This window comes from Pseudophryne corroboree, chromosome 4, assembly GCF_028390025.1.
Source record: "Pseudophryne corroboree isolate aPseCor3 chromosome 4, aPseCor3.hap2, whole genome shotgun sequence".
Classification (NCBI taxonomy): Eukaryota; Metazoa; Chordata; class Amphibia; order Anura; family Myobatrachidae; genus Pseudophryne; species Pseudophryne corroboree.
The window spans coordinates 882,641,493-882,713,581 of NC_086447.1; positions in this window are offsets into that span (position 1 = coordinate 882,641,493).

Below are 72,089 nucleotides of genomic sequence, written 5' to 3' on the forward strand. Positions count from 1 at the left end.
ATAGTAATGCCCTTAACATCAGGGGCATCCCGAATAAAACTAGCCAAAGGCTCAATGGCCAGGGCAAAAAGAGCTGGGGATAACGGGCAGTCCTGCCTAGTAGCACGATGTAGAGCAAAGGGGGACGTAACATAGCCATTAACAGATATACGAGCCATGGGGGAGGAGTAAAGCAATTGTAAACAACGTGTAAATTTAGGGCCAAAAGCACATTTTCTCTAAGGACTTCCCATAAGTAATCCTATTCCATGGAGTCGAAAGCCTTGGCAGCATCCAAGGAAACCACCACAGCCCCCGACTCCGAGTCCAAGTGATCCTCCCTCTGCAAATGGCACAACAGCCGTAACAGGTTTTGGAGAGTAGATTTGCCTAGCATAAACCCTGTCTGGTCATCATGGACAGTGGATGTAATTACATTATTAAGGTGAATAGCCAGTAATTTAGACATTTTTACATCAGTGGATAATATTGAGATTGGACGCTAAGAGCCCGGGACCGAAGGGTCCTTGCCCAGCTAAAGGATCACTACAATGACTGCCTCTAAGGAGTAGTGTAAAACAGTGTGCCTTGAGGATCACAAATCTTTTGAATAGATCCTCCAGCCCTCTCCTCCCGTGCAATAACTGCCTCCTGAATCTGACTGAATAAAGGGCATGCTGAGAAAAAAGTAATCTACGCTTGGACTTATCAAGTAAATGATCAGACCAGGCCTTCCTCCCCAAATCCAACTTACAACGATCACTGAGGGTCTTGGCAGAAAGATAGGTAGATTCACATTGAGAACAAGCAAGTTCAAGCCTCAGTTCCTCCTCTCTGCTAGATATTTTAACAGTAGCAATGCGCTCTATGAAGGAACCCCGTAACAAAGTCTTTAATGTATCATGCTTAAGTGATGGATCTAAACAGGTGGCATTATGAAATTCAAAGTCATTCCATTCATGGACCAAGGCATCAGGATCACTCAACAAGGTCAACCAAAAGGGATTTAACTTCCACAATTTGGCTCCCTGTTTAGGTACAGTATCCAGAGCCACTAATAATGGTGAGTGGTCCGAAATCCCCCTATGCAAATATTGGACATCAATGATTGAGATCAGGGGAAACTAAGGCCAAATCTATTCTCGAAAATGTATGAAAGCTGGCTGAGTGGCAGCAAATATTGGACATCAATGATTGAGATCAGGGGAAACTAAGGCCAAATCTATTCTCGAAAATGTATGAAAGCTGGCTGAGTGGCAAGAGTATTGCATCTGCAGTGGGTGTCTCAGTCTCCAAATATCTATAAGCCCAAGTTCATTACTTAACTTTGCAAACGGCGTAGGGGAAGGAGAGGAAGAAGGTATGGGGGTTGGAAGCTCAATACACCTGTCTAAAACCCTGTCTAAAACATTATTAAAATCCCCTATGCAGAGAATTGGTACAGAGGGGGGAGTAGTAACAAATGACATAGTATGGCGAAGCACCTCATTATTGTAGGTGGGTGGGGGGGGGGGGGAGAATATAGACAGCAAGTATATGGAGAACTATACGGTTAACATATGCTCTAAGAAAAACATCTATCATATTGATCAATTTAGCTGTGAACCAAATGTAAAATTAACTGATCTCCGGATCAATACTGAAACACCTCTAGAATTAGTAGAACAAGTAGAATGATACGCTAGACCAACCCAAGGTTTCCTGAGAGCTAAGGTTCTAGTACCAATCACATGGGTTTCGAAAAGACATATGATGTAAGCTCTATATTTTTCCGTCTGCGACATAACAAGGGCACGCTTAATGCGGTCATTTAAGCCCCTCAGATTCCAGCCAAGTATGCGGAGTCCCTCAACCCCCGTAGCCATAGAGGAGATAAAGAAGGGACAGAAGGAGAGAAAGAGCAAGTGAAAGAAACGCAGAGGCAGAATAAGCTAGGCATAAAATACAATGGAGACATATATCATAGTGGAACCTGCAATATGGGAACGGTAAAAAGAAAAAGCCTACCACAGTGGACCTACAGCAGACTAGCAAATCACATAAAAACCACAAGATGAGCATATCAGAGAATTTAGGCACAAGGCAAAGAAGAAGAGCAAAAATACACAGTGACACAAACACAAATATGAGAAAAAAAGTAAACACAAAACATCCCAACCACCCCCCACCCTGTATATCCATTACAACCTAGATACACTTGGATTCCTATAACAACCTAACTAAACTAAACTAAGAACACAATAGTAACCCTGGGGTACAGAGGCAACTAATCTCCTATATATTTGCCTTAGTCTGTGACTCTGTGCCCGTAACGCTGGGCGGAGTCACAGAGCTGGGCCGAGTCAACTGCATCTGCTGCAGGGAGCTACCCCATACCCAGCGCCAGCAGCAGTCAGGTGCAAGACCCTGCCTTACAGTATAGGAGGTGAGGATGGCCACTAGCTGCCGGCTGCTGTGCCTGTCCTCCCCCCCCCCCCAATCACCTGTGACAGCGGGCTGTGTGCTGTGCGGGTCCCGAAAAGGGGGCGGAGCTACGGCATCACGAAGGGGAGGAGCTACACGGAATAGAGGGGCGGAGCTACACGGGACCAGACAGCTGAACAGTGGTGGAATCAGCATTGCAGTGACGGCCAGCCAGACTTGGTAAGTGGAGGGTGAGAGAGAAATGTGTGTGCGTGTGTGTATATAGTGAGTGTGTGTGTGTGTGTGTGTGTGTGTGTGTGTGTGTGTATATAGTGGGGTGTGTGTGTATATATGGTGGGGTGTGTGTGTTTGTATATATGTGTGAATTGTGTGTGTGTGTGAGGTATGTCTGTGTGTGCGCACTTTATGGACGCCACTGCTGGGGGGGCCATTACATGCAAGGACGCTACTACTATAGGGGGGGCATTACGTATAAGGACGCTACTACTATAGGGGGGGCATTACGTATAAGGACGCTACTACTATAGGGGGGGCATTACGTATAAGGACGCTACTACTATAGGGGGGGCATTACGTATAAGGACGCTACTACTATAGGGGGGGCATTACGTATAAGGACGCTACTACTATAGGGGGGGCATTACGTATAAGGACGCTACTACTATAGGGGGGCATTACGTATAAGGACGCTACTACTATGGGGGGCATTACGTATAAGGACGCTACTACTATGGGGGGCATTACGTATAAGGACGCTACTACTATCGGGGGGCATTACGTATAAGGAGGCTACTAATACTGGGGGGCATTACATATAAGGACGCTACTACTGGGAGGGCATTACATGTAAGGATGCTACTACTACTGGGGGGGCATTATGTATAAGGACGGTACTACTACTGGGGGCACATTATGTATAAGGATGCTACTACTACAGGGGTGGCATTACGTATAAGGACGCTACTATTACTGTTGGGAGGCATTACATATAACTGCTACTGTGATACTCTGATATATATGTAAATCTAAATATATCTCCCCATTGGCCCCTAATGAGCCCAGCAACACAGAAGGGGTTAGTACCCTCTCTTTTGGTCCCCGGAGGATGTGAGCTGCAGCCCAAAAAAAAAAAAACACGGGGGGCACAAGGACCTGGGGACTCTCGATCGCCGCTGCACAGAGCGGGAAGCATCCGGGACTTTGAATGTAACGGGTTTTTAAAAGCGGGCCGCGAGGAGTCGAGTGCAGTGCTGAGGAGACTTCTGAGCTGGACGGAGCTGCGCTGAGGAGAAGAGACGGAGCTGCTGACAGAGAAGGATCGCGCTGCTGTGAGGAGAAGAGGCGACGACGCTGAGGAGAGACTGGAGCCGTGACAGACAACGAGACCCGCCAGCCGCCGCTAAAGAATACTCATCAGCCGCTGACAACGAGACCCGCCAGCCGCCGCCAAAGAGAGCTCACCAGCCGCTGCCAAAAGGGGCCCCGCCATCCGCCGTGAAGGAGACACAGTGATTGCTGTCGGAGGGAGACGGAGCTACCCCAGCAGTAACCTGCCAGCCAGCGCTACAAGGTAGAAAAGGGAGCCGTCGGGCGCTGTGGGGATAGAGCCACCATTGAGGTGAGAGCCACTGAGTGTTGCCGCTAAAGGAGAGCCGCAGTGAGGGGACTGTAAACCGGCCAGTGATTAGGGAGCCTTAAGCTGCCGGCCGCACATAGCTAGTAAAAGCAACTTCACTTCTGCCTATTGATCTGAGGGAGCAAGAGGGGTAAAGTCAAGTGGGTCACCCTGAGAGTCAGAAAAGGCAGTATTCAAGAACTTTTCACCTCAATACTCCTCACCTTTCCTGTCAGAGATAGTCAGCATCCAGATTGTTTAAACTTCTCCATACAAATATTACAGCTCTAAAGGAGAGACAGAGGGAAAGCGTAATTCTTTTATGTACTCCAGCCCTAAAACAGGGAAAGACAGTGAACCAGGAGCAAGCTTTTCCTTAGATAGCTCAGACTGACAAATAGTATAAAGAGTCCAGCTTATGGCAGGAATCTAAAAGGGGATGTATCTCTTTCGTCATCTTTCCATTTCCATTTGCTTGCTTTGCAAAGATATTGGCATATAACCAGTCATCGTGTGCACTGTAACTAACATCTGCTATTTGCATGCCAAGGAATTCCTGTCAACTATTTCTGCATTCCCGTTTCCTACTACTCCCACTAATCTGCTCGCTTTGAACTGTAACCCGTTTTCTTTATAATGCACCTCTGACTTTGCTTGAGAGACACTCAAAGTTTAGATACAGCCTATGCTAAAGCTGATTAATTAACTAATTAACTAATTGGTCGCCATTTTTAAGTTTAACTGTTATATGGTATAACCTGTACTAAGGTAGTTATCTTTTATATCGCAATAGCCTTACGCAGAGCAAAACTGTGTAGCGTAGACTTTATAGTGCCAATGGAGAAAAATGTTGGTAAATGTCATGCAAATATTAATTTTTCTGACTAATGTTACCTATGTACTGAATTTATTGCTTATACCGGAATTGTGAATGTTGTTATCTCTTTATATCTAAGTTGAAATTAATAGCGGTGACCACTCCTTCTGATCCAGCATAATAAAATTCCTAGTCACCGTCCAAACGTGTGGTGACTTGTGTTTAGGGTTGGGGTTCCTTGTTCCTCTGCTTAGGGTTCCAGCAGCTGATCCGGTTTAAGACAAGATCCCGGGTGAAAACTCCAGGTACGACCACCGACATCTACACCTGAAACCATATTCACACCTGAAAGACTTGTAACAAAATTTGGCGTCCACGAACAGGATCAGGATACAGGATGTCGGAAGCACAGGAACTTCAGACGCCCACATCTACTGCAGTTAGAAGGAAGTTGCCCGCCTCGCCAGGTCAGTCGTCACCAGCTGCGGCAACACCGGCTGCACCGATTACGATGCCCTATTATTTTGGAGCCCCATGGCTTCCCGTATATTCGGGAGATTTGAAGACAATGGGCACTAGTCCGTTTAAAGAATTCCGGGACAAAATAAGATCAATGTTCAAGCTTTATCCCCTGAATGAGGAGCAAAAAATGGAGGTAGTTATCGGACAACTTAAAGGGGAAGCATTACGTGAAGTCAGATCGTGGTCAGATGAAGAACGGAAAACAGCTGAAGGTATCCTGGGAAAGTTGACTGGTATCTACAATGCACAGACCATTGCAGAATTAAAGGGGCGCCTATACGCTCGGAAGCAGCAAACAAATGAGAATCTCCGGGAGTTTGCCCTGGGCCTACAAGAAGCGAGGCGAGCAATACAGGCCAGAGACCCTCGAGAAACTGAACAAACAGAGGAGACTATGATTAATTTACTCATTGAAGGAGCAAGAGGAGAAGCGACAAAAGCACAGTTGCGGATGTGGAGGCGTCAGAACCCTCTCTGCACTTTCTCTGAATTTAAGGAGGATATGATGGACATCTTAGGTCTAAACCATAACGCAGATGGAGAATACGTGGCGATGATGGGACCATCTGAGGGAAGAGTGCCTAGGGAGTCTCAACTAAGCCCTATGGCTGAATCCTTTATTTATAAAGGGACTGTCAGTCAGCAATCACAGGATGGTCAAGACCAAATGGGAGCTCTCACCAGCATTGTTAATGAAATGATGAAGGAGCTGAAAGAGATACGGCTGGAGCAAGCGGAAGCTAAGCACCAAGGTTGGCGTCGGGATCAAGGTAGAAGAGGGCGGTCACGATGGGAGGTGCCACGAGAATCGGGGCGGCGCCCCACAGACCAATTTGATGATCAAGGAAGGCCTATATGTAGAAGATGTAATCAAAGTGGCCACATTGAACGGCGATTGTCACGATCCGGGTATCTGGACGCCATTTCTTACCCATCAGATGCCTCCTAAGGCTGGCTCAGCGCTCCAGGACCGGATCCCATCTGTTATCCTAATGTTCACATTCCTGCATCCTCTCCTGTCTCTCTGAGACGCTGTCACAGTAACGCCTTATTACATCTGGCATGGCGTCTCCCGCGGCCTCCGCCGCCGTCCCTGAGCTTCTGCATGCAGAGTGTCAGAGTGGCGATTACGTCAGCCGCGGCCTCCGCTGTGTCCGCGTGGTTGGATGTGCACTTGTCAGCCTGGCGTCTCCTGTCTCCAGTGGCCGGCGCCGCCATTACTGTTTTCATTACCACATGGATTACAAACCAAACTTCCCTCCAAGTGTCTGCATGGGCGCAGCCATCTTGGATTCTGTCAGCTGATCATTTCCTCCAATCTGTTGTCAGTATTTTTAATCTGCATAATTGCCAAGCCAATCCCTTCCTTGCTGCAGGTATAAATACACTGTGCCTGAGCAAGGAAGTCGTCAGTGCTTTGGTTGTCAAACCTAGTTCCTGTTTGTCTCTCTCCTGTGATTGTCTTCCAGGTTCCAGCTCCTGTCTCAAGACTTCCACCATAGAGACCCGCACCAGCATTCCACCTGCGGTGTAGCCTGACTCTCCAATCCATTGTGGATTCATCTGTTTCCAGCTACAACATTACCTGCTTCCAGCTCAGCTTCCAGCAGAGTACAGCTTCCCTTAAAGGGCCGGTGTCCTTTCTACACTTTACCACTCTCCACCGGTATTATTATTTCTCCGCTCTCAAGTTCTACATTTCAGTTCATATTTCATCGCTCCCAAGTTCATTTATTATTTAACTGGTTCCAGCCAGTATCCACTCCGTGCTAACAACAGTCTGGTTCCAGCCAGTATCCACAGCAGCTGTTTTATCTTCAGCAACCCAGCTTTTCCTGGAACACCAGCTGGCACAATCCTGGGTTATCTCCATTGCTACAGTCGGGCCTGGTAAGGACTTTCAATCTAGAAGATCATAAGAACTATCTCACACTACCAGTGCCCTGTGGCTCCTGCCATCCTGTAGTACCCAGGAACTGTATTTATTCTTTGCTGACTTTTACGTTTTCTTTTATTGCTGCTGTGTTGCGGAGTTGTCATAATAAACATCATTGACTTTTATTCCTGGTTGTCGTGGTCACGCCTTCGGGCAATTCTTCTACATGTCTAGGGGTCTGATACAACCTGCCAGGTTCCATTACACCTCAGCCCCTACAACTGAGGCTGCCTCCCGTCAGCTCAGGCCCTCAGTTGTGACAGTCCCTACAACTGAGGCTGCCTCCCGTCAGCCCAGGCCCTCAGTTGTGACAGTAAGCACTGACCTAATGAATCCAGCCGGAGATCAGGATCAAGCGGCCAGGCCGATGCAAGAACTGGCAGCCCGACTTGAACATCAGGAGGCTGCACAGGGCCACATCATCCGCTGTCTTCAGGATCTCTCTACTCGGCTGGATGGGATTCAGACAACCCTCCGTGGATCAGACGCGTCCGGTGCGTCAACCACAGTGACTCCAGCTATAACCCCACCCACCTTACCCATTTCTGCTCCACGTCTTCATCTTCCAACGCCAGCAAAATTTGACGGATCTCCAAGATTCTGCAGGGGATTTCTCAACCAGTGTGAGATTCAGTTTGAGCTACAACCTGGCAATTTTCCCAGTGACCGTACAAAAATTGCCTACATTATCTCTCTTCTCAGTGGCTCAGCCCTTGATTGGGCATCACCGTTATGGAAGAGGTCCGACACCCTGCTATCCTCCTACACTACATTCGTGTCAACATTCAGGCGCATCTTCGACGAGCCAGGCCGGGTAACTTCAGCTTCATCTGAGATTCTCCGTTTGCGCCAGGGATCACGTACTGTAGGACAATATCTTATACAGTTCCAGATCCTGGCATCCGAACTGGCATGGAACGACGAGGCCCTGTATGCTGCATTCTGGCATGGCTTATCTGAGAGTATTAAAGATGAGTTAGCTACCAGAGACTTACCTTCCAAGTTAGATGAGCTAATCTCACTCTGCACGAAAGTTGATTTACGTTTCAGAGAGAGAGCAACTGAGCGTGTAAGATCATCTGCTCCAAAATCTTCTGCTCCTCCTCCTCGCCAACTGTCACCATCTAAAGATGAGTCCAGCCAAATTGGTCGTTCCCGTTTAACTCCTGCTGAGCGCCGAAGACGTCTCTCCAAGTCTCTCTGTCTTTATTGTGCAGCTCCGTCTCACACCATTAATGCCTGTCCCAAACGTCCAGGACTCCAGACCCTAGCTCGCCAAGGAGAGGGCCGGCTAGGAGTAATGATCTCCTCTCCATCTCCTCAAGATTGTAATCTCCCAGTCTCGGTTCAAGTTGCTCAACGTTATCGGAACGTCATTGCCCTCCTTGATTCCGGAGCAGCTGGGAACTTTATTACCGAAGCCTATGTTAAACGGTGGTCCCTACCCACCGAGAGACTTCCTTCGTCCATTTCTTTAACTGCTGTGGATGGCAGCAAAATTTTTGATGCAGTTATTTCTTTAAGGACTCTACCAGTTCGTCTGAGAGTGGGAGTTCTTCATTCCGAACTTATTTCTTTTTTAGTGATTCCAAGAGCCACACATCCTGTGGTCCTGGGCCTTCCATGGCTCCGTCTTCACAATCCTACAATTGATTGGACGACTACGCAAATCCTGGCATGGGGTTCCTCCTGTGCTGAGACATGTTTGTTTAAAGTATTGCCTGTCTGTTCTTCCTCCCCCAGGTCGTCTGATGTTCCACCTCCTCCATATCAAGATTTCACGGATGTGTTCAGTAAAGCTTCTGCTGATATCCTTCCTCCTCATAGAGAATGGGACTGCCCGATTGATCTCGTTCCAGGGAAGGTTCCACCTCGAGGCCGAACTTATCCGTTGTCTCTGCCTGAGACGCATTCTATGGAGGAATACATTAAAGAGAACCTAGCAAAGGGGTTCATTCGACCTTCTTCTTCCCCAGCCGGCGCAGGCTTCTTTTTTGTAAAAAAGAAAGATGGTGGTCTGCGGCCGTGCATCGACTACAGAGGTTTGAACGACATTACCATCAAGAACCGTTATCCTTTACCCCTCATTACTGAGCTCTTTGACAGAGTTAGCGGAGCTACCATCTTTACAAAGCTGGACTTGCGAGGTGCATACAATCTCATCCGGATCCGTGAGGGTGACGAGTGGAAGACCGCCTTTAACACCCGTGACGGACATTATGAGTACCTCGTCATGCCCTTCGGATTGAGCAATGCTCCAGCTGTCTTCCAGCATTTTGTCAATGAGATCTTCAGAGACATTCTATACCGTCATGTCGTGGTCTATCTAGACGATATCCTCATTTTTGCCAACGATTTAGAGGAACATCGTTTTTGGGTTAAAGAGGTTCTGTCACGTCTCCGTGTCAATCATCTCTATTGCAAATTAGAAAAATGCGTCTTTGAAGTCAAGTCCATTCCGTTTCTAGGGTACATTGTGTCCGGTTCCGGACTAGAGATGGATCCTGAGAAACTACAAGCAATCCAAAATTGGCCGGTACCCTTAACCCTCAAAGGGGTCCAGAGGTTCTTAGGGTTCGCCAACTATTACCGAAAGTTTATACGAGACTTTTCCACCATTGTGGCGCCTATTACTGCTTTCACTAAGAAGGGTGCTAACCCGTCCAAGTGGTCTGAAGAAGCCATGCAAGCATTTCATCTTTTAAAACAAAGGTTCATCTATGCGCCTGTTCTGAAACAGCCTGACATCGACTCTCCTTTCATCTTAGAGGTGGATGCCTCCTCCGTTGGAGTAGGAGCGGTGTTATCTCAGAGGGCTAAAGATGGCCATTTACACCCTTGCAGTTTCTTCTCCCGGAAGTTCTCCCCAGCTGAGCGCAACTATGCCATTGGCGACCAGGAGTTGCTAGCCATCAAGCTCGCTCTAGAAGAGTGGAGGTATCTGTTGGAGGGAGCTTCTCATTCAATCACCATACTTACAGACCACAAGAACCTTTTATATCTGAAAGGCGCACAATGTCTCAACCCTCGTCAGGCCAGATGGGCACTTTTCTTTTCCAGGTTCGACTTTAAACTCCAGTTCTGTCCGGGCTCTCAGAATCGCAAGGCCGATGCCATTTCCCGCTCATGGGAGCAAGAAAATGAGTCAGAGTCTTCAGACAAGCATCCTATTATAAATCCGTTGGCATTCTCCACGGTAGGGATGGACTCTACGCCCCCATCAGGGAAAAGTTTTGTGAAGCCGATGCTAAGGAAGAAGCTCATGCATTGGGCCCATGCTTCCCGTTTTGCCGGACATACAGGTATCCAAAAAACCCTGGAGTTTATCTCTAGGTCCTATTGGTGGCCAACTCTGAAAAAGGACGTCTTGGAGTTTATTGCATCTTGCCCAAAGTGTGCCCAACATAAAGTATCCCGCCAGTCGCCTGCGGGGCAACTGGTTCCACTATCCGTTCCCCGTCGACCATGGACCCACTTGTCGATGGATTTCATTACAGACTTACCCATGTGCAACAAGTTCAATACCATCTGGGTGGTAGTTGACCGGTTCACCAAGATGGCACACTTCATTCCTCTCACCGGTCTTCCGTCAGCTTCCAAGTTGGCTCAAGTATTCATACAAGAGATCTTCCGACTCCACGGTCTTCCTGAAGAAATTATCTCAGATCGAGGAGTTCAATTCACAGCCAAATTCTGGCGAAGTTTATGTCAAGTCCTCCAAGTCAAGCTAAAGTTTTCCACGGCTTACCATCCTCAGACCAATGGTCAAACCGAGAGGGTGAATCAGGACTTGGAGGCCTTCCTCCGCATCTATGTGTCCTCCTCTCAAGATGACTGGGTTCAATTACTTCCATGGGCCGAGTTCTGTCATAACAACCAGTATCATTCTTCATCTGCTTCAACACCATTCTTCACTAACTTTGGATTCCACCCTAAAGTCCCTGAGTTCCAACCGCTTCCAGCAACTTCTGTTCCCGCAGTGGATATCACCTTGCATCAGTTTGCCAATATCTGGAAGAGCGTACGATCAGCTCTGCTCAAGGCATCGTTCAGGTACAAGAAGTTTGCGGATAAGAAGCGTCGAGCAGTTCCTGCTCTCAAGGTGGGTGATCGGGTATGGTTATCCACGAAGAATTTGAGGTTAAGAGTTCCCAGTATGAAGTTTGCACCTCGCTATATCGGTCCTTTCAAGATTGAACAAGTCATCAATCCTGTTGCTTACAGACTCCAGTTGCCTCCCTTCTTAAAAATACCCAGGACATTCCATGTTTCCCTGTTGAAACCGCTGATCTTGAATCGGTTTCATTCCTCACTTCCTCCAACTCCGAAAGTCCAAACTCAACGAGGCATTGAGTATGAAGTGGCCAAGATCCTGGACTCACGTCACCGTTACGGTCAACTACAATATCTTATTGACTGGAAGGGTTATGGTCCTGAGGAACGTTCATGGACCAATGCTTCTGATGTCCATGCTCCTGCCTTGGTCCGGAGATTCCATTCCAAGTTTCCTCAAAAGCCAAAGAAGTGTCCTGGGGCCACTCCTAAAGGGGGGGGTGCTGTCACGATCCGGGTATCTGGACGCCATTTCTTACCCATCAGATGCCTCCTAAGGCTGGCTCAGCGCTCCAGGACCGGATCCAATCTGTTATCCTAATGTTCACATTCCTGCATCCTCTCCTGTCTCTCTGAGACGCTGTCACAGTAACGCCTTATTACATCTGGCATGGCGTCTCCCGCGGCCTCCGCCGCCGTCCCTGAGCTTCTGCATGCAGAGTGTCAGAGTGGCGATTACGTCAGCCGCGGCCTCCGCTGTGTCCGCGTGGTTGGATGTGCACTTGTCAGCCTGGCGTCTCCTGTCTCCAGTGGCCGGCGCCGCCATTACTGTTTTCATTACCACATGGATTACAAACCAAACTTCCCTCCAAGTGTCTGCATGGGCGCAGCCATCTTGGATTCTGTCAGCTGATCATTTCCTCCAATCTGTTGTCAGTATTTTTAATCTGCATAATTGCCAAGCCAATCCCTTCCTTGCTGCAGGTATAAATACACTGTGCCTGAGCAAGGAAGTCGTCAGTGCTTTGGTTGTCAAACCTAGTTCCTGTTTGTCTCTCTCCTGTGATTGTCTTCCAGGTTCCAGCTCCTGTCTCAAGACTTCCACCATAGAGACCCGCACCAGCATTCCACCTGCGGTGTAGCCTGACTCTCCAATCCATTGTGGATTCATCTGTTTCCAGCTACAACATTACCTGCTTCCAGCTCAGCTTCCAGCAGAGTACAGCTTCCCTTAAAGGGCCGGTGTCCTTTCTACACTTTACCACTCTCCACCGGTATTATTATTTCTCCGCTCTCAAGTTCTACATTTCAGTTCATATTTCATCGCTCCCAAGTTCATTTATTATTTAACTGGTTCCAGCCAGTATCCACTCCGTGCTAACAACAGTCTGGTTCCAGCCAGTATCCACAGCAGCTGTTTTATCTTCAGCAACCCAGCTTTTCCTGGAACACCAGCTGGCACAATCCTGGGTTATCTCCATTGCTACAGTTGGGCCTGGTAAGGACTTTCCATCTAGAAGATCATAAGAACTATCTCACACTACCAGTGCCCTGTGGCTCCTGCCATCCTGTAGTACCCAGGAACTGTATTTATTCTTTGCTGACTTTTACGTTTTCTTTTACTGCTGCTGTGTTGCGGAGTTGTCATAATAAACATCATTGACTTTTATTCCTGGTTGTCGTGGTCACGCCTTCGGGCAATTCTTCTACATGTCTAGGGGTCTGATACAACCTGCCAGGTTCCATTACACCTCAGCCCCTACAACTGAGGCTGCCTCCCGTCAGCTCAGGCCCTCAGTTGTGACAGTCCCTACAACTGAGGCTGCCTCCCGTCAGCCCAGGCCCTCAGTTGTGACAGCGATGTCCTAATGTTCCTTTAAACGACTCGACCCCGAGGCAAGGGACCGACTCTCGGGAGGAGATGCGTCAATAGGTCCACCGAAGCCAGGGTGGTGTCCTCAATATGTTGGCGAGTGCCCCCACCTGAAGATCCGAATTAATGGGGTAGAAGTATCCGCTCTTATAGATACTGGATCACAGGTGACCACAATCCATTTGGCCGAATTCCGGAAACATTGGGCAGAATCTGAGATAGTGAACCCACCAAACACTTGGTTACATCTATTGGCCAGTAATGGACAGCCAATCAAGTTCCGCGGCTATTGGGAAGCTAATCTCACTATCGGCAACGCTAATCTGGAACGACAAGGGTGTTTGGTCACTACTACATACAACCAGCATCTTCCTCCGGTCATCCTCGGAATGAACGTTTTACAAAATTGCCCAGATGAAGTAGTAGAAGCCCTTAAACTGGAAATGCAATCTGTTACCCCGAAGGAGCGAAAGACTCTCCAGCAAATGGTCCGGTTGCTCGAAGGGCACAAGAGGTTCACTAATGTAAAGAGAGAAGTTGGAAAGGCAAGGATCGCCGATCGTCAGCATATCATCCTTAGACCCAATTCTGAGCACGTGGTGTGGTGCAAGGCGCGGATAGGTCCTGGGGGAAGAGATTACGAGGCAATCCTGGAACCCTGTGACTTCGATGGACAGCAGCTGTTCGCGGTGGCTCGAACCCTTGCCACCGTAACAAGAGGCAGAGTACCTGTCAGGATATTGAACCCTCATAGTTATCCCATTCGTCTGTTTCGGCATTGTCCCGTGGCTAGTGTGGTGTTGGTCGACTTTCAAGATGTCATCGGTGAGGCTCTACCCAGAGTTTCAGAGGGAGCTGCAGCCAGTCAAACCAGCATGACCACCGGTGAGACTCCCTGGTGGAGCGACATCCAGATCGGCGGTCCAGATACTACAGAGGGTCAACAAGAAGGTGTACTGCAGGTGGTGCGCAAGAATGCCAAAGCGTTCAGTCAATTTCCATCAGACTTCGGAAAAGCTGAAGGGGTCCAGCACCACATACCCACTGGAACCCATCCCCCAGTCAAGGAGAGACACAGGCCTTTACCTCCGGCTATGTATCAACCCGTGAGGACCATGATTAACGACATGAAAGAAGCTGGTGTAATCAGGGAAAGCCATAGTCCATGGGCGGCCCCATTGGTAATTGTGCGGAAGAAAGATGGCAGTCTCAGATTCTGCGTCGATTATAGAAAATTGAATGCTGCCACACATAAAGATGCCTATCCTCTACCTCGAATAGAGGAATCACTGACAGCATTAAAAACGGCTCGATATTTTTCAACTCTTGACCTGACAAGCGGGTACTGGCAAATCCCAATGGCTCCAGAAGACAGGGAGAAAACGGCCTTTACGACTCCTATGGGCCTGTTTGAATTCGACCGGATGCCGTTCGGGTTGTGCAATGCTCCGGCCACCTTCCAGCGGGTCATGGAGCATTGTTTGGGACACAGAAACTTCGAGATGGTCTTGCTCTATCTGGATGATGTTATCATATTTTCAAAATCTTATGACGAGCACCTAGAACATCTGGAAGAGGTCTTCACCCAATTGACTAAATGCGGTCTAAAGTTAAAACCATCTAAGTGCCACCTATTAAAACCAAGTGTGCAATACCTGGGTCACATCGTTAGTTCCAGAGGAGTAAAGCCCGATCCCGAAAAGATACGAGTGGTGCGGAGTTGGCCTGTTCCTCGTACTGTTAAAGATGTTCGCAGTTTCCTTGGTTTCGTGGGATATTACCGCCGTTTCATTCAGCACTTCGCAAAAATAGCTGCTCCGCTTCATGAATTACTTCGAGGCAGGTCAGGACAAGAAAGAAGGAGTACTGCCCTGGTCGCATGGACACAGGAACAACAGAATGCTTTCGAGCAACTAAAGTCAGTTCTAACGGAGGCTCCAATCCTCGCCTACCCTGATTACGAAAAACCATTTCAGGTGCACACTGACGCCAGCCATCGCGGATTAGGAGCTGTACTTTCCCAGCTGCAGGACGGTCAGGAGAGGGTTATAGCCTATGCCAGCAGAGGTTTAAGGAAAACCGAAAGGAACAATGAGAATTACAGCACCTTCAAATTGGAACTCCTTGCCCTCATATGGGCTGTCACCGAAAAATTTAAGAATTACTTGACTGCCACACCTTTCGTGATCGTTACAGACAATAATCCGCTGGCACACTTATCTTCCGCCCGCCTTGGAGCTCTGGAGCAAGGATGGATGGCACGGTTGGCAAATTTCAGATATACGGTGTCCTATCGGAGCGGCAAGGCGAATGGAAATGCTGATGCCTTGTCTCGCTTACCGACCACGGACCTTGCGGAAGAGGAGCGAGACTGGGCTGAAGACATTGAGACGCCCGTGTTCAGGCCTCTGAGTACACAGCAACAAGTCATCCATTCGGATCCTGTCACTGCCACTAGAAACAGTGGAACTGACCAGTCTGTGAGCGCTTTCCCAAAAGGTGACTGGGCACAAGTACAGAAAGCCAGCCCAGTGGTACAGCGTCTGATTGATCTTATTCAACAAAAGAAACAGCAAACCAAGACACAAAGAACCAATGCTGACCCGGAATTGGTCAAATTATTACGCCATCGAGACCGAATTAGCCTCCAAGGAGATCTTGTCATCCGCACCAGCCTTGATCCCGGTACTCATCAGTCTATCTCTCAGATTATAGTGCCCAGACAGCAGGCTGATCTGTTATTATCTGCCTATCATGACCAGTCGGGACATTTTGGCACCCAAAAGACAGAAGCAGTACTTAGACAGAGATTCTTCTGGATTGGCATGAGATCTGATGTCGAAAAGTGGTGCAGGAATTGTGTAACATGCAGTCTAAAAAGGCCAGTTGATTCTACCCAAAAAGATCCACTGCATCCAATTCAAAGTACTCGACCACTCGAGCTTGTGGCTCTGGACCATGTAAAACTCGAGCATAGCTCCACTGGGTTCCAGTATGCTCTGACTATCACGGATCACTATAGCAAGTTCTTGGTGGTGGTACCGGCCCGTGACTTGACAGCGAAAACAACTGCTGAGCTGTTCCTCAAACACTTTGTCCGTCCTTACGGCTATCCGGAGCAAGTTCTAACTGACCAGGGTCCAGCATTCGAATCCCAATTATTTCAGGAACTCTGTTCTTTATATGGGTGTAAGAAGCTGCGAACTACTGCCTACCACCCCCAGGGCAATGGTTTATGCGAACGGTCCAACCGAACCGTGATTGGGATGCTTCGGAGTTTATCGGCAGAGAGAAGAACGCAGTGGCCCACTCTTTTGTCTGAACTGACATACCTCTATAACAACGTTGAACATTGCTCTACAGGATTCACTCCATTTTATTTGATGTTTGGGAGGCAGGGCAAACTTCCAAAAGACCTAGAATTGTCAATAATGTCAGATGAGTCTAATCTCCTGCAGAACGACTGGATACAAGATCATCAGCAACGGATTGAAGCTGCCCGACAACTGGTGGAACAACGGATGGAGATGGTACATCGCCGCCAAGAGAAAAATTATAATTTAAATGCCCATCCAACACCCCTAAAGATTGGAGATAAGGTGTGGAAAAAGAAAAACCAACGGACGAGTAAACTCGATGCCATGTGGGAGGATGTTCCTTATGAGATTGTCAAAATCCCCGCTGATGGACTTTATGCATACCAGATCCAAAGGCCTGATGGACATCTGACTATCGTCCCTCGTGACCAATTGAAGCTTTGCACCATTGAAGTCCCGGCAGCAGAGAGAGACTCACCTTTGGCAGAGGAGCGGGGAACCCCAGGGGGCATTCCATTCCATGATCCCATTGAACTCTTACTATTCATGAATAGCTCGATCCCGAGTTCTGTGAACCCAATTGTCCCAAGACCCAGAGAAGAGAAATTTATCGAAAATAATGACAACACTTGTATTGTCCCTGAACCGGCCAAAGGGGAGCATACCCCAATTCCTAAGAGGCCCGAACGTAGTACCAGAGGTATGTTACCTCTTCGGTACCGTGACTGAAAGGTGTTAACATAACATGGTTCCATATCTAATGTTGTTATATATAAGTATATATACCTGTAAATAACGACCACTGGAAATGTATGTAATGTATGAACTGTTGCTCAGAAATTTGCCCTTGACGACCTTGCGTGAGGACACGCATGTTTTTTTAGCAGGGATATATATGTGATACTCTGATATATATGTAAATCTAAATATATCTCCCCATTGGCCCCTAATGAGCCCAGCAACACAGAAGGGGTTAGTACCCTCTCTTTTGGTCCCCGGAGGATGTGAGCTGCAGCCCAAAAAAAAAAAAACACGGGGGGCACAAGGACCTGGGGACTCTCGATCGCCGCTGCACAGAGCGGGAAGCATCCGGGACTTTGAATGTAATGGGTTTTTAAAAGCGGGCCGCGAGGAGTCGAGTGCAGTGCTGAGGAGACTTCTGAGCTGGACGGAGCTGCGCTGAGGAGAAGAGACGGAGCTGCTGACAGAGAAGGATCGCGCTGCTGTGAGGAGAAGAGGCGACGACGCTGAGGAGAGACTGGAGCCGTGACAGACAACGAGACCCGCCAGCCGCCGCTAAAGAATACTCATCAGCCGCTGACAATGAGACCCGCCAGCCGCCGCCAAAGAGAGCTCACCAGCCGCTGCCAAAAGGGGCCCCGCCATCCGCCGTGAAGGAGACACAGTGATCGCTGTCGGAGGGAGACGGAGCTGCCCCAGCAGTAACCTGCCAGCCAGCGCTACAAGGTAGAAAAGGGAGCCGTCGGGCGCTGTGGGGATAGAGCCACCATTGAGGTGAGAGCCACTGAGTGTTGCCGCTAAAGGAGAGCCGCAGTGAGGGGACTGTAAACCGGCCAGTGATTAGGGAGCCTTAAGCTGCCGGCCGCACATAGCTAGTAAAAGCAACTTCACTTCTGCCTATTGATCTGAGGGAGCAAGAGGGGTAAAGTCAAGTGGGTCACCCTGAGAGTCAGAAAAGGCAGTATTCAAGAACTTTTCACCTCAATACTCCTCACCTTTCCTGTCAGAGATAGTCAGCATCCAGATTGTTTAAACTTCTCCATACAAATATTACAGCTCTAAAGGAGAGACAGAGGGAAAGCGTAATTCTTTTATGTACTCCAGCCCTAAAACAGGGAAAGACAGTGAACCAGGAGCAAGCTTTTCCTTAGATAGCTCAGACTGACAAATAGTATAAAGAGTCCAGCTTATGGCAGGAATCTAAAAGGGGATGTATCTCTTTCGTCATCTTTCCATTTCCATTTGCTTGCTTTGCAAAGATATTGGCATATAACCAGTCATCGTGTGCACTGTAACTAACATCTGCTATTTGCATGCCAAGGAATTCCTGTCAACTATTTCTGCATTCCCGTTTCCTACTACTCCCACTAATCTGCTCGCTTTGAACTGTAACCCGTTTTCTTTATAATGCACCTCTGACTTTGCTTGAGAGACACTCAAAGTTTAGATACAGCCTATGCTAAAGCTGATTAATTAACTAATTAACTAATTGGTCGCCATTTTTAAGTTTAACTGTTATATGGTATAACCTGTACTAAGGTAGTTATCTTTTATATCGCAATAGCCTTACGCAGAGCAAAACTGTGTAGCGTAGACTTTATAGTGCCAATGGAGAAAAATGTTGGTAAATGTCATGCAAATATTAATTTTTCTGACTAATGTTACCTATGTACTGAATTTATTGTTTATACCGGAATTGTGAATGTTGTTATCTCTTTATATCTAAGTTGAAATTAATAGCAGTGACCACTCCTTCTGATCCAGCATAATAAAATTCCTAGTCACCGTCCAAACGTGTGGTGACTTGTGTTTAGGGTTGGGGTTCCTTGTTCCTCTGCTTAGGGTTCCAGCAGCTGATCCGGTTTAAGACAAGATCCCGGGTGAAAACTCCAGGTACGACCACCGACATCTACACCTGAAACCATATTCACACCTGAAAGACTTGTAACACTACTACTACTGGGGGGCATTACGTATAAGGACGCTACTACTATTGGGGGGGGCATTATGTATAAGGACGCTACTACTACTGGGGGGGCATTATGTATAAGGATGCTACTACTACTGGGGGGGCATTATGTATAAGGACGCTACTATTACTGTTGGGGAGCATTACATACAACTGCTACTACTACTGGGGGGGCATTATGTATAAGGACACTACTACTATTGGGGGGCATTACGTATATGGACGCTACTACTACGGGTGGGGCATTACGTATAAGGACGCTACTACTACGGGTGGGGCATTACGTATAAGATGAATAAGATTGTGCTACATTGTGGCGTAATTTTAAATGGGGGTACTATTGTGTGGCCATGCCCCTTAGTTGTGAGACCACACCACTTTTCCCGATGCACAACAAAGGAATATGGGAGGCCGCAAAATTCATAGTTTGCAGGGGGGCGCCGAACACCCTAGCACCGGCCCTGGCCACCAGTAGCAAAAGTACACCACGCCCACTGACACTATCTGCAGGGAGGGGAACAGCGCTGATATGGAGGGTACTTGCAGGCAGCGAGTCGCCGCCCGCAGCTCCTCTCCCACATACACACCATACCTGCCGCCTGACACCCACACCCCAGGGAGAGGGCGCTAGCTCAGGCACCGCTAGATCAGCATCTGCAGCATACACACAAGGGCTGCCATGCTCAGCGGCAAGCGGTGCGGAGCATGTGCAGCGGGACAGCGCCAGGACGGGACACGCACTAATCAACATTGCTGCTGGGCCGGAGCTCCCTCCGTCTGCAGCCTAAGGACGTGCGCCGCACCTCTCCAGGGAAACACCATGCCTGCCCGCCCACAGGGCTCCGGACGCTTAGCTATGCTCCGCGATCACAGCAGCTGACGCTGCCATGCAGGATGGAGGAATGACGCCCGTCAGACGGGGCGGACAGTGTGCGGCGGAACGGGGCCAGGAAGGAATGCTGACCACGACCCATTGCTGCTGGGTCTGAGCTCCCTCCCTCTGCAGTCACCATCTCACAGCAGCAGCCTGGAGGTTAGTGGCCACCACGACCCGCACATCCTTACCTCACACATACCTCACACATACCTCACACATGAGAGCAAAGGTACACACACTGTGACATCACACCTGTAGCCCACCCCTATATCTGCTAAGTACTCCCCGTCACTATGCCCTGTCACCCTCATCCTGCTCTCTAACTGCCTGTCTGTGTACTGGCCTTCACCCCTCTTACACCATCACCAACCCTCACTAACTACCACAGAGACTATGTGCACTGATATCTGCCCCTCCACCACCTGCAGCGCCCCTGGACCCCTCCCCATCCCCCGCAAACCCCCGCACCTGCCCCTCCACCACGTCGTGGCACCCCCACCCACTGCGCCTTCGGACCCCCTACCCCACCCGCAGTGTCTTCCAAACCCCTCCCCCATCTGCAGCAGCCCCTCCCCCATCCGCTGCACCCCCCGACCCATCCCCTGCACCCCCACCCCTCCAGCAACCGCAACACTTTCGGTCCCACTACCCCACCCGCAGCACTCACCCCACCACCAACCACTCCACCTGCGGACCCCCTACACCACCTGCTCCTCCACCACCTACAGCCCCTCCCTCCCTCCCCCACCCGCAGCGCCTCCAGGCCCCCTACCTCACCCGCAACACCTGCACCCTTCTCCACCAGCAGCGCCTCCGGAACCCCTCCCCCATCCGCAACAGCCCCTCCCCCGCCTCCCCCACCCACAGCACCCCCACCCCTCCCACATCCCCTGACCCCCTCCCCATCCGCTGAACCCCCGCACTCACCCCTCCCCCATCCGCTGCACCCACTGACCCATCCCCTACACCCCCACCTCTCCAGCAACCGCAACACCTTCGGACCCACTACCCCACCCTCAGCACCCACCCCTCCACCACCCACTGCACCTCCGGACCTCCTACACCACCCGCTCCTCCACCACCTGCAGCCCCTCCCCATCCACCGCACCACCACCCGCAGCGCCTCCAGGCCCCCTACCTCACCCGCAACACCTACACCCTTCCACCCTGCAGCGCCTCCGGAACCCCTCCCTCATCCGCAACAGCCCCTCACCCGCCTCTCCCCCACCCACAGCACCTCACCTCTCCCACACTCCCGGACCACCTCCACCATCCGCTGCACCCCCGCACCCACCCCCTATCCCACCCGTGCACACACCCCTCCACCACCCACAGCGCCTACGGACCCCACACCTCAACACACACGGACCCTCCCTCCTCCGGACCCCTAACCCCATTCACTGCACCCCCCCTCTCCCACCCGCAACGCCTCCACACCTCCTACCCACCCGCCACACCCTTTCCCACCCGCAGTACCTCTGGAACCCCTCCATCCAGCCCAGCACGTGCCCCTCCCCCACCTGCCCCTCCCCCACACACAACGCCCCCCCGGCCCCCTCCCCCGGTACCCACCCGCGGCGCCTCCAGACCCCCTATGCCACCCGCCCCTCCACCACCTACATCACCTCCGGACCCCCTCCCCCATCCGCCACACCCCGCATCTGGCTCTCCCACGCCCGCTGCACCTTTGGATCCCCTACCCCACCCACGCAGAAGGCCCTTCCCAATCCGCATCGCCTACACCATTCGCAACAGCACCGCACCTGCCACTCCCCCACCCACGTTACCCCCACATCCACCCCTCCCCCACCCACCGCGCCCCCTGGACACCTCCCCCATCCACTGCACACCCGCACCCACCCCTTCCCCATCTGCAGCGCCTTCGGAACCCCTCCTCCATCCGCAACAGCCCTGCAGCTGCCATCCCCCACCTGCGACACCCCTGCTCCTACCCCACCCACAGCGCCTTCATACCCCCTTCCCCATCCGCGGTCCCCACTCCCCAAACCCCTTCCTGTTGCAAGGGACTACGCCCCCTTCACCATCGGAAGGCCTTTCATTGTGCAATATTCAAACACTAACAAAACTAGGAATGCAGGGAATACTCCATATATTGAACCCCAGAAAGGCGTGCAGGGGTTAAAGGGGCGTAGCCCCTTCTGACGGTGTGAAGAGCGCCCGTAGGGTGCGATGAAGCACCTAGTACCTCTATAATAGACTATATCCTAGCATTCAGCTCCTAGGACAAAAAACAACAACAACGCATAATGAACATTAAGAAATATAAAACATCAGTAGTAGCAACCCCTTTAGGACATTATAGCGCCTGAGAAAAAAATTAGCAAAAAAGTCTAAAAGCAGAAAACAAAAGTACTTAAACAACCGTCCTCAATTAGGGACCCGAGGTCTAAGGTCCAGCCAGGTCTCCGCTTCCTGAGGGGTATTGAAGAAATGTGTGGAGCCATCATGCACAACCCACAAACGAGCTGGGAAAACCATAGAATACTGCATTTGGCAGTCTCAGAGCCTCCTCTTAGCTTGTAGAAACTGTGCACGGGACTTCTGGACATCAATAGCAAAATCCAGATAAACTGCAATAATTTGGTAGTCAAATTTCAAAGGGCCCTGAGTGCGAGCCAGCCATTAGATCGCGTCACGGTCTTTGTAGTGCAGAAAGCAAGCAATGAAAGTACGTACAGGTGCACCCATGGGAGGAGCCCTAGCGGGTAGACAATATGCCCTTTCCACAGAAAATTGAGGACTAAAGTCATCATGTTGGAATAATTGAAGGAGCCACTGTTCCAGGAATTTTTTGGGGCAGAACCCTCCACCCTCTCCGGGATGCCAACAAAGCGAACATTATTCCGGTGAAGTCTGCCTTCACTATCGGATAATTTGGCTTTGACCGCTGACATCTGAGTTGTTAAATCAGTGACTGTATCTTTAAGAGGGTTGGTCAGATCTTCCAGATCAGAGATACGATGTTCCGATTTCCCCACCCGTTCACAAATTTTCTGCGTGTTATGCCAAATCAGGGTGATGTCAGCCTGCACCTGACCAGTTTGGTCCGTGACTCTTTGCTCAGATGCCGATATGGTGAGCAGAATCTGTTGTGTCGACTAAGATGCGTCGTCTGGCTGGAGGGGGCCTCTCGAGGGGGACGGAGGTGATGGGGGACTAGCACCCTGTGAGGGTTGCGAGAAGGACTGCGAGCCCCTAGCAAATTTTTCAAGCTTAGAAGCTGCAGTGGCATTACCACCACGCACCATGATGCACTCCAAATATAGGACCGGCGGTCCGGCACAAGTAGTAAATATAAATGAATGTAGCTGCCGACACACAGTCAGTAAAAAAGCAGAGGAGGAAAAGCCCAAGGTTAATGATGTCCAGAAATGGTCAGGAGGGAGTATAGAGCAGCAGGAGCTGTGTGTCCCCACAGCCAGATAGGAAGGAAAAGCAAGCTCTTACCAGTGGGTGCTAAGTCTTCTGGGAAGCAGGGTCCCCTACAGATAGAGCAGTTTGATGTGTAGCTGGAGATCCAGTAACTGAGAGAACCTGGGGCCAGTGAGCAGGGACAGACACAGAAGCTGCAGGGTCCATCACAGGTATACAGCTGCGGCAGCAGCAGTGCCCACAAAAGCGCACCTGGTCCGCCGGCCAAGGGAGCCGGGCAGTAGCGCTCAGCAGGAGTCAGTTGGGAGCTGTAGCGGTGGGGAGAGCAGGGGCCACAGACACAGTGAGCTCGGGCACAGCGCGGGCCAGCGGCAGCACACGGCGCCCAATAAAGCGCTTCACTTCCAGGAAGACGGACCCGGAGAGACAAGGCAGCAGAGTCCACGAGGCAGGCAGGAGCGGATCCAGATGGAGTCCCGGGCAAGCGAGCCGCTCAAAGGAGGCACCACAGACTGGTGAGAGAGTAGGGTCAGAAAACATCAGCGGGGAGATAAGGATAAATAGAGGATGTTGAACGGAGCTCCCTCTCACATGCTCGGCCAAGCCACGCTCCCTATTCCGCAGCGTTTTACAGAGAATATTAGGATATTCACATCAGCCCCTGCCCCAGTGGAACTTACAATCTATTTACTAAGCCTTGGATGGAGATAAAGCGGACGGAGATAAAGTACCAGCCAATCAGCTCCTAACTGCCATGTCACAGGCTGTGTTTGAAAAATGACAATTAGGATCTGGTTGGTTGGGACTGTATCTCCATTCACTTTATCTCTCTCCAAGGCTTAGTAAATAGACCCCTATATTCCCTTTCACAGGCACACACAGACACATTCACGCAGTGGTGCAAGTAGAAAAAATGTCTTATAGGTATGGGTGTGGCCAAATGCCACATGGGGTGTGGCCAATGAAAATGGGGGTGTGATACAGATATGGGGGGGCAGATACACATATGACCCCAATATTGCCAGATACACGTTGCCTCACAGTGCCAGATATACATTGCCCCACAGTGCCAGATATACATTGCCCCACAGTGCCAGATATACATTGCCCCACAGTGCCAGATACACATTGCCTCACTGTGCCAGATACACAAATGCCCCCAGAGCGGAGCCGGATTAAGGAGGGGGGGCAGGGGGTACGTACCCCGGGCCCCACAGCTTTACAGGGCACCCTGGCTGGAGTAGCTCTGTCCCAGCTCTGAAGCTCCCCCGTCCTGCCAGCAACAGCAGCAGCACTGTGCTACAGTCAGCACACCCTGCTGCATGTTGGCAGGTCTGTGGTGTTGCAGGGAGGCTGCTGCTAGCAGCAGCCTCCCTGCTTTTTCTGCCTGTGCGGGTGTGTAGAGGGGAGCGATCACACTGATCGCTCCCCCCCCCCCCCCTCTAGATTTACACCTAGCTGAGGGGCCAAAATCCCATGAAAAAGAAAACCAACAATTCCCGGAATCTGCATAAGGGGGCATGGCCACGTGTCCCGCAATTAGGCCACGCCCTGAACCCACAGCAGGCACAGCAATGAGATATGGCCCCCCTGTCTCAAGTGCCGTGGGCCCCCCAGACTCATAATCCGCCCCTGCCCCAGAGTGCCAGATATACATTGCCTCACAGTGCCAGATACACATTGCCCCACAGTGCCAGATATACATTGCCTCACTGTGCCAGATACACATTGCCCCACAGTGGCAGATACACATTGCCCCACAGTGGCAGATACACATTGCCCCACAGTGCCAGATACACATTGCCCCACAGTGCCAGATACACAAATGCCCGCAGAGTGCCATATATACATTGCCTCATAGTGCCAGATACACATTCCCACACAGTGCCAGATACACAAATGCCCCCAGAGTGACAGATACACAAATGCCCCCAGAGTGCCAGATATACATTGCCTCATAGTGCCAGATACACATGCCCACACAGTGCCAGATACACAAATGCCCCCACAGTGCCAGATACACATTGCCCCACAGTGCCAGATACACAAATGCCCCCAGAGTGCCAGATATACTGTATATTGCCTCACAGTGCCAGATACACAAATGCCCCCACTGTGTCAGATATACATTGCCCCCAATCCAGATACAGAAGTGCCCCCACAGTGCCAGATATGCCCCCAGTGCCAGATACAGAAATGCCCCCAGTGCCAGATACACATGTCCCTCCAGTTCCAAATATGCCCCCAGTGCCAGCCTCCCTGCTTTTCTGCCTGTGCGGGTGTGTAGAGGGGAGCGATCACACTGATCACCCCCCCCCCCCCCCCTCTGGATTTACACCTAGCTGAGGGGCCAAAATCCCTTTGAAAAAGAAAACCAACAATTCCCGGAATCTGCATAAGGGGGCATGGCCACGCGTCCCGCAATTTGGCCACGCCCTGAACCCACAGCAGGCACAGCAATGAGATATGGTCCCCCTGTCTCAAGTGCCCTGGGCCCCCCAGACTCATAATCCGCCCCTGCCCCAGAGTGCCAGATATACATTGCCTCACAGTGCCAGATACACATTGCCCCACAGTGCCAGATACACATTGCCTCACTGTGCCAGATACACATTGCCCCACAGTGCCAGATACACATTGCCCCACAGTGCCAGATACACATTGCCTCACAGTGCCAGATACACATTGCCCCACAGTGCCAGATACACATTGCCCCACAGTGCCAGATACACATTGCCCCACAGTGCCAGATATACATTGCCTCACTGTGCCAGATACACATTGCCCCACAGTGGCAGATACACAGTGCCCCACAGTGCCAGATACAAATTGCCCCACAGTGCCAGATACACATTGCCCCACAGTGCCAGATACACATTGCCCCACAGTGCCAGATACACAAATGCCCGCAGAGTGCCATATATACATTGCCTCATAGTGCCAGATACACATTCCCACACAGTGCCAGATACACAAATGCCCCCAGAGTGACAGATACACAAATGCCCCCAGAGTGCCAGATATACATTGCCTCACAGTGCCAGATACACATTCCCACACAGTGCCAGATACACAAATGCCCCCACAGTGCCAGATACACATTGCCCACAGTGCCAGATACACAAATGCCCCCAGAGCACCAGATATACTGTATATTGCCTCACAGTGCCAGATACACAAATGCCCCCACTGTGTCAGATATACATTGCCCCCAATCCAGATACAGAAATGCCCCCACAGTGCAAGATATGCCCCCAGTGCCAGATACATATATGCCCCCAGTGCCAGATACAGAAATGCCCCCAGTGCCAGATACTCATGTCCCCACAGTGCCAGATATGCCCCCAGTGCCAGATACAGAAATGCCCCCAGTGCCAGATACAGAAATGCCCCCAGTGCCAGATACACAAGTCCCTCCAGTTCCAAATATGCCCCCAGTGCCAGATATGCGTTAATTTTGTTGGGATCCAAGTAACCTACCAGTATATTTTTGGGTTGTGGGAGGAAACCGGAGTGCCAGAAGGAAACCCACACAAGCATGGGGAGAATATACAGACTCCACACATTTAGGACCATGGTTGGAATCGACAGTTATGCTAACCAGTACACCATCCGTGCTGCCAACGATATGCAGAGATGTTTATGAACTTGCATATAATTAATCACCTTGGCGAGCTTTGCAAGCTTAAATGCTTTGATAAAACCATGAAGTAACACCTGCTACTTACATGTTACTGGATATATACCGATTTGCATTAGAAAGGATAAGCTCTGGCAGCTCTGTGTTTTTCATCCAATATATATGTCCATAAATATGTTACTTCTAAAATGTCTGTTCTATTCACAATATTTCTTACTACTGTATTTCAATTCAAACAGTCAAATCTTCTCTAACAAACAATTGGGTAATACCCTGAAGACCCCTTAGTCCTACATAGTCCTGAATTTAGGGGAAGATTTTTTTTAACTTTTTTTTTAAATAAAATAATGTGAAAAAGGGGGTTTTCACACCCTATTCACATTATTTTCGTATCAACTGAATATATTAAAGGGATTTTGGAGCACTTTTCATGAAAAACTGCCCCAAACCCTTTAATTCACTTTTTCTTTTTGTAACAAGATCGAATTTCCCATACTTAGAACGGGAAATGCGATCTGACAAAATTAACAAAAAAAAATAAAAAAAAAATACAGCAGTGAGCCCTGTGATAATAATGCTGTCCTGAAACAGCGTTAATTAGAGGACTCAATGCAGATCCTGTACTCCTGCACAGCTTTCTCTGCCCGTAGGCAATCAATCCATGCCAATCTCTTTCTTCCTGAGTGCCACCGATGGGAATGCGCACATTGTACTGCTACACTGCAATTATAAACAGAGGGCAACGGGGCAATTATAATTGTGTTATTAAGAGTGCCAGATATTTTGTGTGTGTGTGTGTATATATATATATATATATATATATATATATATAGACGTGTGCCGTGCATACATATATTTATATACATGTACACAAATATACATATATGTAAATATATATTTAATGATACAGTATATGTATTTTCTAGCAGAACACATTTTTTTTAAATCTCAGATCAATACAGAAAAGCATCATGCTACAATCACAGTATGCAAGTAATACATCCTAATTACATACACACAATGAAAATGTGAAGCTGTGCAGCTACAACTATTCCCCAGTTGTGGCAATAACTGCGGTATTCTTGGATAGAGAATCTTCATCTTACATTTTTGTGGGTATATTTTGCCCGTATCACAGGACGTGTTGTGCCTCCTCCCTGTAGACTTCTTACCCTCTGCCCAGCCGCGACCACTCTGCTCAGCTAGTGGAAGCAATACAGCGCAGATGACTGATCTTACCACGCAGGACACAACTTTGTGTTATCACGATATCATTCCGTGCTGATAGAAAGGAAATGGTTAAAGCTTCCCTGTTTCCATACCACCGCTATGACCTTTGAATTACACCTCTATGGTTTATGACTCATTTGTAGAGTTTTAATTTCTAGGATTCATTTAATGCTCATTCAATATTAAAATGCAATATCAGCAAAAAGATTTCATAAGGATTTAATTAAAATGCATCTAAAATGGAAACGCATGCACACAAGTGTCGTACACAGCCCTGGAGTGCTCTTTAATTACATCCCGAGCTCAGCGCGCTGGGCCCGTCGCCCAGTCAAATTCCAGAGATGCTGAACTTTGCCCCTGTCATAGGTCACCCTGCGTTACTAAGAGATGATCCACTAAATCTCCGAATGCAGCTGGTTAATCATCTTGGTGGAAGTGAACAGAATATTTATGATTACCTATAGATCAATGGAACCTTCAGTTTGTCAATCCTAGAGATATTAACCAAAACTGTTCATGGCACCAGTAAACCATCAGGAAAACATGATCCAAGTCTTTAAATAATGGTTTACATACCCAGAGGCGGATTGGCCATAGGGTTTACCGGGAAGATTCCCGGTGGGCCGGCGCACCCGTGGGGCCTGTTTTGTTTGAGGACATGTGGTCCTTTTTATAGACATAATGAATAAGATGCAAAACAATTGGCATATATGAAAATTACTTTGCCACTTAGCCTGTGATTGCAGATGATCTAGTGTATGCTCTGTCTGCCTGCTTGGCTGACATACTGTATAAGATTGAGTGAATAGTGATTGGGATACGGTTGGTGTAATAAGCAAGAAAATATATCTTTCTAAAGAATTATATAGTTTCCTAAATTCTGAAGGTGTATCATATAATGTGCTCATAATATTTTATTTTATTTCTTTTTAACTTCCCCCTTGATGCTGGACATGCCTACTATCTGGAAAGTCTTGGGGGGAGGGTGCTGCTGCCATGGCTCTGGGCGGCAATAGGGGGGCGTCGCTTCGTACAGGGGGCGTGGTCATTTACGCCCCCTGTACAGACTGAAATGATGTGCGGTGCGCGATGACATCATCGCGCACCGCACAGCAAAGGTCCTCTCCACGAAGAGAAACTAGACGCGTAGCGTCTAGTTCCCTTCGTGGAGAGGACCTTTGCTGTGCGGTGCGCGATGACGTCATCGCGCACCGCACAGTAAATGACCTCTCCACGAAGGGAAACTAGACGTGTACGCGTCTAGTTTCCCTTCACAGCGGCCAGCGGCAGCGGGGGGCACAGCAGCAGCGGATCTTGCCCTGGTGCGGCGCCCTCCGGATGGCACCCTGCACCCTCCGGAAGGCGGCGCCCCGGGCAAAAGTCCTGCTTGCCCGTGGCAAGATCTGCTACTGCATGGCCCATGGCTAGACCTTACACCTCTGGTGCTGCCCATGTGGGGCCACTAGTACAAATTTTGTAATCCAATCCGCCCCTGCAATACTCTTTATGGTCCCCAAAGGAAAACTCCAGCATCAGTAGAGATTATCTTCTGGTAGATTTGATTGTGTCTGTTGCCCTCAGACATAACAAAATTAGGGGTCTATTTTAGAGATGAGCGGGTTCGGTTTCTCTGAATCCGAACCCGCCCGAACTTCATGGTTTTTTTCACGGGTCCGAGCAGACTCGGATCCTCCCGCCTTGCTCGGTTAACCCGAGCGCGCCCGAACGTCATCATGACGCTGTCGGATTCTCGCGAGACTCGGATTCTATATAAGGAGCCGCGCGTCGCCGCCATTTTCACACGTGCATTGAGATTGATAGGGAGAGGACGTGGCTGGCGTCCTCTCCATTTAGATTATAAGAGAGAGAGATTTACTGGAGCTTAGGACTAGGAGGAGTACTGTAGAAGTGTAGAGAGTGCAGAGAGTTTACTAGTGAGTGACCACCAGACAGTGCAGTTTATTTAATATATCCGTTCTCTGCCTGAAAAAAGCGATACACACAGTGACTCAGTCACATACCATATCTGTGTGCACTGCTCAGGCTCAGCCCAGTGTGCTGCATCATCTATATATATTATATATCTGTCTGACTGCTCAGCTCACACAGCTTATAATTGTGGGGGAGACTGGGGAGCACTGCAGTGCCAGTTATAGGTTATAGCAGGAGCCAGGAGTACATAATATTATATAGTGAGTGACCACCAGACAGTGCAGTTTATTTAATATATCCGTTCTCTGCCTGAAAAAAGCGATACACACAGTGACTCAGTCACATACCATATCTATGTGCACTGCTCAGGCTCAGCCCAGTGTGCTGCATCATCTATATATATTATATATCTGTCTGACTGCTCAGCTCACACAGCTTATAATTGTGGGGGAGACTGGGGAGCACTGCAGTGCCAGTTATAGGTTATAGCAGGAGCCAGGAGTACATAATATTATATTAAAATTAAACAGTGCACACTTTTGCTGCAGGAGTGCCACTGCCAGTGTGACTGACCAGTGACCTGACCACACTGACCACCAGTATAGTTAGTAGTATACTTATATTGTGATTGCCTGAAAAAGTTAAACACTTGTCGTGTGACTTCACTTGTGTGTTTTTTTTTTTTTTATTCTATAAAAATAAAACTCATTCTGCTGACAGACAGTGTCCAGCAGGTCCGTCATTATATAATATATAATATATACCTGTCCGGCTGCAGTAGTGATATATATATATTTTTTATATCATTTATCATCCAGTCGCAGCAGACACAGTACGGTAGTTCACGGCTGTGGCTACCTCTGTGTCTGCACTCGGCAGGCAGTCCATCCATAATTGTATACCACCTAACCGTGGTTTTTTTTTCTTCTTTATACATACATACTACTACGACATCTCTTTATCAACCAGTCTATATTAGCAGCAGACACAGTACAGTACGGTAGTTCACGGCTGTGGCTACCTCTGTGTCTGCACTCGGCAGGCAGTCCGTCCATAATTGTATACCACCTAACCGTGGTTTTTTTTTCTTTCTTCTTTATACATACATAGTTACATAGACATCTCTTTATCAACCAGTCTATATTAGCAGCAGACACAGTACAGTACGGTAGTTCACGGCTGTGGCTACCTCTGTGTCTGCACTCGGCAGGCAGTCCGTCCATAATTGTATACCACCTAACCGTGGTTTTTTTTTCTTTCTTCTTTATACATACATAGTTACATAGACATCTCTTTATCAACCAGTCTATATTAGCAGCAGACACAGTACAGTACGGTAGTTCACGGCTGTGGCTACCTCTGTGTCTGCACTCGGCAGGCAGTCCGTCCATAATTGTATACCACCTAACCGTGGTTTTTTTTTCTTTCTTCTTTATACATACATACTACTACGACATCTCTTTATCAACCAGTCTATATTATTAGCAGCAGACACAGTACAGTACGGTAGTTCACGGCTGTGGCTACCTCTGTGTCTGCACTCGGCAGGCAGTCCGTCCATAATTGTATACCACCTAACCGTGGTTTTTTTTTCTTTCTTCTTTATACATACATAGTTACATAGACATCTCTTTATCAACCAGTCTATATTAGCAGCAGACACAGTACAGTACGGTAGTTCACGGCTGTGGCTACCTCTGTGTCTGCACTCGGCAGGCAGTCCATAATTGTATACTAGTATCCATCTCCATTGTTTACCTGAGGTGCCTTTTAGTTGTGCCTATTAAAATATGGAGAACAAAAATGTTGAGGTTCCAAAATTAGGGAAAGATCAAGATCCACTTCCACCTCGTGCTGAAGCTGCTGCCACTAGTCATGGCCGAGACGATGAAATGCCAGCAACGTCGTCTGCCAAGGCCGATGCCCAATGTCATAGTACAGAGCATGTCAAATCCAAAACACCAAATATCAGAAAAAAAAGGACTCCAAAACCTAAAATAAAATTGTCGGAGGAGAAGCGTAAACTTGCCAATATGCCATTTACGACACGGAGTGGCAAGGAACGGCTGAGGCCCTGGCCTATGTTCATGGCTAGTGGTTCAGCTTCACATGAGGATGGAAGCACTCAGCCTCTCGCTAGAAAAATGAAAAGACTCAAGCTGGCAAAAGCAGCACAGCAAAGAACTGTGCATTCTTCGAAATCCCAAATCCACAAGGAGAGTCCAATTGTGTCGGTTGCGATGCCTGACCTTCCCAACACTGGACGTGAAGAGCATGCGCCTTCCACCATTTGCACGCCCCCTGCAAGTGCTGGAAGGAGCACCCGCAGTCCAGTTCCTGATAGTCAGATTGAAGATGTCAGTGTTGAAGTACACCAGGATGAGGAGGATATGGGTGTTGCTGGCGCTGGGGAGGAAATTGACCAGGAGGATTCTGATGGTGAGGTGGTTTGTTTAAGTCAGGCACCCGGGGAGACACCTGTTGTCCGTGGGAGGAATATGGCCGTTGACATGCCAGGTGAAAATACCAAAAAAATCAGCTCTTCGGTGTGGAGGTATTTCAACAGAAATGCGGACAACAGGTGTCAAGCCGTGTGTTCCCTTTGTCAAGCTGTAATAAGTAGGGGTAAGGACGTTAACCACCTCGGAACATCCTCCCTTATACGTCACCTGCAGCGCATTCATAATAAGTCAGTGACAAGTTCAAAAACTTTGGGTGACAGCGGAAGCAGTCCACTGACCAGTAAATCCCTTCCTCTTGTAACCAAGCTCACGCAAACCACCCTACCAACTCCCTCAGTGTCAATTTCCTCCTTCCCCAGGAATGCCAATAGTCCTGCAGGCCATGTCACTGGCAATTCTGACGATTCCTCTCCTGCCTGGGATTCCTCCGATGCATCCTTGCGTGTAACGCCTACTGCTGCTGGCGCTGCTGTTGTTGCTGCTGGGAGTCGATGGTCATCCCAGAGGGGAAGTCGTAAGCCCACTTGTACTACTTCCAGTAAGCAATTGACTGTTCAACAGTCCTTTGCGAGGAAGATGAAATATCACAGCAGTCATCCTGCTGCAAAGCGGATAACTGAGGCCTTGACAACTATGTTGGTGTTAGACGTGCGTCCGGTATCCGCCGTTAGTTCACAGGGAACTAGACAATTTATTGAGGCAGTGTGCCCCCGTTACCAAATACCATCTAGGTTCCACTTCTCTAGGCAGGCGATACCGAGAAAGTACACGGACGTCAGAAAAAGACTCACCAGTGTCCTAAAAAATGCAGTTGTACCCAATGTCCACTTAACCACGGACATGTGGACAAGTGGAGCAGGGCAGGGTCAGGACTATATGACTGTGACAGCCCACTGGGTAGATGTATGGACTCCCGCCGCAAGAACAGCAGCGGCGGCACCAGTAGCAGCATCTCGCAAACGCCAACTCTTTCCTAGGCAGGCTACGCTTTGTATCACCGCTTTCCAGAATACGCACACAGCTGAAAACCTCTTACGACAACTGAGGAAGATCATCGCGGAATGGCTTACCCCAATTGGACTCTCCTGTGGATTTGTGGCATCGGACAACGCCAGCAATATTGTGTGTGCATTAAATATGGGCAAATTCCAGCACGTCCCATGTTTTGCACATACCTTGAATTTGGTGGTGCAGAATTTTTTAAAAAACGACAGGGGCGTGCAAGAGATGCTGTCGGTGGCCAGAAGAATTGCGGGACACTTTCGGCGTACAGGCACCACGTACAGAAGACTGGAGCACCACCAAAAACTACTGAACCTGCCCTGCCATCATCTGAAGCAAGAAGTGGTAACGAGGTGGAATTCAACCCTCTATATGCTTCAGAGGTTGGAGGAGCAGCAAAAGGCCATTCAAGCCTATACAATTGAGCACGATATAGTAGGTGGAATGCACCTGTCTCAAGCGCAGTGGAGAATGATTTCAACGTTGTGCAAGGTTCTGATGCCCTTTGAACTTGCCACACGTGAAGTCAGTTCAGACACTGCCAGCCTGAGTCAGGTCATTCCCCTCATCAGGCTTTTGCAGAAGAAGCCTGTAGACATTGAAGGAGGAGCTAACACGGAGCGATTCCGCTAGGCATGTGGGACTTGTGGATGGAGCCCTTAATTCGCTTAACAAGGATTCACGGGTGGTCAATCTGTTGAAATCAGAGCACTACATTTTGGCCACCGTGCTCGATCCTAGATTTAAAGCCTACCTTGGATCTCTCTTTCCGGCAGACACAAGTCTGCTGGGGTTGAAAGACCTGCTGGTGACAAAATTGTCAAGTCAAGCGGAACGCGACCTGTCAACATCTCCTCCTTCACATTCTCCCGCAACTGGGGGTGCGAGGAAAAGGCTCAGAATTCCGAGCCCACCCGCTGGCGGTGATGCAGGGCAGTCTGGAGCGACTGCTGATGCTGACATCTGGTCCGGACTGAAGGACCTGACAACGATTACGGACATGTCGTCTACTGTCACTGCATATGATTCTCTCAACATTGATAGAATGGTGGAGGATTATATGAGTGACCGCATCCAAGTAGGCACGTCACACAGTCCGTACTTATACTGGCAGGAAAAAGAGGCAATTTGGAGGCCCTTGCACAAACTGGCTTTATTCTACCTAAGTTGCCCTCCCACAAGTGTGTACTCCGAAAGAGTGTTTAGTGCCGCCGCTCACCTTGTCAGCAATCGGCGTACGAGGTTACATCCAGAAAATGTGGAGAAGATGATGTTCATTAAAATGAATTATAATCAATTCCTCCGCGGAGACATTGACCAGCAGCAATTGCCTCCACAAAGTACACAGGGAGCTGAGATGGTGGATTCCAGTGGGGACGAATTGATAATCTGTGAGGAGGGGGATGTACACGGTGATATATCGGAGGGTGATGATGAGGTGGACATCTTGCCTCTGTAGAGCCAGTTTGTGCAAGGAGAGATTAATTGCTTCTTTTTTGGGGGGGGTCCAAACCAACCCGTCATATCAGTCACAGTCGTGTGGCAGACCCTGTCACTGAAATGATGGGTTGGTTAAAGTGTGCATGTCCTGTTTTGTTTATACAACATAAGGGTGGGTGGGAGGGCCCAAGGACAATTCCATCTTGCACCTCTTTTTTCTTTTCTTTTTCTTTGCATCATGTGCTGATTGGGGAGGGTTTTTTGGAAGGGACATCCTGCGTGACACTGCAGTGCCACTCCTAAATGGGCCCGGTGTTTGTGTCGGCCACTAGGGTCGCTAATCTTACTCACACAGTCAGCTACCTCATTGCGCCTCTTTTTTTCTTTGCGTCATGTGCTGTTTGGGGAGGGTTTTTTGGAAGGGACATCCTGCGTGACACTGCAGTGCCACTCCTAGATGGGCCCGGTGTTTGTGTCGGCCACTAGGGTCGCTAATCTTACTCACACAGCTACCTCATTGCGCCTCTTTTTTTCTTTGCGTCATGTGCTGTTTGGGGAGGGTTTTTTGGAAGGGACATCCTGCGTGACACTGCAGTGCCACTCCTAGATGGGCCCGGTGTTTGTGTCGGCCACTAGGGTCGCTAATCTTACTCACACAGCTACCTCATTGCGCCTCTTTTTTTCTTTGCGTCATGTGCTGTTTGGGGAGGGTTTTTTGGAAGGGCCATCCTGCGTGACACTGCAGTGCCACTCCTAGATGGGCCCGGTGTTTGTGTCGGCCACTAGGGTCGCTAATCTTACTCACACAGCTACCTCATTGCGCCTCTTTTTTTCTTTGCGTCATGTGCTGTTTGGGGAGGGTTTTTTGGAAGGGACATCCTGCGTGACACTGCAGTGCCACTCCTAGATGGGCCCGGTGTTTGTGTCGGCCACTAGGGTCGCTTATCTTACTCACACAGCGACCTCGGTGCAAATTTTAGGACTAAAAATAATATTGTGAGGTGTGAGGTATTCAGAATAGACTGAAAATGAGTGTAAATTATGGTTTTTGAGGTTAATAATACTTTGGGATCAAAATGACCCCCAAATTCTATGATTTAAGCTGTTTTTTAGTGTTTTTTGAAAAAAACACCCGAATCCAAAACACACCCGAATCCGACAAAAAAAATTCGGTGAGGTTTTGCCAAAACGCGTTCGAACCCAAAACACGGCCGCGGAACCGAACCCAAAACCAAAACACAAAACCCGAAAAATTTCAGGCGCTCATCTCTAGTCTATTTGCTAAACCTTGGATGGAGATAAAGTGGACGGAGATAGAGTACCAGCCAACTAGCTCCTAACTGTCATTTTTTAAACCCAGCCTGTAACATGGCAATTAGGAGCTGATTGGCTGGTCCTTAATCTCCGTCCACTTTATCTCCATCCAATGTTTAGTAAAAAGTCCCCTTTGATCTGTGCAATGGGAACACAGACAATGGGTTGTTTTATCGCAGGTGATAAATATTAACCTTCCTGGAAGACAGCTTGGGCTGAAGTCAGAGTGCCCCTTTAAAAGTAGCCAGAGATAGCTGCACCAAGTGTGACATCAGTGATACAATATAAAAACAGAAGAGGCTACAAAATAAGCCCCTCATGCAAAGTTCTAAAACTACTGCATTATATATTATAATACCTTTGATATTGGTCTAGTTGTATTTTTTATGATACTTTTTTATTAAATTGTTATGATTTTAATGTCTGATAGAAGAAATGATTATGTGGGTATACTCAGACCTATTACAAGATAAAACATACATTATATAAAATATAAGATTACTAGTAGAAAAAGTATTATAATTACTACATTAGAATCATTGTGATGCCCCCCCAAGAAACCCCATACACATTGGTGGAAATTTACTAAGCTCCCGAATCAATTTGAGATAACATTTTCGGCCGAAAAATGCATTTTGGTCATTTACTAAACACAAATCTCGGCAGTGTTGGGGCGATTCGTATTGAGATACACTGCTGTCCACAAAAATACAAAACAATAGACCATTGGTCAAACACAGTTGTTTGTTTACATACACCTCATACAACACGGGAATTTACTAAGAATTCGTATTCTCAGTCACTGCCGACAATAGCCAAACACTGCCAGAAAAGCAAAGAATTCATACAGAAATTGAACTTTCAAATATACTGTACCTGCTTTTGGCTGGCGTGTTTGGAGAATCATGCACAGTTCAGTGAGATCCATGCATGCTTCTCTGTATAAAAGTGTGTGAAAGAGTTAAAAAAACAAAAAAAAATTGCGTAGAGTCCCCCTCTTTAGCATAACCAGCCCCAGGCTCCTGGTTGTTAAAATATCTAAAAAAAATTGAACAGGGGTTCCCCAGTATTTTAACAACCAACACCGTGCTCTTGGACCGGTCCTGGTTCAAAAAATATGGGAGACAAAAGACGTAGGGGACCCACATGTTTTCTAAACCAGCACCGGGCTCCACTAGCCTAGGAGATAATGCCACAGCCGGGGGACAGATTTATGCTGGTCCCTGCGGCCGTGGCATTAAATCCTCAACTAGTCACTCCTGGCCGTGGTTCCCTGGGGTAATGGGGACCCCACAATAAAAGAGGTCACCCCCTCCAGGCACCCAAGGCCAGGTATGAAGCCTGGGGCTGTCCCTGCCATTCGTGGGCTGTGGATGGCTGGCTGATAGCCCATGTGTAAAAAAAATAATTAATATTGTCTTTTACCTGTGGAACTACAAGCCTGCCCCGCATGCTGGTACTTGGAGAACCACAAGTACCAGAATGTGGGGCATTAAAGGGCCTGCTGTTACCTATAGTTTCACCTGTAAAAGAAATATTCCAATAAAGACAGGACATACACACCGTGAAAATACAACTTTAATTAAACATACATGCACACTTACACACTCACACATACTTACCTAGTGTCCCACAGAGCCCCTCGGTCCCCTTGTCAATGTAGAATCCACATGTACCTGTAAATATAAAAAATTATCCTCACCTAATCCGGTGTAGATCGGTCCTCTTCGTTCCAATTAGGCATCCACAGGGTTAAAAAAAAACACAAAAATCCAGGTCCAATGCACTAAAGGGGATCCATGTTTACACATGGATCCCCTTTCCCCGAATGGCGGAACCTCTTGTGTCTCCTGTCAGTTGGGGACCCACCATCCAACCAGGGAGCGCCACGTCGTAGCGCTCTCCTGATTGGCTGTGCGCTCCCGGCCTGCCAATCAAGCGGAGCGCATAGGCTGTAATGGGGAAAGAAATCCCCATTATCACCTATGGTGGGAACCTTCAGGCTGCGGTAGACCGCAAAGTTACTTGAGGTCACCCACAAGGATGGAAAGCGGTTAAAATACTACTAGTCGGGATCCCGGGGGTCCTCCCTCTGTGGGCGTCCACGACACCCATAAAGGAAGAATATAACCTGTGTCATGTGCAGCGAGCCACCTTGGCCGCAGCATAGTGAGCGCAGCGAGCCCGCAAGTGGCTTTTTAGCATTCAGCCCGCTTCCGGCATACTGGTGGCCGGGGTGCCGCTGTTATTCATACTGAACCCGTCTGAACTTATCTACCTAAGATCTGCTAATGTGCTATTTCTCATTTAACTGGCAAACCTGGGCTACATTCCTTCAAACAGTTCCTAAAATTTGGATTTGCACGGAGGACATCAACTGATAAAAATGTCAGTGATATTTGATTTGTTGGTTTATGACTTATAATGTCCAGCTACTGTTCTTAATATTAATGCTATGCATGATATTACATCATTACCTGATTGCTGAATATATGGTATTTTATATCTACTACTACAGAATAAACCTTTCACTTTTAGATCAAGCTGCACTTATATTTTTATAGCGTTGTATATTTCTTTTAAATTGTGTTTTACCAAGGTTCATTATAGAGGTTGATAACCAGTGACCCCAAACATAGGGGGGGATTCATTAAAGCTTGGAAAGACATAACATATACTGTAGATAGATAAAGTTACCAAACAATCAGCTCCTGTCATTTTTCAAACTCAACCTGTAATACAGCAGTTATCTGATTAGATTGTTACTTTAAGTTAGAAACACCAAGCCCTAGAGCAGGCATTCCCAACCACGGTCCTCAAGGCACACCAACAGTGCAGGTTTTAGTGATATCCAGGCTGCAGCACAGATGGTTAACTCAAAATAACTGAGCTACTAATTAAGTCACCTGTGTTGAAGCCTGGATATCACTAAAACCTGCACTGTTAGTGTGCCTTGAGGACCGTGGTTGGGAATGCCTGCCCTAGAGGGTGATAAATTGCACGGTGATAAAGTACCAACCAACCAGCTCCTAACTGTCATTTGTTTCAAACACAGCCTGTAACATGGCAGGAGCTGATTGGTTGGTACATTATCTATCTCCAAGCTGTGAACCATCTTCACAAAAATGACAGACTCCCCCCCCCCCCCCTTCCCCCCTTTTAAGAATGTTATTAGGGCCAAGCACCGACGGACTGGGGCCTTGACTCGGCCCTGCATTTGTGAACGCGTGCGTGTCACGGGGGGGGGGGGGATGGCGCACACGTCACAGTGGGCGAGCCGCATGACGCATGGGGGCGTGCCGCGGGGCATGGAGACATGGACTCGTGGCACGCCCCCATTACCATGGCAACGGTCGCTGGGGGGGGGGTAGGACGCACCGCGAGTCTGGGGGCGTGAACTCGCAGCATGCCCCCATTTCCATGGAGACCATGGAACCAGAGAGCCAGAGGCTGTGCTGCGCGCGGCCTTCCGGGCTCTCTGAGTGACCGATTCGGCTCACCTGCCCATCGGCCCTTCTGGCATGTGCCAGAAGTGCCAGATGGCCAGTCCGGCCATGGGGCCAAGGTGATGGAGCCCATAGGGTAAAAGGGTTATTGTCTTTGATACTATGCTACTCAATTACTTTGTGTTGAGGCGAGTGCAATCATTTGTATTATGCTTTAGGGGGGTAATTATTAAAGCTCAGAGAGAGATAAAAGTGTGAGAGACAAAGTACTATCCAATCAGCTTCTGCCTTACGTTTTACAGGCTGCGTTTGAAAAATAACAGTTAGGAGCTGATTGGTTGGTACTTTATCTCTTACAATTTTATCTCTCTCCAAGCGTTGATAAACACCCCTCTCAGGGGGTCATTCCGAGTTGATCACTCGCTGACGTTTTTCACTGTACAGCGATCAGAACAAAACTCGTATGCACCACAATGCACAGGCGCGTCGTACGGGTACCTACAAAGCGGATTGTTACTGAGCAATGGATTTAATGAAGAATCCATTCGCACAGCCGATCGCAAGGAGATTGACAGGAAGAAGGCGTTTGTTAGTGTCAACTGACCGTTTTCTGGGAGTGTTTGGAAAAGCGCAGGCGTGTCCAAGCGTTTGCAGGGCGGGTGTCTGACGCCAATTCCGGGACCGGACAGGCTGAAGTGATCACAAGGGCTGAGTAAGTCCTGGGATACTCAGAAACTGCACAAAATGTTTTTGCAGAGCTCAGCTGCAAAGCCGTTCACACACTGGCAAAGTGAAAATACATTCCCTCGTGGGCGGCGACTATGCGGTTGCACGGCTGCTAAAAGTAGCTAGCGAGCGATCAATTCGGAATGACCTCCTCAGTCATTGTTTAGGCAATGCTGATTGAAAGTGGACCCACCAGCTGCACTCAGTGCAGACAGCTTTCACTCAGAAAAACAACTCAACGCTCAGCTGACCTTCCAATAATGTAAAGCGGTGACTAGCGCAAATAACGGGCTTATTTTTATTCACACAAATACAATGTTTTGTGGAACAATCAACAAAGCCACAGACTTGCTCAGGATGTAGGAGTAGACAGTGCACCAGGTGCCGCCTTAATGGCTTTGCCCACTCACATTTGGTATGGCGAGCACATGAGTGACGCATGAGTGACGCTTGTCAGAGTATACTTAGAGCGCCATTCGTGCTGTGCGACAGACACATGGAACTCCTGGGATTTAGTCAATTTACCAAAGGACGGGATCTCGGCGGTCGAAATACCAATGCCGGAATCCCGAAGGACGCCATAAGACCGGTGTATAAATCCCGCCGGAGGTCAGGATGCTGGCGTCAAAATACAGATGCCTGGAAACCTGATCGTTCTTTTAGCAGGAAGCGATCATGTCCTGCCGCGGGAGGGGTGGGAGTGGTATGGCTACGTACCAGAGAGTGAGGGTTAGGGTTAGGTACCGGGAAGGGGGAGGTTAGGGTTAGGCAGTAAGAAGAGGAGGTTAGAGTTAGGCACCAAGCAGGGAAGGTTAGGTTTAGGCAGCAGGGAAAGGAGGGTTAGGGTTATGCAACCCCCGGGGAGGGTTAGAGTTAGGCAACATCGGGGAGGGTTAGGGTTAGGGTAGGGAACAGGTGAGGGTTATGGTCATTTCTGGGGGGCTGTCGGGATTCTGACGGTCAAGATGCCACTGTCGGTATTCTAACCACTGGCATCCCATTCATCGGGATATCTTACTGAGGGGGGATGTATTAAAATACATTGCAGCCCCTCGTTGCCCGCTACAGCGATGCTAATTGCATATGTACTAATATATGCGATTAACATCGCAAAGCGTTGACAGAGGCCCCCCGCGATACCTGTGAGAAGGTGTGCAGGGGGTCTCCGTCACCTCTGTCACCTCCCATCCCGGCGGAGGCGGCGGGATGCGGTGGCAGGATGCGGTAAGAAGCCCATAGGCTTCTATAAGGTATCGCCATAAAAATATGGCGATACCCTCCGCATCGTTAAGCGGGCAGCCGAGGGATGGGTAAATGCAGTAAAACCCCAGAAAAGGGGGGGTTTACCGCATTTTTCTTTAGTACATCCCGTCCTGAATCTCCTTGATGAAACTCCTTCCATCTGTAGGTACTAGGCAGACATCAGTATTTTCAGTGATATGTTGCCTATATTACAGATAACAGTTATTGGTTGACATGAATATATTCAGAAATGCCTCCATTTTGCGATCAGGATAAGATGGCATCATCTCTGGAACACAGAGCAGCAGTCTTCCTAAATCCTGCCACACACGCTACCGTCTCCCATCTGCAGGCGCCACCTGATAATAGGAGCAGATCAAACATTCTGTCATCCCGTTCTGGAATTTTATTTCCTTATGAGGCGTAAATCAGATGAACTTTTTGGATGCAGCTATTATCCACCCGCTTTTTACCTCTTTAATGCTTGCTTTTGTTAGCGAGCTGAAATTAAGCATAACTATAATATTTCTGTTAGTGTTTATATACCCTTCCGTGCCAAAATGACCATCTGTGCAAGATAAGAGCTTGCAGATTACGGTGGATCGCGCCGGTGCTACCAATAATTTTTCTGACAAAGTCTTTGAACACAACAAAATAAGGGACCAGTAATAAAAAGAATTATGGTTATTGGACATTATAAATATTGCGCTTTTCCTCATGAATATTAGAATCATTTGCAGTGAATACTATATTTTTCAGTCAAAAATGATGAATATGAACAAAAATAAACATTATATTCTGATTTATTAACTGCTTTATAGCTCTGCCTGTATTAGTCCAGCTGCAGTTAATGTTCTGCGCTCAGTACTGGAGTATTCAATGTTACATTTTCATTTAGGCAAATAATTCATTTCTCTAGACAAGTGTTTACAAACCTTCTCTATTCTCGCCGTCTGCCCTGCACCGAATTACAAATCTGACAACATAACAGGCGTGTTAATCAGGTAATAAAATCTTATCGGAAGGATAGAGATATGAGCAGGAAGAGACATAATTCAGTGTTACAGAAATCATCTCTAAGGCTTAAATTAATCAATGTATTTCAAATTATTGCACATTCTCACAGTTCTTGTTAAATTATAATGTGCTGTGCAAAATTCTTAACCCTCCACCCCATAACTGACATTTTCAGTAAATCAAATTCAGTTTCTGCAATGACCAGGTCATGTGACAATGTATATTTCTCCATAATGCGGGCATTTAGTTATGCGCAGGGCCGCCATCAAGGGAGGTAAACTGATTTGGACCCATGATGCCCGAGAGGAGTCTTTGGAGTCTGCCGCCACTGCAAAAGTGCACATAGGACTTACACTCGCATATGCTCATGGAGGTGTGGGGAGGGGACACACAGGAGGCGCAGCCAGGGGGAAGGAGGAGAGACAAGAGGGAGTGGGGAGTGCCGGAGAAGTAAGGGTAGGCTCCCGTGTATTATGTGCCCCAGGCCCCCAGAAAGATTAATCCGACTTTGCCTATCACATTAGTTCCTTGGACCAATCACCCCATGCACTGTTATTCAGATGTAGCAGGTGTTAAATTGATAGACAGCACAACGTGCTGCCACAAATGTAATGCACAGATGCGTTTTGCTGAAACCCATCTTTTGTTACGAACCACTAACCTGGTCAGAGGTTCGGGAGTCTTGTCTGGCCGGTTTGGTACAGTTTATCCCGAGGGTGTGACGGCTAACATGAGCAGGTTTTCTCCAGTGACTTCTGCAATTAGGATGTGGGCTTTGCTGCTATGCTAAACAGATCCCTCTCTGCTCCCCTATCTGTCATATTGTGCATGGGCTGGCCAGCTGCCGCGCATGCACTATAATATTTCCGGGTTATAAAGCCAGAAGTCCTCTGCAAGGGACAGCTCTTATCAGTGCCGTAACTAGGTATTTCAGCAGTGTGTGCAAGAAATGGCATTGGCGCACCCCCCCACGCAAGATAGGGGCAGTGCGCGCCGTAGGCGCGCAAAAAATATATAGGGGTGTGGCTTCATGGGGAAGGGGCGTGGCCACAAAATGATACCAATTCATACTACGGTGCATAGTAGTCTCCATTATTCAAATTACGCTGCACAGTAGCACCACTACACCAGGTAGAGCCCCTTTTATACATTACAGCAGACAGCCCCCCTTTTTACACATTACGGCAGACAGCGTCCCCCTTTTTACACATTACGGCAGACAGCGTCCCCCTTTTTACACATTACGGCAGACAGCATCCCCTTTTTACACATTATGGCAGACAGTCCCCCTTTTTACACATTACGGCAGACAGCGTCCCCCTTTTTACACATTACGGCAGACAGCATCCCCCTTTTTACACATTACGGCAGGCAGTCCCCATTTTTACACATTACGGCAGGCAGCGTCCCCTTTTTACACATTACGGCAGACAGCATCCCCTTTTTACACATTACGGCAGACAGCGTCCCCCTTTTTACACATTACGGCAAACAGCGTCCCCTTTTTTACACATTTCGGCAGCCAGCGTCCCCCTTTTTACACATTGCGGCAGACAGGATAGAGAAATAAAGAGAAAGAAAGAGAGAGAGAGACAGAGAGACAGAGAGAGACAGAGACAGAGAGATATACTTACCATCTCTCCCTGCTGACAGTCAGGCTCCTCATGCTGGCAGCTCCGGATGCAGGGGGGAAGGAGGAGGAGGGAGGGGGACTGGAGCCGCAGCAGCGCTATGTAATTGGTAGTAGCACCGCTGAAGTAGACCCCTCTCCTTCCGTATTGGCTGCATGGTAGGATGGAGGAACCACATCCCAGCATTCAAAGCAGCGCCGGGCAGCCAATACGGAAGGAGAGCGGGCTGCTGCAGCGGCGCTACTACCAATTACATAGCGCTGCTGCGGCTCCAGTCCCCCTCCCTCCTCCTCCTTCTCCGCTGTCTCCGGCGGCTGCTCTCTCCTCATCAGCGCGGCCACGGCGCACACAGCAGAGGCGGCATGTATTGAGTCAATTTGACTCATTACATGCCGCTGGCCGTTGCGCCCTCAGGGCAACTGCGCTGTGTGCCAGGCACACCTGGCACACACGTAGTTACGGCCCTGGCTCTTATCAGGGGAAGCAGTTAGTTTTCCAGATGTCAGGATCTCGGCATTCAGGATACCGATGCCAGAATCCCGACAGCCAAGGGAAACCCAGAGGTTGGAATCCCGACTGGGACCCAGAATCCCCACTTGGGGGGTGGCCCATGCCACCCCGAAGCCTGATGGAGACACGCTGCGCTCGCCGTCAGGATCCCACCTGTTGGGATTACAGCGTCGGTCTTACGACCACCGTGATCCCGACCTTCGGGATCACATACTGAATCCTTTATCCGAAGAGTTGTCTGTTTCATAATTATTCATGCATACAGTGTTAATAAATGCCAGTATGTATTAGAGATGAGCGCCTGAAATTTTTCGGGTTTTGTGTTTTGGTTTTGGGTTCGGTTCCGCGGCCGTGTTTTGGGTTCGAACGCGTTTTGGCAAAACCTCACCGAATTTTTTTTGTCGGATTCGGGTGTGTTTTGGATTCGGGTGTTTTTTTCAAAAAACACTAAAAAACAGCTTAAATCATAGAATTTGGGGGTCATTTTGATCCCAAAGTATTATTAACCTCAAAAACCATAATTTACACTCATTTTCAGTCTATTCTGAATACCTCACACCTCACAATATTATTTTTAGTCCTAAAATTTGCACCGAGGTCGCTGTGTGAGTAAGATAAGCGACCCTAGTGGCCGACACAAACACCGGGCCCATCTAGGAGTGGCACTGCAGTGTCACGCAGGATGTCCCTTCCAAAAAACCCTCCCCAAACAGCACATGACGCAAAGAAAAAAAGAGGCGCAATGAGGTAGCTGTGTGAGTAAGATTAGCGACCCTAGTGGCCGACACAAACACCGGGCCCATCTAGGAGTGGCACTGCAGTGTCACGCAGGTTGGCCCTTCCAAAAAACCCTCCCCAAACAGCACATGACGCAAAGAAAAAAAGAGGCGCAATGAGGTAGCTGTGTGAGTAAGATTAGCGACCCTAGTGGCCGACACAAACACCGGGCCCATCTAGGAGTGGCACTGCAGTGTCACGCAGGATGGCCCTTCCAAAAAACCCTCCCCAAACAGCACATGACGCAAAGAAAAAAAGAGGCGCAATGAGGTAGCTGTGTGAGTAAGATTAGCGACCCTAGTGGCCGACACAAACACCGGGCCCATCTAGGAGTGGCACTGCAGTGTCACGCAGGATGTCCCTTCCAAAAAACCCTCCCCAAACAGCACATGACGCAAAGAAAAAAAGAGGCGCAATGAGGTAGCTGTGTGAGTAAGATTAGCGACCCTAGTGGCCGACACAAACACCGGGCCCATCTAGGAGTGGCACTGCAGTGTCACGCAGGATGTCCCTTCCAAAAAACCCTCCCCAAACAGCACATGACGCAAAGAAAAAAAGAGGCGCAATGAGGTAGCTGACTGTGTGAGTAAGATTAGCGACCCTAGTGGCCGACACAAACACCGGGCCCATCTAGGAGTGGCACTGCAGTGTCACGCAGGATGTCCCTTCCAAAAAAACCCTCCCCAATCAGCACATGATGCAAAGAAAAAGAAAAGAAAAAAGAGGTGCAAGATGGAATTGTCCTTGGGCCCTCCCACCCACCCTTATGTTGTATAAACAAAACAGGACATGCACACTTTAACCAACCCATCATTTCAGTGACAGGGTCTGCCACACGACTGTGACTGATATGACGGGTTGGTTTGGACCCCCCCCAAAAAAGAAGCAATTAATCTCTCCTTGCACAAACTGGCTCTACAGAGGCATGATGTCCACCTCATCTTCACCCTCCGATATATCACTGTGTACATCCCCCTCCTCACAGATTATCAATTCGTCCCCACTGGAATCCACCATCTCAGCTCCCTGTGTACTTTGTGGAGGCAATTGCTGCTGGTCAATGTCTCCGCGGAGGAATTGATTATAATTCATTTTAATGAACATCATCTTCTCCACATTTTCTGGATGTAACCTCGTACGCCGATTGCTGACAAGGTGAGCGGCGGCACTAAACACTCTTTCGGAGTACACACTTGTGGGAGGGCAACTTAGGTAGAATAAAGCCAGTTTGTGCAAGGGCCTCCAAATTGCCTCTTTTTCCTGCCAGTATAAGTACGGACTGTGTGACGTGCCTACTTGGATGCGGTCACTCATATAATCCTCCACCATTCTATCAATGTTGAGAGAATCATATGCAGTGACAGTAGACGACATGTCCGTAATCGTTGTCAGGTCCTTCAGTCCGGACCAGATGTCAGCATCAGCAGTCGCTCCAGACTGCCCTGCATCACCGCCAGCGGGTGGGCTCGGAATTCTGAGCCTTTTCCTCGCACCCCCAGTTGCGGGAGAATGTGAAGGAGGAGATGTTGACAGGTCGCGTTCCGCTTGACTTGACAATTTTGTCACCAGCAGGTCTTTCAACCCCAGCAGACCTGTGTCTGCCGGAAAGAGAGATCCAAGGTAGGCTTTAAATCTAGGATCGAGCACGGTGGCCAAAATGTAGTGCTCTGATTTCAACAGATTGACCACCCGTGAATCCTTGTTAAGCGAATTAAGGGCTGCATCCACAAGTCCCACATGCCTAGCGGAATCGCTCCCTTTTAGCTCCTTCTTCAATGCCTCCAGCTTCTTCTGCAAAAGCCTGATGAGGGGAATGACCTGACTCAGGCTGGCAGTGTCTGAACTGACTTCACGTGTGGCAAGTTCAAAGGGCATCAGAACCTTGCACAACGTTGAAATCATTCTCCACTGCACTTGAGACAGGTGCATTCCATCTCCTATATCGTGCTCAATTGTATAGGCTTGAATGGCCTTTTGCTGCTCCTCCAACCTCTGAAGCATATAGAGGGTTGAATTCCACCTCGTTACCACTTCTTGCTTCAGATGATGGCAGGGCAGGTTCAGTAGTTTTTGGTGGTGCTCCAGTCTTCTGTACGTGGTGCCTGTACGCCGAAAGTGTCCCGCAATTTTTCTGGCCACCGACAGCATCTCTTGCACGCCCCTGTCGTTTTTTAAAAAATTCTGCACCACCAAATTCAAGGTATGTGCAAAACATGGGACGTGCTGGAATTTGCCCATATTTAATGCACACACAATATTGCTGGCGTTGTCCGATGCCACAAATCCACAGGAGAGTCCAATTGGGGTAAGCCATTCCGCGATGATCTTCCTCAGTTGCCGTAAGAGGTTTTCAGCTGTGTGCGTATTCTGGAAAGCGGTGATACAAAGCGTAGCCTGCCTAGGAAAGAGTTGGCGTTTGCGAGATGCTGCTACTGGTGCCGCCGCTGCTGTTCTTGCGGCGGGAGTCCATACATCTACCCAGTGGGCTGTCACAGTCATATAGTCCTGACCCTGCCCTGCTCCACTTGTCCACATGTCCGTGGTTAAGTGGACATTGGGTACAACTGCATTTTTTAGGAGACTGGTGAGTCTTTTTCTGACGTCCGTGTACATTCTCGGTATCGCCTGCCTAGAGAAGTGGAACCTAGATGGTATTTGGTAACGGGGGCACACTGCCTCAATAAATTGTCTAGTTCCCTGTGAACTAACGGCGGATACCGGACGCACGTCTAACACCAACATAGTTGTCAAGGACTCAGTTATCCGCTTTGCAGTAGGATGACTGCTGTGATATTTCATCTTCCTCGCAAAGGACTGTTGAACAGTCAATTGCTTACTGGAAGTAGTACAAGTGGGCTTACGACTTCCCCTCTGGGATGACAATCGACTCCCAGCGGCAACAACAGCAGCGCCAGCAGCAGTAGGCGTTACACGCAAGGATGCATCGGAGGAATCCCAGGCAGGAGAGGACTCGTCAGACTTGCCAGTGACATGGCCTGCAGGACTATTGGCATTCCTGGGGAAGGAGGAAATTGACACTGAGGGAGTTGGTGGGGTGGTTTGCGTGAGCTTGGTTACAAGAGGAAGGGATTTACTGGTCAGTGGACTGCTTCCGCTGTCACCCAAAGTTTTTGAACTTGTCACTGACTTATTATGAATGCGCTGCAGGTGACGTATAAGGGAGGATGTTCCGAGGTGGTTAACGTCCTTACCCCTACTTATTACAGCTTGACAAAGGGAACACACGGCTTGACACCTGTTGTCCGCATTTCTGGTGAAATACCTCCACACCGAAGAGCTGATTTTTTTGGTATTTTCACCTGGCATGTCAACGGCCATATTCCTCCCACGGACAACAGGTGTCTCCCCGGGTGCCTGACTTAAACAAACCACCTCACCATCAGAATCCTCCTGGTCAATTTCCTCCCCAGCGCCAGCAACACCCATATCCTCCTCATCCTGGTGTACTTCAACACTGACATCTTCAATCTGACTATCAGGAACTGGACTGCGGGTGCTCCTTCCAGCACTTGCAGGGGGCGTGCAAATGGTGGAAGGCGCATGCTCTTCACGTCCAGTGTTGGGAAGGTCAGGCATCGCAACCGACACAATTGGACTCTCCTTGTGGATTTGGGATTTCAAAGAACGCACAGTTCTTTGCGGTGCTTTTGCCAGCTTGAGTCTTTTCAGTTTTCTAGCGAGAGGCTGAGTGCTTCCATCCTCATGTGAAGCTGAACCACTAGCCATGAACATAGGCCAGGGCCTCAGCCGTTCCTTGCCACTCCGTGTGGTAAATGGCATATTGGCAAGTTTACGCTTCTCCTCCGACAATTTTATTTTAGGTTTTGGAGTCCTTTTTTTACTGATATTTGGTGTTTTGGTTTTGACATGCTCTGTACTATGCCATTGGGCATCGGCCTTGGCAGACGACGTTGCTGGCATTTCATCGTCTCGGCCATGACTAGTGGCAGCAGCTTCAGCACGAGGTGGAAGTGGATCTTGATCTTTCCCTAATTTTGGAACCTCAACATTTTTGTTCTCCATATTTTAATAGGCACAACTAAAAGGCACCTCAGGTAAACAATGGAGATGGATGGATTGGATACTAGTATACAATTATGGACGGGCTGCCGAGTGCCGACACAGAGGTAGCCACAGCCGTGAACTACCGCACTGTACTGTGTCTGCTGCTAATATATAGACTGGTTGATAAAGAGATAGTATACTCGTAACTAGTATGTATGTATAAAGAAAGAAAAAAAAACCACGGTTAGGTGGTATATACAATTATGGACGGGCTGCCGAGTGCCGACACAGAGGTAGCCACAGCCGTGAACTACCGCACTGTACTGTGTCTGCTGCTAATATATAGACTGGTTGATAAAGAGATAGTATACTCGTAACTAGTATGTATGTATAAAGAAAGAAAAAAAAACCACGGTTAGGTGGTATATACAATTATGGACGGGCTGCCGAGTGCCGACACAGAGGTAGCCACAGCCGTGAACTACCGCACTGTACTGTGTCTGCTGCTAATATATAGACTGGTTGATAAAGAGATAGTATACTCGTAACTAGTATGTATGTATAAAGAAAGAAAAAAAAACCACGGTTAGGTGGTATATACAATTATGGACGGGCTGCCGAGTGCCGACACAGAGGTAGCCACAGCCGTGAACTACCGCACTGTACTGTGTCTGCTGCTAATATATAGACTGGTTGATAAAGAGATAGTATACTCGTAACTAGTATGTATGTATAAAGAAAGAAAAAAAAACCACGGTTAGGTGGTATATACAATTATGGACGGGCTGCCGAGTGCCGACACAGAGGTAGCCACAGCCGTGAACTACCGCACTGTACTGTGTCTGCTGCTAATATATAGACTGGTTGATAAAGAGATAGTATACTCGTAACTAGTATGTATGTATAAAGAAAGAAAAAAAAACCACGGTTAGGTGGTATATACAATTATGGACGGGCTGCCGAGTGCCGACACAGAGGTAGCCACAGCCGTGAACTACCGCACTGTACTGTGTCTGCTGCTAATATATAGACTGGTTGATAAAGAGATAGTATACTCGTAACTAGTATGTATGTATAAAGAAAGAAAAATAAACCACGGTTAGGTGGTATATACAATTATGGACGGGCTGCCGAGTGCCGACACAGAGGTAGCCACAGCCGTGAACTACCGCACTGTACTGTGTCTGCTGCTAATATATAGACTGGTTGATAAAGAGATAGTATACTCGTAACTAGTATGTATGTATAAAGAAAGAAAAAAAAACCACGGTTAGGTGGTATATACAATTATGGACGGGCTGCCGAGTGCCGACACAGAGGTAGCCACAGCCGTGAACTACCGCACTGTACTGTGTCTGCTGCTAATATATAGACTGGTTGATAAAGAGATAGTATACTCGTAACTAGTATGTATGTATAAAGAAAGAAAAAAAAACCACGGTTAGGTGGTATATACAATTATGGACGGGCTGCCGAGTGCCGACACAGAGGTAGCCACAGCCGTGAACTACCGCACTGTACTGTGTCTGCTGCTAATATATAGACTGGTTGATAAAGAGATAGTATACTCGTAACTAGTATGTATGTATAAAGAAAGAAAAAAAAAACACGGTTAGGTGGTATATACAATTATGGACGGGCTGCCGAGTGCCGACACAGAGGTAGCCACAGCCGTGAACTACCGCACTGTACTGTGTCTGCTGCTAATATATAGACTGGTTGATAAAGAGATAGTATACTCGTAACTAGTATGTATGTATAAAGAAAGAAAAAAAAACCACGGTTAGGTGGTATATACAATTATGGACGGGCTGCCGAGTGCCGACACAGAGGTAGCCACAGCCGTGAACTACCGCACTGTACTGTGTCTGCTGCTAATATATAGACTGGTTGATAAAGAGATAGTATACTCGTAACTAGTATGTATGTATAAAGAAAGAAAAAAAAACCACGGTTAGGTGGTATATACAATTATGGACGGGCTGCCGAGTGCCGACACAGAGGTAGCCACAGCCGTGAACTACCGCACTGTACTGTGTCTGCTGCTAATATATAGACTGGTTGATAAAGAGATAGTATACTCGTAACTAGTATGTATGTATAAAGAAAGAAAAAAAAACCACGGTTAGGTGGTATATACAATTATGGACGGGCTGCCGAGTGCCGACACAGAGGTAGCCACAGCCGTGAACTACCGCACTGTACTGTGTCTGCTGCTAATATATAGACTGGTTGATAAAGAGATAGTATACTCGTAACTAGTATGTATGTATAAAGAAAGAAAAAAAAACCACGGTTAGGTGGTATATACAATTATGGACGGGCTGCCGAGTGCCGACACAGAGGTAGCCACAGCCGTGAACTACCGCACTGTACTGTGTCTGCTGCTAATATATAGACTGGTTGATAAAGAGATAGTATACTCGTAACTAGTATGTATGTATAAAGAAAGAAAAAAAAACCACGGTTAGGTGGTATATACAATTATGGACGGGCTGCCGAGTGCCGACACAGAGGTAGCCACAGCCGTGAACTACCGCACTGTACTGTGTCTGCTGCTAATATATAGACTGGTTGATAAAGAGATAGTATACTCGTAACTAGTATGTATGTATAAAGAAAGAAAAATAAACCACGGTTAGGTGGTATATACAATTATGGACGGGCTGCCGAGTGCCGACACTGAGGTAGTCACAGCCGTGAACTACCGCACTGTACTGTGTCTGCTGCTAATATATAGACTGGTTGATAAAGAGATAGTATACCCGTAACTAGTATGTATGTATAAAGAAAGAAAAAAAAACCACGGTTAGGTGGTATATACAATTATGGACGGGCTGCCGAGTGCCGACACAGAGGTAGCCACAGCCGTGAACTACCGCACTGTACTGTGTCTGCTGCTAATATATAGACTGGTTGATAAAGAGATAGTATACTCGTAACTAGTATGTATGTATAAAGAAAGAAAAAAAAACCACGGTTAGGTGGTATATACAATTATGGACGGGCTGCCGAGTGCCGACACAGAGGTAGCCACAGCCGTGAACTACCGCACTGTACTGTGTCTGCTGCTAATATATAGACTGGTTGATAAAGAGATAGTATACTCGTAACTAGTATGTATGTATAAAGAAAGAAAAAAAAACCACGGTTAGGTGGTATATACAATTATGGACGGGCTGCCGAGTGCCGACACAGAGGTAGCCACAGCCGTGAACTACCGCACTGTACTGTGTCTGCTGCTAATATATAGACTGGTTGATAAAGAGATAGTATACTCGTAACTAGTATGTATGTATAAAGAAAGAAAAAAAAACCACGGTTAGGTGGTATATACAATTATGGACGGGCTGCCGAGTGCCGACACAGAGGTAGCCACAGCCGTGAACTACCGCACTGTACTGTGTCTGCTGCTAATATAGACTGGTTGATAAAGAGATAGTATACTACTAATATTATATACTGGTGGTCAGGTCACTGGTCACTAGTCACACTGGCAGTGGCACTCCTGCAGCAAAAGTGTGCACTGTTTAATTTTAATATAATATTATGTACTCCTGGCTCCTGCTATAACCTATAACTGGCACTGCAGTAGTGCTCCCCAGTCTCCCCCACAATTATAAGCTGTGTGAGCTGAGCAGTCAGACAGATATATAATATATATAGATGATGCAGCACACTGGCCTGAGCCTGAGCAGTGCACACAGATATGGTATGTGACTGACTGAGTCACTGTGTGTATCGCTTTTTTCAGGCAGAGAACGGATATATTAAATAAACTGCACTGTGTGTCTGGTGGTCACTCACTATATAATATATTATGTACTCCTGGCTCCTGCTATAACCTATAACTGGCACTGCAGTAGTGCTCCCCAGTCTCCCCCACAATTATAAGCTGTGTGAGCTGAGCAGTCAGACAGATATATAATATTATATATAGATAATAGATGATGCAGCACACTGGCCTGAGCCTGAGCAGTGCACACAGATATGGTATGTGACTGAGTCACTGTGTGCTGTGTATCGCTTTTTTCAGGCAGAGAACGGATTATAAATAAAAGTGGTGGTCACTGGTCACTATCAGCAAAACTCTGCACTGTACACTACTGAGTACTCCTAATGCTCCCCAAAATTAGTAAATCAAGTGTCTAAACGGAGAGGACGCCAGCCACGTCCTCTCCCTATCAATCTCAATGCACGTGTGAAAATGGCGGCGACGCGCGGCTCCTTATATAGAATCCGAGTCTCGCGATAGAATCCGAGCCTCGCGAGAATCCGACAGCGTCATGATGACGTTCGGGCGCGCTCGGGTTAACCGAGCAAGGCGGGAAGATCCGAGTCGCTCGGACCCGTGAAAAAAAACATGAAGTTCTGGCGGGTTCGGATTCAGAGAAACCGAACCCGCTCATCTCTAGTATGTATGCAATAAGGGACAGGATGTATTGAAAATGATACATGCTGCTATGGAAGAGATGGGGTAGACACATTCTGGAAGAAGCAGAGGAAAACAAGAGCCAAGCTGGCGTCTGGGATGGCAGCAACTAGTGTGGGCAAGTTTGGTCTGAGGTTAAGGATTGGAGAGGGCAGTGTGAACAATAGGACAGTCCAGACAGCAAACTAGGAGTAATCCAGTAATCAGGCTGAGGTCAGGAAAACAAGCTCATCTCTTCCAGAATGTGATCACATGGTGAAAGGTCACGCACTAATGGAGGTGCGCGCGAGCGCAGATCCTACGGATGTGGCCGCAGCATACGAACACATCTCTGAATAACCCCCTATAAGTGACCATTCATATTTGCACAGTATGTCACTTTAAGCATAATAAACACTCACCCTAAACAGCAATAAGGTTTGTAACTCTGCCTCTGAAATAACATCACGCCTTTTAATTTACCAGATAAGGTGCACTTTTATTCAGCACACTTGAAAAGATTTGCTAATTAACTATCATCTTAATTGCTAGATTTTGTGGTGATAAATCGAATATCAGCAGGAACCTCTAAGCTCCAGTCTTAATTCTGAGTATGTTAGAAAGCATTTCATCTTTGTATCACTTGCTGACATTATAATGGCTGCAATTACCAGAAAGGAAGTTTTAAAGCCTTTGCTAATTTCGGAAAGTTTATACTTGTCCTCTGGAGCCGGTCGCTTCTGCTCTCCCATTGGTGTCACTGCAAGAGTGTGTAGTGCTCAAGTGTGGATATCTTTTGGTAAATGACTCATTAAAGTCCTTTTATTTGACCATTCTTAAGTGGATTTATGACTATATTTATGCTACTGAGCTTCCTCGCTGCAGTACTGAGAGTAGGGGCGTTTTAAGAGAGGAGGAGGCCCTTGTTCAGCCTCCTCCGTTCGGGCCCCCTCCTCTCTGCCCGGAGCGCTGTAGAGTCTGAGCACTAGAGTGCTCAGACTCTACTGCGCATGCGCAGATCTCCGGGAAAATGGTGCGGCGGGCATTTTCCCTGAGATTTCTCTACTGCGCATGCGCAGAACTCCGTGAAAATGGTTGCTGAGCCATTTTCACTGTGTTCTAGCGGCACTACGGATGCCGGCGCTGGACTTCGGAGGGGTGAGTATTTTAAAAATGGGTGCAGTGTGTGCAGTGGGGGCCCCCTCTGGACTCAGGGGCCCGTGTGCACCGCACCCACTGCACCCATTATAGATACGCCAGTGTGCAAAAGCAAAAAGGTCTGGCCACGGATTAGACTGAAAAGATGGGCGGAGTTACCATCATAAGGTGGAACATAGGTGGAGTAGATAGCCCTCTCACATCCCGCATGGAGTGCACGGAGATGCTTTGATTATTGGGTAGGGATAGCCATCAGTGTGCTCTCCATTAATGGTTTCTATTGATGGCAAAAATATGGGTGGCAATTGATGGTAACAAACTAAGCTATGGAAGACCATTGATGGTTTAAAACCACCGATGGTCATTCCTATTCTTTCATTGATTGGCATGTATCCCTGCACTGCTAGGAAAACAAACAAACCATCAGATGGTTCTATACCATCGATGGCGGGAGACCATTTTGGTTTCACCCAGCGATGGCAAAATTATTTGACATCGGAAAAAGACCATTGATGATTTTGAATGGTCAATGGCCATCCCTTTTATTGGGCAGTCATTCCACCCATCAATTGGGTCGGCTGCACGGCCCGATCGCACTATCATGCAGTCTATACATTTAGTAATGCAGCCTTACACTTAGTAATATTAGGAGAGTGCACTCAACTCTTTAGCATCCAGAGGAGAAGGGGGCAACCTGCTTTACAGTGCATGTGCAGCTCCCCACCATGTCTTTCTCTCCTTCCTTCAGTCCTGAGTGTCCCCCAACAGATGAGAGCAGGACCGTAACTAGGTGTGTGCGGAGGGGGCACCGCACATAGCGCTGCAGGGTAGGGGGCGCTGTTGGCGGCACTTGTCAATTATCTGTTTTAATTACTTTCATTTGCAGTTTTCCCTCTTTTTGAAGCCCAGCATCTCCTGACTACCGCTGTCTCCCACCCTGACTCCTTCTGTCGCTAATACCTATACAACTTTCATGAACTCAACATGAGATTTTTGTTATTCAGTCACACTGTCCTTTATTACATTTCTAGATGCTGACATACCCGGGATTCAAACCCATTGCCTGTGACATTGCAGTCAGCCATTGAACTGTCTGCCCTTACATAGAAAGGAAGATAATTATAAGCTAGAGAACTCTATTTGAAGCTTACCTTGTACTTTGTGAAAAAAAGATAAGCATTGGATATATTATATATATATATATATATATATATATATAAAACTAGGTGCTTCATCGCGCCCTACGGGCGCTCTTCACACCGTCGCAAGGGGCTACACCCCCTTAACCCTTGCATGCCTTTCTGGGGTTCAATATTTGTGTTATATGGAGTATCACCTGCATTCCTTTGTTAGTGGTTAAATATTGCACAATGAAAGGGTGTGCGATGGTGAAGGAGGCGCAGCCCCTTGCGACGGCGTGAACAGCACCTGCAGACCACAATGTACAGAATGTAGCGGGTGCGGGGGGTACTGCGGATGGTGTCTGTAGATGCTGCGGATGGAGGGGGGGCGGAAGTGGGGGTGGGGCCCGGATGGGGAAGGGTTGGGAGGTGCTGCGGGTGGGGGAGGGGCAGAGGAGTGGGGGATGCAGATGGGGGAGGGGTCCGGAGGCACTGCAGGTGGGGGAGGGGCAGGGGTGCCATGGGTGGGGGAGGGGCAGGTGTGGGGATGTTGCAGATGGGTGAAGGGTTCCGGAGGTGCTGTGGGATGGGAAGGGGCGGGAGTGCCACTGGTGGGGTAGGGGTCCGTAGGCGCCATGGGTAGGGGAGGGGCAGGTACGGGTGTTGCGGCAGATGGGGAAGGAGGTCCGGAGGTGCTGCAGGTGGTGGTGGGGCAGGTGCGGGGGTGCCATTGGTGGGGGAGGGGTGGGTGAGGGGGGGACCGCGGATGGAGGAGAGTGTCTGCAGATGCTGCGGGTGGAGGGGGGCAGGTGTGGGGGAGACATATAAGGGGGGTGAATGGTGGAGGGGGCCTGGAGATTGCTGGGGGTGGTGAAGGGGCGGAGGAGTGGGAGCCGCGGGTGGTGTAGGGGGTCTGGAGGCACAGCATGTGGGGGAGGGGTGGAGTGCCCCATGTGGTGGAGGGGAAGGTGCGGAGGTGTGGTGCATTGGGGAGAGATCTGGAGGTGCTGCGGGTACTGTACCTGCCAAAAAGGTAGTTGGAGGGTATGCAGTAACAGGGCCAGGACAGGGGTGACAGGGTCAGAACAGGGTTGACTGGGCCAGGACAGGGGTGACAGGGTCAGAACAGGGGTGACAGGGTCAGAACAGGGGTGACGGGGCCAGGACAGGGGTGACGGGGCCAGGACAGGGGCGACGGGGCCAGGACAGAAATGACAGGGACAGGATAGGGGTGACAGGGTCAGTGTAGGGGCGGCAGGACCAGGACAGGGGTGTCAGGGCCAGTATAGGGTTGACAGGGCAAGCACAGGGGTGACAGGGCCAGGATAGGGGTAGCAGGGCCAGCATAAGGGTGACAGGGCCAGGATAAGGGTGAAAGGGCCAGGATAAGGGTGAAAGGGCCAGGATAAGGGTGGCAGGTCAAGGCCAGGGGTTACAGGGACATGACAGAACACAGGGCACGGGAGAGATTGGTATTAGGGACAGAACAGTGGTGACAGACAGATGTGTCTTATCGGAGTCACTGCTGCTGGCTGCTGCTGTTCCACTCCAACCTGTTGGCATCTGCTGCTGGTGGAGACTTGGCATGGCTGACTCTCTTAGGCTGTATTCCTGCTTCCTCTGCCCGTCCGCATCACTCCCCCCCTCCTCAGTCACACACCGCAGACATCGCGCAGCTGCCGGGCACTGTGGTAAGGTGAGACTGGGAGTGACTGGTTAGCCCCCAGGAGATGCTGCGGCTGGAGGGAGGAGGGGGTCATAGCATGCACGTGGCGCGGACCTCACGGCTGCTGGGCACTATGGTAAGGGGAGACTGGGAGTGACTGGTTAGCTCCCAGGAGACGCTGATGCTGGAGGGAGGAGGGGGTCAGAGCCTGCAAGCAGCGCGGACTTCTGCAGCGCTACCCGCCGGCTAAAGTGTGTGAAGGAGCTGGGCGCAACTCACTGCGGGTGGCAGCGCTGCAGCTAGCGGTGGGGTCGCAGGGGCTGGAGATAACAGAGGCAGTACGGAAAGTGCACAGCGGCTGGTGACCCACAAAACTACAGCTAAGAAGCGTGGAGTGTGCCAGAATGTGACGCTCCTCCCTGCCAGAGAGACCCTGCTGAGTATGCTGATGTGGGGGTCAAGTATGGCATACCCCCTCACACACCCCCATACCTCCCAAATGTCCCAATTTTCGCGGGACAGTCCCATTTTTTGGGGTCTGTCCCGCTGTCCCACCCGCGGGTCGCAGTGTCCTGCGGTGGGGGGGGGGAGCAGTTGGAAAGCTCCTGTACTCGCTGTTCTGCTTAGCAGAGCAGCGGTGAATAGTGGAGACAGAGGGAGAGGGGGCATCAGGGGGTACGGATTATGGGGGGGTTCCAGCAGCAGAGCCGGATTAAGGGGGGGGGGGGGGGGGCAGGCGGTACGTACCGTTGGCCCCACAGTTTTAGGGGGCCCCCTGGCTGGAGTAGCTCTGTCCCAGCTCAGAAGCTCCCCCGTCCTGCCAGCAACAGCGGCAGCATTGTGCTACAGTCAGCACACGCTGCTGCGTATTGGCAGGTCTGTGGTGTTGCAGGGAGGCAGCAGTCTCCCTGCTTTCTTCTGCCTGTGCGGGTGTGTAGGGGGGAGCGACCACCTCCTCTGGATTTACCTCTAGCTGAGGGGCCAAAATACCATTAAAAAAAAAAAAAAATCCCGGAATTTGCATAACGGGGCGTGGCCTCGCGTGCCGCGATTAGGCCACGCCCCCAACCCACAGCAGGCACAGCAATGAGATAGGGCTCCCCTGTCTCAAGTACCCTGTGCCCCCCGGACTCATAATCAGCCCCTGGGGGCATGCCAGCAGCTCACAGAGCGCTGGGCATGCCCCCTCACTGACGAAAACGGGGGCCCTCCCGCGAAGCCACGCCCCCTTTTCGCCGTGTGTGTGTGTGTGTGTGTGTGTGTGTGTGTGAGTGTGTGAAAGCTGGGAGGTATGCACCCTGCCTGTGCCATGTCCATACTATCTGCTTCTGCAGCTGCTCCTAGTGTCCTATAGATTTGGCCAGATCTGTGACTCATTTGACTAACTCCGCCCACTGTTGTGACTCCGCCCAGCGTTAGCAAATGAATCACAAGATCACAGAATAGGGCTATTATATAGGAGATAAGTGGGAAGGAGCGTCACATCATGGACTTTCTCTGTGATCAATCTTGTCAAGCCTCTTCCCCGAGAGGCGCCTTATGTCCGTATTGAAAAAAAAGGGGGTGGGGGGGGGGGGGGGGGTGGGGGCGCCAATTCTCTCTCTGGCACAGGGCATCAAAAAGTCTAGTTACGGCTCTGGTGGAGCGTGAGACCCCAAAGTATACTGTGTCACCACTGCTATGTGTATAATATAAATCCTGCTGCCACCACTGCATAACAGCAGTACTGTATATGTGAGTGCAAGCTGGATGCACTACAATGCCCAGCATACCTTGTACACTCCAGGCTGCAATGGGATATCTCAGCTACCTCTACCTGCTGCATACTGTAAGCCTCCTGTTATCCTTTACGTATTTCTACTTGTCAATAAACAATTCCCTGATTACGTCCAGTACCTGCCGTGTGGACTAACCTCCTCCACACACCGCTGACACCTACAGTACTATTCTGGTATCTGCCAGTGAGTAATAACTGGTCTCACATGTACGCTTGCTCATCTGAGTGAGTCCTGTTTCATGAGTAGCTATGTGGGTTAGTCAGTTTTCCTGCATCCAACACATAAATATGTATATTTGAAAATGTTTACAAATCGTTTCAAGGTAATATTCATCATTTAAATTAACCAATAAAAGAAGATTTCAACTTAAAAATGTTGTGTAATGTCAAGCGCATTTCCCCTTGCGAATGAACGGGTGTGACTAGGCTGTACTGGGGGGGGGGCACATGCAAGCAACGTTCAGTGAGGGCGCGATGGCACAGTTATGTAGAGCTGGATCAGACATATTATTAGACCCAGCCGCTGTCAGTGACAGTCCACATCTCGCCTGCATCTGCCTAGCCACCCCCTGTTACCGCCAAGGTATGCCCACTGAAATCCAAACCCCCAGTGAATGCGCAGTGCAACTCAGACCCATGCGCTGTACTTAAAACATCGACTAATTGCGTACATCCTGTATGAGCATAGCGCTCTGCTCAGAATAAGGCCCAGCGTGACATCATCTGCGGTGGATCTACATCCAGCTTAGCTTCAGTCAAATGAAGACAGAAAAAACAGCAAAAAGATGACAAATATGAAATATTAATAGGAAAATCCCAAAATACATTGTACAAAGTAATTAAAATATGCCTGAGGCAACAACGTTGGTCAGTGTCTACTTATATGTCATGTTCTATGCAGAGCCGGATTAAGGGGGGACCCTGGGGGAAAGTACCCTGGGCCCCATTTTTAAAAGGCCCCCGCCACCCACCACCGCCGATCTGTGCTGCCTGCGCTACTGAGTCCCGACTCCCCACTGCCTTGCCAGTTGATGCAATGTGCCGCATTTCAGTACAGGACAGCTGAGCAACGGCTCAGCTGTCGAATACCATGTGAAATGGGCAGCCTGCAGCACAGTCATTGGCTGGGCATGCAGGCTGCAGGAAATGAGAAGGAAGGATCCCTGGCGATGTGTTGAGCTAGCGACGGCGGAGGTCCGAGTTTGCGTGGCACTTGGAGGAGAGGCAGAAAGAAACGGGCTCTCTCTCACATGTTGTGTTATGGGCAGAGCAAAAAGTAAGGCCAGCTGAGTTAATTTGCTGCCATCAATTAAATAAGAATTTTAGGCATTGAGTTTTATATATATATATATATATATATATATATATATACGAATCCAGTATCAGCCGGCACTCAAAACTAAATAGCAACTTGCTCCGGTGTGTCAGGTCTGGGTGTTTTTGTGAATCCGTTAACCCGGGACCAACCACAGGTGTAAGTGCTGGGGTATGAAGAAAGTAGGGAGGACGAAGAAAGTTCCGTTTCATATATTTATTAAAAATAACAATTCAGTAAAGAGTTAAATGACAAGTTGTTAATCATCATATTATACTGAAGTATTGCAGGAATGGCAGAAATAATATGCAGGATAAAGCTCAAAGATAAATAAAAGAAATGTTCATGGAAACGTATGCAAAACAAGCTGATGAATAAATGTTGAATTGTCCAAATATAAATAAGCTTTGATGCAGAACTGTAGAATGTGTTTAACTGGATAATGCAGACATGAAGAAATAACTGTAAGGATTTGCAATGAAGTTTTGAGAGTTAACTGAGAGGCTGTGAAGAATTATCTTTGTTATGGCAACATAGAAAATAAAAGTACTGAATTGGGTTACTTGCAGATTCCGGAGGTCACTGTGAAACTGTAGCAGATGACAAGGTGATGAATGGGTTAAATGCTGAGTAGAACAAACGAACAGCTGAGGGTAGTGGAATCCTCCAAACTTTGTATGGTAGGCAGACAAGGTAACCTCATGCAAGACTCTGGGAATCCAACTGCTTCCAGTAGGTGTGCAATTAACTGACAGCACAGCGGGGAGCTGGTGGATCTTTTAGCAGTGAAGGCTGCAGACGGACCTCTGGGAACGGAGGCGATATCTGGACCACGGGAATCACACAGGAATGCACGGAGAGAGCTCAGAGCTAGAGCACAGCGTTGATACAACAAAGCACTGGCCCAGAGTAACATAATCCCAGCCTACTTAAAGGCAGCACAAGCACGGGATTGGCTTACACCTGCCCACAGGTGTTTTCACAAGTGCTCTGTATTACCTATTTGGTCTCCAACATGGCCATCTCCTATACAGCAGACACACCGCAGTGCCTTAGGCCATTTGGTCCCCGCACTCACAGTTCCCAGATTCTGCATTACCTGTGCCACCGATCACGCCGCGTCCCCACACGAGCGCACAGCACTGCGAGCAACCGCACTGGCAACGGATGAACCCCAGAACCCGCAAAGGTAAGAGACCGGTTCGTGACACGGTGCCTGTATTGAAATAAGATACAAGTCCAGAAAAGAACGGCACTCGGAGATCATATATAGGAAAAGTAAAGTATATTCATTAACATTTCGGGGCGGCAAGCCCCGTCCTCAGAATGAGGTTTGTGTTCATTCTGAGGACGGGGCTTGCCGCCCCGAAACGTTAATGAATATACTTTACTTTTCCTATATATGATCTCCGAGTGCCGTTCTTTTCTGGACTTGTGTGTGTGTATGTATATATATATATATATACACACATATACATATATATAATTTCCATATAATTAATCTGCATCCTACCTCTTTACTATGGACCCCACTGTTGGAAGTGCCCTGCCCCCCCCCCCATAGCCTTAATCCGGCTCTGGCTCTATGTCCCGTTCTGGTCATTAAGACATATCAGTAGCATGGACTTGTCCTGGCATCCCAGTGTATTGTAAGTATCAGAGGGGAAATGTAATAGGGATGGCCACTGCCCATGGATAACATACAGAAGCAGATTTGCAAATGAATAGTAGAGTTACATACTGTAAATATGTGGAATAAGAAGATAGGAACAGTGTGGAAGGGTCATGTCTACTATAGTGCACCTGTCTTGTACTTGAAATGCATCTTGCACGCATCACGTATGCTACATGTATCTCTGCAAAGCAACTTTGATTTGCAGAAAGTATAAACAGCAGAACAGTCAGAGTCTGGGCTCTTACAATAAGCCGGAATTGTAAGATTACAGCAACAGGACTCCAGGACCCTGTGTCAAACCATTATCATAAAAATGCATGATTTAAAAACAGCTGGCTATTCTATCTCAGAGCTATTAAAAGGAAAGCCTAATAAACAGCGGATTTACTTCCAAAGAGTCTAAATCCACTAATTGACTTCCACAGGCCGGCTGGAAATTCACTATGTTCGACTAAGACAAATTTATATTCACAGGCAGAGTGCAGATTAATCGGAAAAGCTTTTCACCTTTAAACTGGAGAAGAAAGCAGTGAAAAGAATGTCAGATTAAACAGTTATCTTGATAGAATAGTATAAAGAGAGAGGAGAGAAGCGGAGTGTAAGCCACGCAAAGCCTGCTCGCTTTTTCTTCTCCAAGAGCACACACAGAGTAACAGGCTGTGCTAGGCACTTCCCATGCAAATCACAATCCACCTGCCGTTTGCCTGACCACCACAGAAATTCAAGGAAAACAAAGTCAGGCGCTAACCAAAAGTGTAAGCCATTGTTCTATGGGGGTCATTCTGACCCGTCCGCTCGCTGCTTTTTGTCGCAGCTGAGCGAACGGGTCCCATACTGCACATACCCCTCCCCCCGTTCCCCCCTTTGCTCCACACAAGGTACTGTACAGTAAGAAGTGGTAAAAGGACCAGAGGTGCAGGGTCCTGAGGTGCCACCTGATAAAGTTTATAATGACATTACTGTACATGTGCAGCAAGCTGTGCAGCAAATCATGAGATGAAACAGGCTGTTTGGAAAAATGTGCAGTTCCAGCAATACAGTCTCCAAGCTAGTTATCCCCACCGAATTTGTAAACAACCATGTTTGACGAATTTCTAGTCAATTCTGCAGCTAGAAGTTCACAGCCAAATGCCGTAATGAGACCAAACTATGGCTTACCATGTATTTGCAAATGCATGCAACAAATATCTCTGAAGTTCTATTACCAGTGCCACATAGTTTTTCAAGTATTGTTGCAGGTACTATTGAATGTGCTGGGGGACACCTGCCTTTCTGTTTTCTGTTTGGTATGACCCCTCCCTTTCATGCACCTATAAAGTACTGCCAGACTGATCTGAGCAGCTTTCAATGTTTGTTTGCAAATATGGCTCCTCTCCCATGTTAATGTTTTTATTCCATTGGCATTTGTTTGACTTCCTATATAAAATGATGGCACAAAAACACCACACACCCCATCAAAAGCGTACTATCAGCACTATTTTTGTCGAGTGATAAATTGCACGGAGATAAAGTACCAACCAATCAGCTCCTAACTGTCATTTTTCAAACCCAGCCTGTAACATGACAGTTAGAAGCTGGTTGGTTGGTACTTTATCACCATGCACTTTATCACTCTTCAAGGCTGGTACTTTATCACCATGCACTTTATCACTCTTCAAGGCTTGATAAATTTGGGCCAGCAATCAATTACCAGCAACAACAAAAAACAACTAATTTGTGTCATCCAATCAGAAAAATGACTCATCTTACAGTCATATTATTAGCACCTTAAGGACTTTCTTTAAGTACATACAAACACTATAAGAGTAGTGATGTGACAATAGGGAAATGGGAAATGGTCTTGCCCGGTCCCTTCTTTGCAAATGCCAGTTCTAGACATGTTAGGGTTAACAGAAATGGGAATTTATTTGCCACAAAATACATAATTGTATCTCTTCGCTTTAGTTCGATTTTATTTCTTTTTTCTAAACCATGCAAAATACACAAAGGCAATTAAGCAGCAGCACTCTGTAATACTAATGCACAAAGCTTCCCTCGGCCTCACTTTCTGCTTTTAATTATCTCACTGCATTTTGATTTTCTCAGCAAGTCACCTGGGCATTTGCTCATCCTGAGAAATGGTCAGTGGGAGTCGGACCTGGTACCTTAAACATCACATCTCTGCCAAACTTTATTCTGCCTGTAATGAGCTTTGCTAATGAATTCAAAGGGAAGAGAGTAAACAGTTTCCACTCTGTGTAATTAGAGCAGGAGAGGACGTACAGATCTAGTGCTGGAGTGGAGATGACCTAACTGCGATCTGCCAGATAGGACCTTCACAAGGTAGTCAGGCTTTAATTAGCTGCTTCTCCTGAACAGAGAAATCAATGTGCAATGTATCTGTTACCGGAACATGAGAGGAATATTGGGAAATTGAAAACCTCTGTTTGTTAAAGTAATAGGTGCTCAACTAACCTTGGGAACCTCAATGAAATGACTATGGGGGTCATTCCGAGTTGATCGTAGCTGTGCTAAATTTAGCACAGCTACGATCAGGCACTCAGACATGCGGGGGGACGCCCAGCACCGGGCTAGTCCGCCCCGCATGTCAGTGCCGCCCCCCCCCCCCAGAAATGCAAAAGCATCGCACAGCGGCGACGGCCCGCCCGCCCAATGGTCTAGCCACACCTGCATTGGCTAGACCACGCCTCCTAAATGGCGGCTTAACACCGCCCTCCAGCCCCCTCCCGCCCAGCGACCGCCTCTGCCTCTAGGCAATGACGGCTGGCATGCGTCAGCGCACTGCGGCGCCGGCGCATGCGCAGTTCCAATCTGATCACTGCGCTGCGATAAACTGCAGCGAGCGATCGGGTCGGAATGACCCCCTATGTGCTTTCTAATGCGATGTGTGCTCTCATGAAATCCACATTTAGAGACAGATGCAGTAATGTGCAAAAAGAAGTCATTAACTAACTGACTAACTGACTAACTAACTAACTAACTAACTAACTAACTAACTAACTAACCAAGCAACCAACCAAGCAAGCAACCAACCAACCAACCAACCAACCAACCAACCAACCAACCAACCAACCAACTAACTAAATAAATAAATAAACAAACAAATATGCCTTGTTTCACCCCCCAAAGTAAAACTACCACCACCAGAGGTACAGATGCCACTTAAGCAGGGTAACAACAAATGTGGGGTCACCAGCTATTGGATGCTACAGCTGCCAGAACACACTGGTGCTAATGGAATTACTTTAAAATTACCAGTATGCTGTCAAAGTTTAAGTATTTCAATGAAAAAAAACAACAACTCCACAAAATATATCTATTACCTCTTCATTGGTCATCCAAATCCATAAAGAATCCCTTTGTTCCTGAAGTAGTCCAATTTCAATACAAATAAAACAATGATCAGAGTATTAGGGTATTCAAAGGGACAGACCAACTTATAGGCAGTCGAGTGAATCCGAGTAGTGTCTCTGGTTTTCTCGTCTTGCACGGATTCCCAATCGAAGCAAAATGTAATCATCCCGACATCGGATTCTCGTGGGTTTTGAAATCTATATAAATGCCTGCAGCAGTGATTCTGCACCATTTCATAGCAGATCATGGAGAAAGCTGTGTGCTCTGATGGTCTGTGCTCAGTGTCGGACGCGGGCATGAAAGGCCCACCGGGGAATGCAATGATAGGGGCCCATGTTTAGTAGAGATGAGCGGGTTCGGTTCCTCTGAATCCGAACCCGCCCGAACTTCAGGTTTTTTACACGGGTCCGAGCAGGCTCGGATCTTCCCGCCTTGCTCGGCTAACCCGAGCGCGCCCGAACGTCATCATCACGCTGTCGGATTCTCGCGAGGCTCGGATTCTATCGCGAGACTCGGATTCTATATAAGGAGCCGCGCGTCGCCGCCATTTTCACACGTGCATTGAGAGTCATAGGGAGAGGACGTGGCTGGCGTCCTCTCCGTTTAGAGAAGAGAGAGACACAGTATTTTGGGGAGCATTATTAGGAGGAGTACTACTATACTGTATACTACTATACTACTTGCTGAAGTGATATTTATACTAGATTAGATAATAGATAGTGTGACTGTAAGTGTATTATCTGACTTGTGGGGGAGACACTGACAGTGGGGAGCAGTTAGAGTCTGAGAGCAGGACTCAGGAGTACATATAACGTACAGTGCACACTTTTGCTGCCAGAGTCAGTGCCACACTGCCATTGTTGTGACCACACTGACCACCAGTATAATAATATGTTTTGTGATTGTCTGCTTAGGCCTCGGAGTACTAGTTGCAAGTTGCAACGTGACCTGAAGTGACCACCAGTTTAATAATCAATCACCACCAGTTTAATATATATATATATAATTGTATATAATATATATATATATATATATATATATATATAATATTGTATACCACCTACCCGTGGTTTTTTTTTTTTTTCATTCTTCTTTATACATACTACTATAGTAGCTTACTGTAGCAGTCTGCGGTGCTGTGCTGACCTGACAGTGTCCAGCAGGTCCGTCATCAGTCATTACATAATAAATATATATAGTACCTGTCCGGCTGCAGTACTAGTGATATTATATTGATTTCATCTCATTATCAATAATTTATCATCCAGTCTAGACTCTATATTAGCAGCAGACACAGTACGTTAGTCCACGGCTGTAGCTACCTCTGTGTCGGTACTCGGCAGTCCATCCATAATTGTATACCACCTACCCGTGGTTTTTTCTTTTTCTTTCTTCTTTGTACATACTACTATAGTATAGTAGCTTACTGTAGCAGTCTGCGGTGCTGCTGAGCTGACAGTGTCCAGCAGGTCCGTCATCAGTCATCATTACCTAATAAATATATTATCTACCTGTCCGGCTGCAGTACTAGTGATATTATATATACATACATATATATATATTGATTTCATCTCATTATCAATCATCCAGTCTATATTAGCAGCAGACACAGTACGTTAGTCCACGGCTGTAGCTACCTCTGTGTCGGCACTCGGCAGTCCATCCATAATTGTATACCACCTACCCGTGGTTTTTTTTTTCTTTCTTCTTTGTACATACTACTATAGTATAGTAGCTTACTGTAGCAGTCTGCGGTGCTGCTGAGCTGACAGTGTCCAGCAGGTCCGTCATCAGTCATCATTACCTAATAAATATATTATCTACCTGTCCGGCTGCAGTACTAGTGATATTATATATACATACATATATATATATTGATTTCATCTCATTATCAATCATCCAGTCTATATTAGCAGCAGACACAGTACGTTAGTCCACGGCTGTAGCTACCTCTGTGTCGGCACTCGGCAGTCCATCCATAATTGTATGCCACCTACCCGTGTTTTTTTTTTTTTCTTTCTTCTTTGTACATACTACTATAGTATAGTAGCTTACTGTAGCAGTCTGCGGTGCTGCTGAGCTGACAGTGTCCAGCAGGTCCGTCATCAGTCATCATTACCTAATAAATATATTATCTACCTGTCCGGCTGCAGTACTAGTGATATTATATATACATACATATATATATATTGATTTCATCTCATTATCATCCAGTCTATATTAGCAGCAGACACAGTACGTTAGTCCACGGCTGTAGCTACCTCTGTGTCGGCACTCGGCAGTCCATCCATAATTGTATACCACCTACCCGTGGTTTTTTTTTTTCCTTTCTTCTTTGTACATACTACTATAGTATAGTAGCTTACTGTAGCAGTCTGCGGTGCTGCTGAGCTGACAGTGTCCAGCAGGTCCGTCATCAGTCATCATTACCTAATAAATATATTATCTACCTGTCCGGCTGCAGTACTAGTGATATTATATATACATACATATATATATATTGATTTCATCTCATTATCATCCAGTCTATATTAGCAGCAGACACAGTACGGTAGTCCACGGCTGTAGCTACCTCTGTGTCGGCACTCGGCAGTCCATCCATAATTGTATACCACCTACCCGTGGTTTTTTTTTTTCTTTCTTCTTTGTACATACTACTATAGTATAGTAGCTTACTGTAGCAGTCTGCGGTGCTGCTGAGCTGACAGTGTCCAGCAGGTCCGTCATCAGTCATCATTACCTAATAAATATATTATCTACCTGTCCGGCTGCAGTACTAGTGATATTATATATACATACATATATATATATTGATTTCATCTCATTATCATCCAGTCTATATTAGCAGCAGACACAGTACGTTAGTCCACGGCTGTAGCTACCTCCGTGTCGGCACTCGGCAGTCCATCCATAATTGTATACCACCTACCCGTGGTTTTTTTTTTTCCTTTCTTCTTTGTACATACTACTATAGTATAGTAGCTTACTGTAGCAGTCTGCGGTGCTGCTGAGCTGACAGTGTCCAGCAGGTCCGTCATCAGTCATCATTACCTAATAAATATATTATCTACCTGTCCGGCTGCAGTACTAGTGATATTATATATACATACATATATATATATTGATTTCATCTCATTATCAATCATCCAGTCTATATTAGCAGCAGACACAGTACGTTAGTCCACGGCTGTAGCTACCTCTGTGTCGGCACTCGGCAGTCCATCCATAATTGTATGCCACCTACCCGTGTTTTTTTTTTTCTTTCTTCTTTGTACATACTACTATAGTATAGTAGCTTACTGTAGCAGTCTGCGGTGCTGCTGAGCTGACAGTGTCCAGCAGGTCCGTCATCAGTCATCATTACCTAATAAATATATTATCTACCTGTCCGGCTGCAGTACTAGTGATATTATATATACATACATATATATATATTGATTTCATCTCATTATCAATCATCCAGTCTATATTAGCAGCAGACACAGTACGTTAGTCCACGGCTGTAGCTACCTCTGTGTCGGCACTCGGCAGTCCATCCATAATTGTATGCCACCTACCCGTGTTTTTTTTTTTTTCTTTCTTCTTTGTACATACTACTATAGTATAGTAGCTTACTGTAGCAGTCTGCGGTGCTGCTGAGCTGACAGTGTCCAGCAGGTCCGTCATCAGTCATCATTACCTAATAAATATATTATCTACCTGTCCGGCTGCAGTACTAGTGATATTATATATACATACATATATATATATTGATTTCATCTCATTATCATCCAGTCTATATTAGCAGCAGACACAGTACGTTAGTCCACGGCTGTAGCTACCTCTGTGTCGGCACTCGGCAGTCCATCCATAATTGTATACCACCTACCCGTGGTTTTTTTTTTTCCTTTCTTCTTTGTACATACTACTATAGTATAGTAGCTTACTGTAGCAGTCTGCGGTGCTGCTGAGCTGACAGTGTCCAGCAGGTCCGTCATCAGTCATCATTACCTAATAAATATATTATCTACCTGTCCGGCTGCAGTACTAGTGATATTATATATACATACATATATATATATTGATTTCATCTCATTATCATCCAGTCTATATTAGCAGCAGACACAGTACGGTAGTCCACGGCTGTAGCTACCTCTGTGTCGGCACTCGGCAGTCCATCCATAATTGTATACCACCTACCCGTGGTTTTTTTTTTTCTTTCTTCTTTGTACATACTACTATAGTATAGTAGCTTACTGTAGCAGTCTGCGGTGCTGCTGAGCTGACAGTGTCCAGCAGGTCCGTCATCAGTCATCATTACCTAATAAATATATTATCTACCTGTCCGGCTGCAGTACTAGTGATATTATATATACATACATATATATATATTGATTTCATCTCATTATCATCCAGTCTATATTAGCAGCAGACACAGTACGTTAGTCCACGGCTGTAGCTACCTCCGTGTCGGCACTCGGCAGTCCATCCATAATTGTATACCACCTACCCGTGGTTTTTTTTTTTCCTTTCTTATTTGTACATACTACTATAGTATAGTAGCTTACTGTAGCAGTCTGCGGTGCTGCTGAGCTGACAGTGTCCAGCAGGTCCGTCATCAGTCATCATTACCTAATAAATATATTATCTACCTGTCCGGCTGCAGTACTAGTGATATTATATATACATACATATATATATATTGATTTCATCTCATTATCATCCAGTCTATATTAGCAGCAGACACAGTACGGTAGTCCACGGCTGTAGCTACCTCTGTGTCGGCACTCGGCAGTCCATCCATAAGTATACTAGTATCCATCCATCTCCATTGTTTACCTGAGGTGCCTTTTAGTTGTGCCTATTAAAATATGGAGAACAAAAATGTTGAGGTTCCAAAATTAGGGAAAGATCAAGATCCACTTCCACCTCGTGCTGAAGCTGCTGCCACTAGTCATGGCCGAGACGATGAAATGCCAGCAACGTCGTCTGCCAAGGCCGATGCCCAATGTCATAGTACAGAGCATGTCAAATCCAAAACACCAAATATCAGTAAAAAAAGGACTCCAAAACCTAAAATAAAATTGTCGGAGGAGAAGCGTAAACTTGCCAATATGCCATTTACCACACGGAGTGGCAAGGAACGGCTGAGGCCCTGGCCTATGTTCATGGCTAGTGGTTCAGCTTCACATGAGGATGGAAGCACTCAGCCTCTCGCTAGAAAACTGAAAAGACTCAAGCTGGCAAAAGCACCGCAAAGAACTGTGCGTTCTTCGAAATCCCAAATCCACAAGGAGAGTCCAATTGTGTCGGTTGTGATGCCTGACCTTCCCAACACTGGACGTGAAGAGCATGCGCCTTCCACCATTTGCACGCCCCCTGCAAGTGCTGGAAGGAGCACCCGCAGTCCAGTTCCTGATAGTCAGATTGAAGATGTCAGTGTTGAAGTACACCAGGATGAGGAGGATATGGGTGTTGCTGGCGCTGGGGAGGAAATTGACCAGGAGGATTCTGATGGTGAGGTGGTTTGTTTAAGTCAGGCACCCGGGGAGACACCTGTTGTCCGTGGGAGGAATAGGGCCATTGACATGCCTGGTCAAAATACAAAAAAAATCAGCTCTTCGGTGTGGAAGTATTTCACCAGAAATGCGGACAACATTTGTCAAGCCGTGTGTTGCCTTTGTCAAGCTGTAATAAGTAGGGGTAAGGACGTTAACCACCT